Consider the following 72,089-nt stretch of genomic DNA (forward strand, 5'->3'; position numbering starts at 1 on the left):
GGTACCACAATCTGATTTACCTTTCGCAAGTCCTGCACTACCCTGTACTTTCCACTAGGCTTTTTAATTCCAATTATGGGGGAGTTACAGGGACTGCTCAACACCTCTTGAATTATGTCTGCCTCCAATAATCTGTTTATTTCAAGTGCGACTCCAGTTTTCACTTCTACACTCATTTTGTACTGTTTTGTTTTTGGGTAGGTAGCATTAGGTTTGATGGCTATTCTGACTGGGTCCACATTTGCCATTAAACCTACATCTTTCCCGGTAAAAACCCATACTTCTGGTGTCACCCTTTGCTGGAGTTCTTCAGGCAAATCAAGAATTGTTATGGGCTTGGCTTCGGTATCAGGCCTTAACAGCATTAGCTTGTACAGGCCATCTTCATCTGGGGTCTGTATCTCAACACCTCTTGGCGTGCAAAAGATGGTACAGTTCATTTTGCACAACAAATCACGTCCCAGCAAATTTACAGGACTGGAATCGCAAACCACAAATCTGTGCATTTCTTTGAAATTCCCTATAGAAATCTCCATGGGTTCAGTTACAGGAGTGCTAATGATCTGGTTTGATACGCCCACTACTTGGATTGCTTCTCCCGAGAGGGGTAGGTTAGGAACGTCCGCTGTTCTCACAGTTGAACGGGTAGCACCAGTGTCCAACAGAAAGGTGACATCATTTCCTTCAACCTTTCCTTCAATGTATGGCCCTGACTGGTCTACCGGTAGGGATGCGCCAAGCACGCACTCCCCTTCCTCCCCCCTCAGGCCCCGTCAGTATGGTTCATCACAGAGGAATGTATCATTTAATAGGAACTGTGAGGTTGCCTGATTTCTTTCATTCTGTCCTTCCCACACTTCAACCCTCTCATTCTGTGGGGCCTGATTCTTATAATTAGGTCTAGGAGCTCTAGGTAATGGAGGTAGATTTACCTATCGCTGATTCTTTCGTGGCCCCTCTTTCTGAACCTGTGGATTTAAACCATTTATGGGGGCATTACCAGCTTGTAAATGAGGACACTCGTCTCTCCAATGCCCTATCTGCCCACACCCGTGACAGGGGAACTTCTTCTTAGCCTCTTCTTTGCTCATCTTAACTCGAGGCTTCCCTCCCCCTCCCGGGTTATTGTTCAAAGCATTGTTATTCATTTTACTCAACTGTTTTTCTTCTTGCTCGGCCAGTTTAACCTGTGCCCACATCACCTTTTCCTTCAGGGCCTTTTTCTTGTTCTCCATTTCATCCTCACAGTACTTAGCGTACTTGAGAACATCATCTATAGGCTTTCCCTGCCAACAGATTTTGTTATCTCTAATCCACTGGGATATTTCTGGTTTTAGCCCTAGCACGAATCGATAAATAAAATGAGTCATGTCTTTCATTTCAATATTATCGATGCCACTGTAGGTCTTGAATACCTGCAATAGCCTCTCATAATATGAATGGACTGTTTCGTTGTGATCCTGGGTAGTTCTATCGATTCGGGTCCAATCAGTTTCCTTTGCAGGCACCTTTTTCTTTAGAAATTGTATGACTTGGTCATACTTTCTCATCACTTCTGAAGAAGGGGCTCCAGTTTGTGGGTCCCTTTGATATTCTTCACTGGGCCAATCAATCTCTATTTTGCAATCGGTCCATAAATCTACCGGAACTACAATGTCAAAGAACCCATCCAGGTCTTTTAAGAGGCATTTCTGGACCTTCACAAATCGCTCTACCTGCCTGTACCACTCCACGGGCTTCTCCCTTAATTTTGGGAAATCATTGGTAAATGACACAATGTCATGCCGGGACCACGGGACATGTACATATTTCCCACCTGGCACTTCCCTCATGGGACACAGTTTTTCTGCTTGGCCTACTTCTTTTAACACGAACTCAGAAGCTTTTGGTTTTCCTCTACTCTCTTCCTTTTTCTTTGCCCACCGGGTTTTCCACTTGTCCAGATCTCCCCATTTCTGCAGTACGTTCAACAATTCCTTTATCTGGGTTCTTTTTCCTGACACACTCATATTTTCTAAATCTTTGTCTGAAAATGCTGCCCTATACGGTTTCTGTAGGACTTTGGATCGACTCACATCAATTCCCATGTCAGCCGCCGTATCCATTAGTTTTTCATGGAGTACTCTCGTATTTCGGGTAAGGCTTTTACTGATAAACAGCAACTCTTCTTCGCTAAGGGTGTTTAGCCTGTCTAATCCCACATTCCCTGCCATTAATTCCTCTATCTCTATCCTTAGTCTGTAAATGTCCAAAGGTTTGGGCAAGGAAGGTTCTCGATCCATTTCCTTAGTCCACCTATCCAGTTCCTCGGGAGTCACCACCGTTGCACTCCGGATTCCTGACGTAGTTTCTATGAGGACTTCCTTGGCCTTGGTCTGATTCCCTGACCTAGACCCACTGGTACTGGGCTCTCTTATGGGCAGATCCATTAGAGAGACTACAGACTCACACTCACTTGCCTGGTCATCAATAACAAGTGGTTCTTTCCGAGAGGGAACTGACATTGGAGTAAGGATTGGAGCTTTAGGACTAGTCTGCCTATCCCCATAAATGGGTATAGCGGGACCAATAGTTACAGGTATCGTCAGAGCATCCGGGCTGGGAGGTATCTGAGCTATGGTTTGAATCAGTTCATTCCTTTGTTTAATCAGGGCATCTCTCTCCCTTTCTTGCAAGACTCTTTCTGTGGAGTTACCATGCAATATCTGAGGTACCAAAGGAGGGTAAATACTCGGAGCAGTGGGAATGGCTGACCCTGGTCTATCCTCACCAAAACGTCGGTAGGTTGGGACTGCAGTACTAGGTCTACAAAATTCATCACTATTGCTAGATTTACTGCTGATACCAGCCAGGTCTGTTTCGCTTGCCCTCCTACTCCTAGCATGGTGGAGAAAAGGATTTTTCGAACTTAACCCCTTCGGGGCTGATGACGAGCTGGGCTCGTCATGGAGTAGGGCGCTCGCACGCTGATGACGAGCCCAGCTCGTCATGAGCCCCACCCTCGGGGGAAGCGCCAGTGCTCTCCCCGAGTCTGCCCGATTTTGTTCGTTTCTGCGGGGATGGCAGGGGAAGACCTTCTCCTGCCTCCCCCCGCCCTCCCCGCCCGCGTCATCAATGACGTCAGCGCGCGAGGCGCGCTGACGTCACCGGAGGTTGCCTTTTGTTTACCGACGCGCAGGGAAGCCATTAGCTTCCTGCGCGTCGTTTGTAAAACAGGTTCGTTTTGCGGCTGGGGCGGGGGGATTCTGCTGAAACTTGCATCGAGGGAAAGGAAAGGCTTTTCCTTTCCCTCGATGCCACTTTAGAGCATTCCTGCTGCACGATCGTGCGATCGTGCAGCTGGAATGCTAGGTATTTTGTTTTTTCTTTTTTGTTCAATTTCGTTGTTCGGGGAGCGGCCCCTTGGGGAAGGGTCGCTCCCCTTTTTGGGGGAACATTAAGTTTGAACTGTTTTCGAGCATCTGATGTTTGTAGATGGCTGTTTTTTGGTAAAAAAATTCTGTTGGGGGTCATTTAAAAATTACAAGTACAGTGCTAATTTTAAAGGTGAGCAGAGGAGTGAGGCATGGTTGCATCCTGGCCACTTTCTTGTTTTTTTTACAATTACTCCCTTGGTAAAGCTTTGAGGGCATATAGTAAAGATATCCCTAGAATTCTCTCCCAGACTGCGCCATTTTTTTATACGCAGATGATGCTGCGCTTTTGAGGCTAACAGCATTTGGCCTCCAAAGCATGGTGATCTAAGTCTAAAGGGGAACCATTCAAAATCATATATAATGACATGGGGCCCTAAATGCCAATATCACCCAAAAATGGTTTAGCTTTACCCAAACCCATTTTTAGTTTAATGAAGGATGCAAGTGCCTCTGTGCTTCATTAGTTATACTTATGTGTTTATCAGAAGTGGCTAAATAACACACCTGTCCTGCCTAGGCAAAGCTCACTAGTGTTTTTGGGCTGATGAATGTTTATTTGTATTTGTGCTGCAATTTTAGCACATGCTTTGTCTCCAGTGACCATGTGTGTGCTACTATGCCATCGCTGCGATGTGCGAAGGGGTCCCTTGAGTGAGCTGTCCATCATAGTGATGAATGTGTTTCTGAATTTATGCTGCAACTTGAGCGCCATCTTTGTCTCCAGTGTCAATGTGTGCGTTACTATGCAATCACACAGATGTGCGCAGGGGTCCCTTGAGTGAGCTGTCCATCATAGTGGGAAGCTCACAAATGTTTTTGGGCTGATGATTGTTTTCCTGAATTTGTGCTGCAACTCGAGCGCCATCTTTGTCTGCAGTGTACAAGTGTGCTTTACTATGCAATCGCACAGATGTGCGCAGGGGTCCCTTGTGTGAGCTGTCCATCATAGTGAGAAGGTCACAAATGTTTTTGGGCTGATGAATGTTTTCCTGAATTAGTGCTGCAACTCGAGCGCTTGCTTTGTCTCCAGTGACCGTGTGAGTTACTATGCCATCGCACCGATGTGTGCACAGGTTCCTTGAGTGAGCTGTCCATCATAGTGGGTAAATTTAGGGAAGATGGTGCACTCCGCTAGTTGGTGGGCGGGGCCAAACGGGGGTCTTCTGTGCGTGTTCACATGCCTCTTATGTGTATGAATGGTCACAGACTGATGAGAGCAGCAGATGGGGTGAAAGGAGCTCCTGGTGATAGGAACTGTTTTTGGATTTAGCTTGTGAAAGTGAAGGATGCAAGTGCCTCTGTCCAGCATCACAGTTATCTACAGTAATTCTGTTGCCCCCCTCCCAATGAGAATCCCTGATGACGTCAGCACGCACAGCATGTGCAACATCTTCAGGGATTCCCAGGCGGTCAGGAAGCCATTTGCTTCCTGCGCCTGGAGGTGTTAATTTATTTTTGAGAGTCTTGGGGGGGGTGGGGCCGCAAAGAGGCATCAGGGGAGAGGCAAGTGATTTTCCTCTCTCCTGATGTCTCTTTCCAGCCTCACGGTTGCGCACAGCATTGCGTTTGTGCGGTGGTAATGCTCTCACTAGCACCAGGGATTTCATTTTAGATTGTAGGAAGTGACCCCTTTTGTAAGGGTCGCTTCCTGGTGGGTTGGAGTTTTAACTTAGATTTTCTGCCCCCCCCCCCGGTGGGCAAATCAACCCGTACTTTTGTTTGTTTTGCCCGTTTTGATGGCCCATCTGTGTGGATGTGATTTTGTGGGTAAATTTGTGTGTTGTTTGTTTATTTGTTATGTTGTTTGTGAAATGTAGTATTAATTTTTTTATTTCCTCTTTGTTTTTGATCCAAGCTTTTGCTGTTTCTATTGGTGTAGGTTGTGGTTCAGTTACTGCTGGTTTTGCAGCTTGTGTAGTTGCATGTGCTTGGTAAGTAAATGTTTTTGTACTACTTTCCCTAGATGAATGTGTTTTTATGAAAAGTCTAGTTATTGCTGTTTGTGTGGCTTTGTGGTTCTTGATTGTCAACTTTTTTTTGTATTGCTGCTTGATGTGTACTTTGTCTAATCTATACTTTTTTTCTTTCTAGTGGGATTTCCTTTCTTTTTTTTTTTTTTAATTTTTATTTTTATTTATTGGCAAGTTCAAAACATAAAACGTAAATATACAGGATAAGCAATATGAAATGATGTGGTATACATGGATTACGAGGTACATACACAGATATATATAAACAAAGTTCTACCTCAGGAGAAGATATAGCAATTAAGAGAAAGAATACTGAAAAGAAAGATAAAAAATGATTAAAAAAAAGAAAAAAAAAACAGAAAATGGAGTCAGAATCAATCAGAGGCCCTGTATCTGGTTTCCCCTTTCTTCATTATACCATCTGGTAATAGGTTCCCATATCTGTTTTCCTATTGCTCTCATTTTCCTACCTCTTGTGGCGTATATTGAGATTTCTTGTTTATAGATAGCTATAAAACGGCTAAGCCACATATTAAAGGTAGGAGGCTCTGTATCTTTCCACCTAGCTGCTAAAATTATCCATAACACGGCGTATCCCAGAAAAAGTACCGCCTGTTCTTCTCTATTGTGTTTCAAAGAGTCATCATGACCCAATAGGAGCAATGTTATAGAATCATGTATTCGGTGCCCAAAAATTTGGGTCCAGAATTCCAACATCATAGTTTTGATTGTAGCCAATGTAGGGCATTCAGCAAACATGTGTAGGAGATTTGCGAGTGGTTGTTTGCATCTGGGACAGTTATCATCAATCCTAAGCCCCCATGCAAACAATTTAGCTGGCGTATAATATAAATTATAAATGATTCTATAATATTGAGCCTTTAAGTTAGAGGCTATAAAGTATCTTGTTGAGAGGGCTAATGAGAGATCTAGATCTACATTTGGATTAGCTAATTTTAAGGCCCAAGATTGTTCCGTGCGCTCTAAATCATCAGGGGTGTTGGCCAAAAGTAACTGATATAGGACCCCAATTCTAGTAGATTTTTTCCCTATAATGTCTAATAATGGGATATTATCCGGTAGGATTTTTGGTTTGGTATTATAGATACTAGCTGATATTTGATAAAATTTTAAAAAATCGTTCGCGGGGACATTATATCTCGCTTGAAAGAGCTCAAAAGAAAGTGGGAGATTATTACCAAAAAAATCTCCGATTGTTTTAATACCTAGGAGCTCCCACCTCTGGGATCTACTATCATTAGGGATATTAGAAAAATTTTTACATTGCCATAAAGGTGTATATTTTGTATATGTAGGAAGCCCTAGATGTTTGCCAATAGCTTTCCAGACTGAACGAGCATCTAAAACAGTCTTTAATTTAATTTTTTTGTAATAAGATGTTTCAACCTGCCTTAGAAAAAGTCCCTTATGTTTTTTGCCTAGACTGAGCTCATATATCGATGGTATATATGGAATTATAAAGGTTGGGCCTCCTGGTTTAGCGGTCAAAAGGGGATCCATATGTTGCAATAATGATGCCCAAAAATATAATCTTAAATTTGGTAAGGCTAAGCCGCCTCTACTTTGAGGGAGTGCTAGAAGGGGGAGAGCCCGCCTTATTTTTCCGTAACTCCACATAAACTTTGCTATGAGGGAGTCTATAGTCTTTATAAAGTGTTCCCCAGGTAACAGGGGGATTGCTCTGAATAAATATAGAACACGAGGGAATACATTCATTTTAACGTAGTTGGCACTACCTATAATAGAGAGGTGTAAACTGTCTACCCTTCTTAGATCGCTTTTAATTTTATCAATAAGGGGAGAATAATTAATATCGCTAATGTTACTTATCTCTGCCGAAAGTACTACACCTAGATAAGTGGCTTGTTTAACCCTGAGGGTACTTTCGTATTGGGTGTTACTAGTGGCTAATACCATAGTCTTATCTCTGTTCAAAGAGTACCCTGAGTACTTCCCAAAAGCTTGGGTAATTGTCTCAATTTCATAGACTGCTTCAGATGGTTTAGTGGTTATTACGGCAATGTCATCCGCATATGCCATAACTTTGGTGGAAAAGGACCCTGTAAGTACTGGTTGTATGGATGTTGAAGTTAGTAATTTTTGAATAAGGGGATCTATATAGAGTGCAAATAAAACCGGAGAGCATGGGCAACCCTGCCTTGTACCTCTCTGAATCATAATGACCTCCGACTCATTTCCTGCTATACAGATTTTTGCCGTGGGGTTGGCATAAATGGCTTTAATGGCATTGATAAAAGTATTTCCAAAATTTTTGCTTTCCAGGATGTTCCAGAGAAACTGCCATGATACTCGATCAAATGCCTTTTCCGCATCGAGGAAGATCATCGACATCTCTCCCCCCGTGGCGCCCATGATGTCAAGTAGGGTTATGGCTCTACGAGTATGGTCTGTAGTGCCTTTGCCGGGTATAAAGCCGTGTTGCCACGGGGATACAAGCCGTTCGATGACCCCGCTCAGACGATTAGCAAATATTTTAGCGTATAGCTTTGAGTCGGAGTTGATCAAGGATATAGGCCTATATGAGGAAGGCAGGTGGGGTGGTTTACCCTTCTTATGGAAAATTATTATATTTGTTTGTTTCCAAGACTCAGGGGGAATTGTGTGGTATTGGACTCCAAGAAACAAATCAAACAGAAAGGGAGTTATCTGATTACCAAGGATTTTATATAAATCCAATGGAATTTTATCCGGTCCAGCCGCCTTTCCATTGGCCATCTCGGCTAATGCGATCTCCACCTCAGTGATCGTAATCTCTCTGTCCAGGTAAATCTTATTTTCTTCATCGATACTTTTATGATGAATCTGGTCTGGGAGCCAATTATTTAGAAATGTTGTGATTTCATTGTCAGGATGTGAGATATCACTACTATAGAGTTTTTGATAATACTTTTGAAATACTTTAACAATGTCTTTGGGGGTAGTATACTCATTTCCCTCAAATTCTATCTTTTTAATATTACTCAGTGATTGCTTTTGTCGAGTACGTAGTGCTAACTGCTTCCCCACATTTTCCCCGGATTCATACAGTCTATCCTTATTGGCCTGATAGGTTTCCGCGGCTTTCTGAATTAACGTACTATTAATCTCATTTTTTAAGATCATTATTTTATTTAAGATTTTCCCAGGATCTAAGGTAGGATCGACTTGCCCTCTACGAGACAGATTTAGCTGGGAGGCATGAAGGGCCTCTAGATTGGACAACTCCTGCATCATTTCCATATTGAATTGCTTTTCTAGCTTTCGCTTATTAGCAACAAATGAAATGGTCTCTCCTCTCAATGCTGCTTTAAAACAGTCCCATACTATAATACGGGGTGCACTAAACTGGTTACACTCAAAAAAGGACTGGGTCCACGATTTAATATACGCTATGTATTCCGGATTAACCAGTAACCTCCTATCAAAAGTCCACTGTGTTATTGGTTTAACTAAATTAACCGTATCGAAGGTAAAGGTCAGTGCATTGTGGTCAGATAAGGTTTTCGGGGATTTAGTTATTTCTATAATATCCTTCTGATTTATACTTGACATAATATAGTCGATTCTAACATATTTGTTGTGGGGGAAAGAGAAATATGTATAGCCATCCACATTTGGCCCCCGGAGTAGGCCCCAGACATCAACCAAGTTGTGACTTTTCATCGTCTGATCCAATGCTCTATATACCTTTGGTTTGCGCCCTTTATAATTTTGAGATAGAAAGTTCCCAGAAGACAACCCTATGTCGATGTTGAAATCTCCACAAAAGACCAGGGAACCTGACCAAGAGGCCAATTCAATTTCGAGCTCCCGAAAAACAGCAGGGTCATCTAAATTTGAACCATAGATTGCACAGATAGTGATATCCAGCCGAAGCTGAATTATGACCCATCTGCCATGTTTATCAGCAGATTTACGAATTGGGGGGCCTATTATAGGTTTGGCAAAGATGGCTACCCCTTTAGTTTTAGATGTTTGGGATGTAGCTGCCATTAGATTATAACCAGGTAGTTTAAGTAAGTTCCTGTCAGAATATGCGATATGTGTCTCTTGGAGACATAATATATCAACAGGATTTTGTTGTGTTAATTGATATAGCTGGGCCCTTTTATCTTTATGATTGATGCCTGCCACATTCCACGTACAAAGACTTATTCTCCCCATGTATTAACTTGAAAGACTAGCCCGATAAACTTAAAACACCCATTCTCTTTAATATATATAATACGGTTTTGCATTTCTTTAACTTTTCTGTAGCTTTTTCTCTTTATACAACGTAGTCTATGACCGAATTTGCCAATTTTTCTTTTTTGGTTTCCCCCCTTCCCTCCCCCCCTCCTCAGCCCCCTCCCCAAGGCCTTCCCCAAGGCCTTCACCCCCCACCTCCCCCCACACTCCACCCTATGAGGCATGTAGACTCTCACTAGAGTCTATAGTGATGGAGAGACACCCTGTGACCGTGCCTTATCATTAATTCTGTATACTTCAAATAACACATGTGTAGGCTAGTGGAAGGGTATATAAAGAAAGGAAACATGCAAAGCTATAAAAGAATAAACATCCTAGAGCCACGCAATACCCACTGAGCCAGACGAAGAAAACCATTAATACTGGAAAAGAAATTCATTATAACGATAATAGATTATACAGCATATTCTAGTCCTATTCTAAGCGATTTATCTGAAAAAATAAGAGTTGGTGTTAAACTTAGGACTTTGAGATATGCTTATTCTTTAAGATATGCTTATTCTTTCTAAATTGCAAAACAAAGCCCACCATCCGGGGGCTATACCGTAATCAAGATAACCGTTGCATTTAGAGTTCTTAAAGAAAAACCTATTAACTCAAAAAAATTAGTTCAGGCTATCTAAAAAAGCCTTCGCTTTGATCTCGGAGGAAAAGAATTTTACCTGACCGTTATACAACACTTTGAGTATGGCGGGATTATTCAAATAGACCTTAGCTTTTTTGTCCAAAAAAGGTTTGATTAGCTGACGGAGACGCCATCTCCGCTCCACAGTTGTGTGGCAGAAGTCCGGCCTGACAAAGTATGAGATATCGCCTCGGATCCGATGGGCCTCAGGTCTCGCTTTCTCTGCAATGGTTTGACGTAGCAAAAAGTTACCAAAATAGACCAGGATTGCCCTAGGATATTAACTTTGCGATTTGGTAGGCCGCAGTGTAGCAGGGGTTCTGTGGACACGTTGAACTTCCAATTCCCAGTTCCATGAAGATAGCTCAGGAAAAGTGTCTTTAAAGAGTTGGATCATAAAGACGCGTATGTCATCTCCTTCACTTTTTTCGGGTACTCCCAGTACTCGGAGATTGTTGCGACGCATACGATTTTCCATCTGCTCAAGCTTCCATCTTACATCAGTCATCTCAGCGTCGTGGGCATCGACCTGTTCTTTCACCACAGTTGCTTCAGCCTCAATAACCACAATTCGATCTTCCATGTCCGACATTCTTGCATTGGATGCTGCCACAGTTTTTGAAAGTTTACGTACCACCCCTTGTACCTTTTGTAGAGCTTGTTGAGCTTTCCGACCATCTTTAGACGTTTGCTCTCTGTGTGATGCAATTGCCTGCAACACCGTGTCCATTACTGCAGTTAAGGTAGTGTCTTGTTCCTTTGAAGAAGAAGAGGCTCCATGAGAGCTAGAAGCTGATGCGGGAATGCCTTCCCGATAAGGGCCTGCTGGGATGTGGTGGCTTCTCTTTTTTTTGATCACTGTGTGTCTTCCGGCTGTGGCTTCACCCAATAGCTCATCCGCATCGCTATCTTGAGTGCTGGTGCTGGAGCCGGTATGCAGGTCGGATAGAGAATCTAAGTCAGAGTCTAAGTCATGGTGCCACCCTGGGTCCTCACGACCTTCAGAAATAGTGTAGAATTCAAGAGGTTCTAGGTCTGTATCAGACGTGATTCCAGCTCCAGCTTCGTAGTCTGGCCCAGGCAATATTGGCTCTTCGACATTTCCTTCCCCAACTGGTGCAGAGGTGCCCTGGGATTGAGCAATTGTTTGCGTTGAAGAGGGTGATATTAATTTATCCTCCTCGCTGACAGGATTTAGCAATGACAAGTGTATTTCAGGCTGAGGAACAGTGGGTATATTTGCTGCGTCGCTTGTGCCATTTGCAGAGGCTACTGTATTAGAGGTAATTGCTGTAGGCTCAGCTGTAGCTTGTAGTTTTTCTGGTACTTGCTGTTGTGGTTACGCAATAATTATTGTGGCTTTTCCTGCTGCAGCCGCCTCTTCAATGACACTCCCTGGCGTTTCTGCTGTTACGGTTGAGCACTGCAGCGGTAATGACGGTAAAGGCGATGATAGCGGGTCAGCTGTAGCTACGACAGTAGCTAACTGTGTAGAGCTTACTGAAGGATTTGGATCTGCTGGTAATTCAGGCACTGCTACTGCTGCTGACGAATCCGAGCTGAGGAGCGCTGTCGAAGTTACTGGCGGAGCTGCAATCAGCGTCCCGCTTGTTGCGTGTTGTTTGGAAGGCAAAGGAGCAGCTCCGGCCGGCGTTTTACGAAGCAAGTCTACCACAGAGGGACCCGGCCCTGGAGTATTAGTGTTTCTCGTAGTTCTATGTTGCTTTGGGTGAAGTTGGAGCTGGGCTTGTCCCCCATCCGATCCGGCAGTTTCGTCTGTTAGTGACCCAGCGCGCCTGGCAGCAAGTTTTTGATCACGAAGCGCTTGCTTGGCTGCACGGGTTTTCGAGGCGGCTGTTACCGCCGCAACATTTTTCGGAGCCATCAGCGTCTTCGTTTGGGGATAGTCGATGCCAGAAGCACAGCAAGACTGTTGATGGAGCTGAAAAAAGAGCCTTAGCACCGTGAGGCCGAGTGCTGACGCGATGAAATGAAGTCGTGAGCGTGGCTGCTCAGGTAAGAGCGATGAGTCTCCGGGTGGTTTAAAACAGGCGCCACTCATTATGCATCTTGCAGGGGAAAAAAATTATTGCTAGCTTTGTCCTTTACTGCACCAGTTGTTTTCTCACGGTGTCCTCATGGGTATCACGGGATCCTACCCCTTCCACTAGCCCATTCAGTTGACTCAGGCACAGGAGAGTGTCTCACAGCGGACTAGTGAGCCGCCGCCATCTTGCCCGGAGAAATTTTTTTTAAGTATCAGCTTATCACCCTCAGCTCCAGTGTCGGGATTTCCTTTCTTTTTGCTGTGTTTCAGCAGAGTAGGTGCTGGTGAGTGTTCTTATATTTTGTTAGATTTGAATTGTTTTTAAAGTGTATTGTTCTTTGTGTGAAGACTCTACCTTGTTTACTTCGTACTTTGCACAGTGTAGCTTGTTGTTCACTTGTGTGTGTAGTCTTCTTGCATAGTAAGGATAATGGCTGCTCGCAGAATGACTGCTCAGCACGTTGTTAGTTTGCTTTTTGAGACTTCCTCTGAGCATGGTCCAGACACTGACTCCGATTCGGAGCATGAGGAATTTGCAGAAGATTCAGGCAGTGAGTTTTCTCTTCGCATGGTATCATCATCATCGGATGATGATTCTTCTAGTGCTGATGAAGTGCCTGTGGTAGAGAGGGACATTGATGTGCCGGTAGAGAGGCAAGAGCCATCTGAGCGGCAGCCTAGGTCCTCAAGGTTTCCCTGTTTTTCTCGTCGAGAAGAGGCAAGTGTGGTAAAGGGTGTGCCCAAAAGGCTTCACATTGCTGTGGTTCGCCAAGGGTTATCTGGTGCTGCTAGTCTTCCTGTTGTAGAGCAGCATGAGGCATCTGGTGCTGCTAGTATTTCTGTTGTTGTTGAGCAGCAAGTGGCATCTGGGGAGGCGAGTTCTTCTGTTGATGTTGAGATGCAAGAGGCAGCTGGGGATGCAAGTGTTCCCGTTGATGTAGTGCAGCAAGAGGCATCTGGGCTGCAGGCTAGGGTGGCTTCTTCTTCCGATGTTAGTGATGACGTCTGGGTTGCCCCTGGCATGGTACAGCCGGAATTGCCAGACTTCACTGGTGTTCCAGGGTGTAGAGTGAATACTGACAATTTTCTGCCAATTCAATTTTTTCAGTTGTTTTTTGACGATGAGTTTTTGCAAGAGATTGTGGAGCAAACTAATTTGTATGCAGAGCAGTATTTGAGGGACCACAGTGCCAGCCTTAAGCCCCATTCTAGAGCTACCCATTGGTCTCCCACATATGTTGAAGAGATGAAGAAGTTTTTGGGATTAATTTTTTTGACGGGCTTGCTAAGGAAGCCATCAATGTCTTCTTATTGGTCCACTAGTCCCTTGATGGCAACATCTATATTTCCAGCAGTTATGACTCGTGATCGGTATATGCTTCTTCTTCGCATGTTGCATTTTGTTGATAATGATTTAGCGTTGCCACGCGATCACCCTGATTGTGACCATCTTTTTAAGATTCGGCCTGTCCTTGATCACTTTGTTGATCGTTTTTCTGAGATCTTTGCTCCTGGAAAACAAATAGCTGTGGATGAGTCTTTGGTTTTGTTCAAGGGCCGCTTGGTTTTTAGGCAGTATATTCCTAGTAAGAGGGCACGCTATGGAATCAAACTGTATATGCTTTGTGACAGTGAGACTGGATATGTTTATAATTTCAGGGTGTACACCGGTAAGGATTCCAGCATTAACACTTCTGCTTGTCCGTCCACTTTTGGAGTGACTGAGAAAATTGTGCGGGAACTAGGTAGACGATTGTTTAACAAAGGCCACCATTTATATGTAGATAACTTCTACACTAGTGTGCGTTTGTTCAAGGAATTGGCCAAAGTGGGCACTGTTGCTTGTGGCACGATGCGCAGTAACCGGAAAGGTTTCCCAATAGAACTTGTTTGCAAAAGGCTTGTGCGGGGACAGTCTACTGCATTGCGATGTGGGAATCTTCTAGCTGTGAAGTTTTCAGACAGGAGAGATGTGTACATGCTGACTACAATCCATGATGAAAGCACTGAAGCTCTGCCTGTTCGGGGTGAGCGTGCTGAAGTGCGTAAACCTGTGTGCATTTTACAGTACAATAAGTACATGGGTGGTGTTGACAGAGTAGATCAGAGGTTGGAACCTTATGCTGCTCTTCGAAAGTCTTACATTTGGTACAAGAAGTTGGCTATTCATCTTTTCCACTTGGCATCCTTTAATGCTTTCGTTGTGTTTCAGAAATCTTGTCCTGAGGTTAAGATGCCTTTTGTTAAGTTTCAGGAGACTATAATAGGCAGCCTTGTACTAGTGGAACAGGCAAGTGTCCCAAGATTTGAAGTGGTGGAGGAAGTGGCGAGACTGAAAGATCGCCACTTTCCAGAATACATTCCTCCCACAACTGCAAAAGACAATCCCACTAAAAGATGTAGAGTCTGTTGGCGAAGAGAAGTGCGGAGGGAGTCTCGTTTGTACTGCCCTGACTGTCCTTCAAAACCTGGATTGTGTGTGCCAGCTTGTTTTAAATCGTACCACACACAAAAGAAGTTTTGGGAGTTTCATTGAGCTTGTAAGTGTACTGTCTGGTCTGTATTCTGTAATATATTTTAGTCTGCTTCAAGGTCTGCATTAGTGCACAGCATTTAGTTTTTGAATTTGTGTTAGCAGATTTGTAGGTTTCATCATTTGATTTCTGGTATATCTTAAAAAAAGTCTAAATTTCGATGGTGGTGTGTGCAGCATTGTGCTTGGATTGTCGGTGTGCGTGGACTGGCGTTTGGCTGGTGGTGTGCGTAGTCTGGTGCTTGGCTGGCATAGTGCATTGTTTGGAGTTGTGCTTGGGGGGTGAGTGGATTCTTGCTTGGCTGGTGGAGTGCATGTTTAGGTGCTTGGCTGGTGGTGTGAGTGGATGGCGCTTGGCTGGTGGTGTGCGTGTTCTGGTGCTTGGCTGGCATAGTGCATGGATTGGAGTTGTGTTGGGGGGGGTGCGTTGATTTTTGCTTGGCTGGCGAAGTGCATGGTTAGGTGCTTGGCTGGTGGTGTGAGTGGATGGTGCTTGGCTGGTGGTGTGCGTGAACTGGTGCTTGGCTGGCATAGTGCATGGATTGGAGTTGTGCTTGGGGGGTGCGTGGATTTTTGCTTGGCTGGCGGAGTGCATGGTTAGGTGCTTGTCTGGCGGTGTGAGTGGATGGTGTTTTGCTGGTTGTGTGCAAGGATTGGTGCTCAGCTGGCGGTGTGAATGGATGGTGCTTTGGTGTTTGTTTGCAAGGGTAGGTGCTTGGCTGGCAGTGTGTGTGGACAGGTGCTTGGTTGGTGGTGTTGGTGGACTTGCGCTTGGCTGGCGGTGTGTGAGTATTTACTTTCTGATGGTCACTACACACAGTGCTAGCTGAGTGCCACTCCACCCAGTCCATCAATTTGCGTATTTGCTGTGTCTGGAATGTGGGCGTGTGAATGTGATGGGCCCTTGAATGGCGCTGTCTGTTGGTGTGAGTGTTTTGATGTGAAGGGCCTGCGGCTGGCGGTGTGAATGTTTTGTTTGTGTCAGATGTATGAAAGGTGTGTGAATGGCCTGTAAAGAGGTTGGTGCCTTGTCGTGGCTTTACAGCTCACGAGCTGTGAGTCAATGGTTCAGTTTCTCGTTCTCTCAATTATTAGCAGTGCATTTCATTATTTATGAATTTGCTTGCTAATAGAATTGTATATGCTGAACCTTCACTCACCCTCGTGCTAAATCCAACCAGTGTGTGTGTTTGAGGACTTGTTTGCTGTGATTTTTTTTAAATATATTTTTCAGGTAGGGTGCTCTGTGTTTTTTTTGGGTTAATGTTGTGATGTGTTCCTTTTGTGCCTGGTGGTGTGATTGTTTTTCTTTGTTTCAGGTATGAAAGGAGTGTGAATGGCCTGTAAAGCGGTTGGTGCCTTGACGCTGACTTTACAGCTCACGAGCTGCAAGTCATTGGTTCAGTTTCTTTGTCCATGTAATTGACAGTGCATTTCATTTCTGGGAAATCTCTTGTTAATGTTCTTTTATATACTGAACCATCACTTGCCCTCGTGCCAAATCCAACCAGTATGTGTGTATGTGTCTGGAATTGATGAGCTACTAGGGAAACCTACCAAAACCATACATTTTTGAATTGTAGACACCTAGGTGCTTTCAAGGAGCGATGGCTTGTGTGGATCCTCCAACGTTCCTTTACCCAGAATCCCCTGTAAACCTCAATATTACTTAAAAATTTTCAATTTTTTCATCAATGTTTGTGTTGGAAAGCGTGGCATCACTGGGCTCACCCAAATTTCCTCCCTCCCAGCGTTCCCACATGTCTCCCGGAAAAAATGGTACCTCACTTGCGTGGGTAGGCATAGTGGCTGCAACAGGAAACGGTTCAAATCGTATGGTGGTGAATTTACAATAACCAATAGCAACATTACCTTTTTTTGGGGGGGGGGCTGAGTTTTTGGACCGTGGCTCGGCGGGCATCTTTGGAAAGTACCAAACCCAAACAGTTCTGAAAACTAGACACCCGGGGGAGTCCAGGGAGGTATGGCATGTGTGGGTCCCCCAATGTTTTCCTACCCAGAAATCCCTGCAAACCATACATTTTGGTTAAAAAAACAGGTTTCCAAACATTTTTGCGTGGGATCTCCATGTCGACACAAATGTCCAACCACCCAGCGTTCCCCTTGTTCTCCCGAGTAAAATGATACCTCACTTGTGTGGGTGGGCCCAAGGCCTGTGTCTAAGACAGTGGGGCTTAATTTGTAAAACATAAATACTACTTTTTCAAAAGTCATTTTCGGACTGTTCTGCTTTGGGGCACCCACACAAGTGAGGTATCCTTTTACTCGGGAGAACAAGGTGAACGCTGGGTGGTAGGACATTTTTGCCGACATGGAGATCCCACGCAAAAAAGTTTGGAAAAGTGATATTTTTACCTAATTTTAAGGTTTGCAAGGAGTTCTGGGTAGGAAAACATTGGGGGACCTACGCATGCCATACCTCCCTGGACTCCCCCGGGTGTCTAGTTTTCAGAACTGTTTGGGTTTGGTACTTTCCAAAGAATACCACGAGCCCCGGGCCAAAAACTCAGGTGCCCCCCCCAAAATCAAGGTTGTTTTGCAATTGGCTATTGTAAATGTACCACCGTACGATTTGAACCGTTTCCTGTTGCAGCCACTATGCCTACCCACGCAAGTGAGGTACCATTTTTATCGGGAGACCTTGGGAAACGCTGGGTGGGTGGAAATTTGTGTGAGCCCAGTGACCCAACGCTTTCCCACACAAAAAAAGTGTTAAAAAACTGATTTTTTCAACATAAATTGAGGTTTGCAAGGGATTCTGGGTAAAGGAACGTTGGAGGATCCACGCAAGCCATACCTCCTTGGAAGCCCCCGGGTGTCTATTTTTCAGAAATGTGTGGGTTTGGTAGGTTTCCCTAGATGGCCGTCTAGCACGGGGCCAAAAACCCAGGTAACCCCTCTTGCAAAAGCTGGTGGTATTGAATGTCAATACCACCAGCTTTTGCAAGAGGAGTCACCCCACCCTGAATTCCCCTGGGTGTCTACTTTTTAAAAATGTATAGGTTTGCAAGGTTTCCCTAGGTGCCGGCAGAGCTAGGGTGCCAAAACTACAGGTAGGCACTTTGCCAAAAAAGGGTCAATTTGTAACTGCAAAATTTAGGTGTGAGCACGTTGCATTTTGCGCCGTTTCCTGTCGCAGGCACAAGGCCAACCCACACAAGTGAGGTACCGTTTTTATCGGGAGAATTGGGGTAATTCAAATTTGTAAATTAACTGTTATTACCCATTGAGCTTTCATGCATTTCTCCCTTTCAATGAAACACATTGTGTTTAAAAAAAAATATTTTTGAAAAATGACCAATAATTCTCCTGCTAGTATGAGTATTCCCAATTTTGAAAATTAGCAATTATATACTGTTTCTGAACTCTATAATTTGTACCCAATTCAGAAATACATAGGTGACTTTCATACAGATTTTTCCATGTATACATTTTCCAAAACAAAGTGCTCTATACCCGGTAAATGAAAAAATACCATTGCAAGTTGCTGCTCAGTTTTTGGATCTGGGTTCGTCGGGTTCTTGGTGACACTACAAGTCCTATATATCCCCACAACCAGGAAGGTCGAGCGGACGTAACGGTATATTGCTTTCCAAGAGCTCTCAAAATTAGAAAAAGTTATAGGTGAAAACGTTGAGACAAAAGGCTGTTTTTTTAACAAATTTTCAATTTTTTCGATATTTAACTGTTAGTTTCTATAAAGAAACCTTCATGGATTTAGACAAATGACCCCTTTCAGAATTCAGAATTTTGTGTACTTTTTGAAAATGTACAGCATTCCAGGATCCATTATTGCTTTCAAACTCTTTTCTACCATTAACTGGAAGGAGGTAGAAAGCTCTAAAAATAACAAAAATAGGCTATGTCACAGAAAAATGCCAATACTGTGTGAAAAATGTCGGTTCTCTGACAAAAGACTGTTATTCCCTAAAAGCTATGAAAATGGAGATTTCAGCCCCACAAACCCTTTTTTGATAACTTTTTTAGGGAAAAACCCAGAGGCTTTCAATTGCAGCCCGTTTTTCCAATTTTTCTGAAAAAAACAAAAAAATCACTATATTTTGGTTACTTTCTGGGACCCCTCCAAGAGAATCCAGAAACCCTGGGCACCTTTGGATTCCACATGATGTTGGAAGAAAAGGACGCAAATTTGGCGTGGATACCTTATATGGTCAAAAAGTTACAGGGGCCTAAGCGCGCACTACCCCAAATTGCCAAAAAAGGGCTCAGCACAGGAGGGGAAAAGGCCTAGCAGCGAAGGGGTTAAAGATCCTGAAGCTTCGGCATAAGGTGGTGGATTTTTCATCAACAAATCCTCCAGATATTCATCCTCCGAGTCCGCCATGGCTATTAGAGGTCGACTCTTCTCTGTCTTTTTCCCACCTGCTTGCTCAGTTACCCCAAACATCGGGAACAGCCCTTCAACCATCATATTCTGTCTCCATCGTTTCATCTTTTGTTCCTTAGTCTCTTTGTGTAACTTAGGATACCATTTGCTCACTCCTTTTTCCATTCGGGGCCTATCTCGCTCTAGAGCCTCAATCTCCCATTCCTCTAACGCTTCATACTGTGTTAGTCTGGGTCGGGGGTGTAATTCATCCATTCGAGTTCTCAGATTAAACAAGGTTCTACCATTGAATGTACCATTGAGGGGAAAAGCTAGGATCCTCTTCTGTGTACTTTACCCAATTCTCTAACCACACACAGGTGTGGTATCCTTTTTCAAACATCATGAATGAAGCGGGAGTATTAGGAGGTGGAATAATTACCCCCTCCCTAGTTCGAATGGGCTTATCTTTTTTGAAATAATTCCTTATCTTTTCAGCGAAAGACATTTTTCTCTTATCTCCGTACATATTGTGAGGTCTGCCTCTTCGCATCAATTCCCTATGACACCCTAAATTTCTGGGATCAGGCAAAAATTCAGGATACCACACACACCTCTCGATACAACCCACAAGCTCGGTTCGGAAAATTTTGTTTATTTTTGTGCTTCCAATGCAAATACGTCTTTCAACTTCCAACAACCAATCAGCACTGAGATTTCAAAATCTGTTGACCAATGGATGCGCGACCCCTTCGTGAAACGTGGTCTTACTCTGCGGCGCTCACCCCTCCCTTACTACTCTATCTTCGCCTTGTATTTGCTGGCTCCTCCAATACCAGCGCGGCACGGAGTGACGTCAGCGCGGTCTTGCGACTGACTCCCTCCTTCACAAGGTAACGGAAACTGTGAATTTTTCCTAGAGTGCGAGTACAAATTTTAACTAACAAGGTAAAACGACTGCCACTATGCCAAAGGGTCTTAGAGAGGAAAAGAGTCTTTCTTTTACTGCAAGTAAACCACTTCTGTCTACTTTTCATTCACAACAGATAGATCCCTTCCGCCTATCCTTTTCACACAAGCAAATAGAGAACCTGCTACTCTTTTGACTAATCCACTTATTTCCGGGATATATACTAAGTCAAATTTTTCACCAATGCTCTCCTTTGCTGCCACTCAAGCTCCAGGAACCATTTACTCCTGCCGTCTGTGACCCTTACTAGGTGATATCACAACGGGAGTTTCACCACGGTCCTGATAGCTAACATACACACTTCAGATAATTTTGAAAACCCTGATTAGCGCACCCAGTTCTGCTTAACCATGCACTAATCTCTCCCTTTGCCAGTGACCTTACAGCCAAGTGGATTCTACTCACCACCTGCTATTTCTGTTCCCCAGGGATCCCCTCAACATAAAACATTTACTCACAATTGGTTAGTAATATATTAAAAAAAATGCATGCAATATATCAAACTTATTCTATGATATTCATATAAAACAGCAATCCTTTATAGCAGCATATAATAAAATTTTTAGCAGCACATTTTTATTTCTCACGGTTCAATAGTAACTCTCCTATCTACCTATCCTAACTAGTCCTAACCATCTTCTTGCTACCAGAAATACTGATAGAGCGCGCAGGTCACCCGGCCCTTCAGACTGCCAGATTTTCACGCGCTTGGGCCCATGTGTGCGTTTTAAAACCCCAATTTACCAGTCGGGTGATTTTACACACTACTATCAGTATTGTGTGTGTGTCTCCTGTGACACTTTCATCCAGGTACCTGACTTACCACAGGTACTTACTCCTCCTAGATGGACCAGGAGCACGAGGGTAGGTGATAATACTTCAAAATACACCACTTATTTATTCAATCAACATTTGCTGTACCTTTTATAATGACCACAGACACCTGAGGCGTTTTAAGGGTTTTTATATATCAATTTAAAGTGACAAGATTATGAGACAGATGCTGATAATAACATCCATAAGCAGAATCAAAAAGATGAAATAGCTATGCAAGAAGGCTAACACCATTTAGGGTAAACCAGAGTTTCTAAAGGGTATGGGTAACAGGGAACATGCTAATCAGTTTAGACTTAAACTAGGGACGGCAAGTTCAAAGCACATCAGTCAGTAAATTTCTATAGCCTATATGTAATTTCAGCCCTAATCCTATTCTATCTAGCTAAAATCTCATTGCAACTTCTAAAGTTCACCACACATTAATAATTCAAAAGAAGCAGTTCAAATACATCCTAAGGGAAAGGAGAAAATTGGAACATACTAATAAACAGTAGGAGAGAACAGAGCAAAAACTCATGTGCATAGAGGCTTTATTAAGAGCAGAAGGAAAGGGATAGAATGACGGGCACCCACAGGTAATTTTTACCTAGTCAAGAATGAAGACTAACCCTGGCCACGGGTCAGTTTCGGGAAGGACGAGGACAAGGACCCTCAAGGATTTGGGATACCAGTAGGTGAGCAGGTAGCAGCTCATGGAAACCAGGACAGGATACCCCTCAGGTTCTGGGTCAGGACTGGGCTCACCAAAGGGCACGACCAACCCCCACAGCTTCGGATGCAACGCCTGAGTTACTCCTTCACTGCACGGAATCCGCCAATAACCCCGATTGGGTTTTCGAATCCCCAGCCAAAGTGCTTCGCCAGCACTTAAGACTATTTCTACCCCTTGGAGTGTGTGGAAAATTCGGACAGAGTGCTCCGCAGCTCTCTGTATCAATCACCTATAGAGTCGTGGGGTCAGTGACAGGTTTGCTACTCGGACAAGTCTGACAATTTCTCCCTAACTAACTAGGCTAGTTATACTCTTCTGGGGTTCCCAGACCACCCACAAATGTTGCAAATGACGGGGTCCCAACTTCCGATTGGTCAGGAGAAATGATTAGGTCACCTTTACCTCCTAAATTCTACGTTCCCATACTTAATATTAATATTCAATATCCGCCCCCATGAGTTCATGTTCCCAGGCATAGGAATATGGAGAAACAATGGGTGTATACAACGGTTAGATACATTGTTGCACAGTTCAAGGTAAATGTCAGCATCTTTGACGAGAACCTAGGTAGGTTCTCATGCGCATCTTGCTTCAGGAGCCAGCTGGCTGGGATTTGCTTCTGCGCAGTGTGGATTTTTCCCTCCTCACGTGACAGGGTCGGAACGGGTTACAATATGGAGTCGGGCTCCCATACCCAGGCCAATGCATGCGCGGTACATGAAAAGTAAGCGAAAACAAATTAATATCAAAGCAAAACAGAACACACTGTACACCATGTTTACCTACACTTCACCCCTTACTTCATAATAACTATAGCGATTAATGATTAGTGCGAGAATAGACAGAAATGCGAAGCAGCATTTGGCAAGCGCAGAGCATGGTTAGAACAAGCGGGCAGGTCAGCTACAATGCGCATTAGCGGACTTTTCCCTCCAAATCTGCGAGTGCGTCATATCACATGGGTATGACTGACGCATGCGCAGACTGAGTTTCTGCAAAGCGGCCATTTTATAGTACGCAAGCGGTGTTACTGTTAGTAAACACATAGGCAAGCATCTCTAGGACACCCGCGTGTACTGGAAAAAAGGATTATTAATGACGAACAGGGTGGTTTAGTATCATTACAAGCTTACTCGAGGTTCATCTACAGAGCAGTCTGCATTAAGCGCAAACTTCCACTCCATCATCTATCATGGAACATGGAACCATATTGTTCAAGATCTCAGACCATCTGCACACCAATTGCCTGGTGAATCACTCTAGAACTAGACAGCTAGAAAGTCCATTGACCTGACAGTTAATAAGCGTCCAAAAAAATGTAGTTCAAAGTGCATAACAACGGACTGCAGACAGAAAGGTATACACGGTATACAGTTACAATATCGAGTTTTTAATATCGAGTTACAAAAATATCGCGTTTAAAATATAGAATGGACACAATATCGAATGGACAGAATATAGACTACAAAAATATCGAATAGAATAGCATAAATATCGAATCAAAAAATATAGAATGGACAAAATATCGAATGCCAGAATATAGACAACAAAAATATAGAATGACAAAATATAGAAAACAAAAATATAGAACTACAGAATATAGACAAAAAAAATAAAGAAATGACAGAATATAGACAACAGAAATATAGAATAACAGAATATAGACAACAAAAATATAGAATGACAGAATATAGTAAAAAAAAAATCTAATTTGAGGTAAGTAAGTTAATAATAATTTTTTAAGTATTTTTTATTTTAGTATATGTGTGGAAAGTGTATATTTGCTTTATAAATTATTTTAATTAATTTGTTTTATGGTATTTAATTTTTGCGTAATATAAATCTGTAGCGGGTTGTGGGTTTATAGGGGAATAGGGTGGGAATAATTTAATTATAATTAATTAAATATGTTAATTTATTTATTGGTATTTATTTAGAATTAATAGTTAATTGATAATTAATTGGTAATTATAAAAATATAATTGTTAATTATGTTAATTAATTGATTAATTGATAATGATGTTAATTTTATTAATGTGTTTTTTGTAGCGGGTTGTGGGTTTATAGGGGAATAGGGTGGGAAGTAATTTAATTATAATTAATTAAATATGTTAATTTGTTTATTGGTATTTATTAAGATTTAATAGTTAATTTATAATTAATTGGTGATTAATTAAAATATAATTGTTAATTATTTTAATTAATTGATTAATTGATAATTATGTTAATTTTAATAATGTATTTTCTGTAGTGGGTTGTGGGTTTTTAGGGGAATAGGGTGGGAAGTAATTTACATTTAATTATATAAATGTTTTAATGTATTTATTGATATTTATTGTGAATTAATTGATATTTAAATTTTTAATTGGTAATTAATTAAAATATAATTGGTAAATCATTTTAATTAATTGATTAATTGATAACTATGTAAATTGTATTAATGTATTTTCAGTAGTGGGTTGTGGGTTTAAAAGGGAATAGGGTGGGAGGTAAATTAATTATAATTAATTACATTTTTAAATTGAATTTTTGGTATTTATTTGGAATTAATTGATATATACATTTTTAATTGGTAATTAATTAAAATATAATTGATAATTCATTTTAATTAATAGTTTAATTGTTTATTATATTAATGTTATTAATTTATTTTCTGTAGTGGGTTGTGGGTTTATAGGGGAATAGGGTGGGAAGTAATTTAATTGTGAATAAATAAATGTTGTTATTTATTTTTTGGTTTTGTTTAGTTGTAATTATTAATACATTTTTAATTGTTAATTAATTAATTGTTAATTGGTAAATAATTTGTAATAATAGGTAATTATTTTTAATACATATTTTTTTGTTATTTTTAAATGAATAGTTTTTTATATTATATAAAATTGTTATTTATTGTTAATTAATTTGTAATTGCTATTATTATTTAATTTATTTTTATTCATATATGAAGTATTTCTCAACTGTTGCACTCTCTGGAGTGTGAATAGTAATTTCTACCCGTACGCTATCCAACGCTTTCCCTAAAGTTGCACTCACTGGAGTGGGAATAGTAATTTTTACCCCTACGCTATCCAACGCTTTCCCTAAAGTTGCATTCACTGGAGAGGGAATAGTAATTTTTACTCCTACGCTATCCAACACTTTCCCTACTGTTGCACTCTCTGGAGTGGGAATAGTAATTTTAACCCTCCCGCTATCCAACGCTTTCCCTACTGTTGCACTTTCTGGAGTTGGAATAGTACATTTTTACCTCTATGCTATCCAAAACTTTCCTTACTGTTGCACTCTTTGGAGTAGGAATAGTAATTTTAACCCCTATGCTATCCAAAATTTTCCCTACTGTTGCACTCACTGGAGTGGGAATACTAATTTTTTACCCCTACGCTATCCAACGCTTTCCCTACTGTTGCACTCTCTGGAGTGGGAATAGTAATTTTAACACTCCCGCTATCCAACGCTTTACTACTGTTGCACTCTTTGGAGTGGGAATAGTAATTTTTACCCCTACGCTATCCAACGCTTTCCCTACTGTTGCAATCTCTGTAGTGGGAATAGTAATGTTTACCCCTACGCTATCCAACGCTTTCTATACTGTTGCGCTCTCTGGAGTGGGAATAGTAATTTTTACCCCCACGCTATCCAAGGTTTTCCCTACTGTTGCACTCTCTGGAGTGGGAATACTAATTTTAACTCTCCCGCTATCCAACGCTTTCCCTACTGTTGCACTTTCTGGAGAGGAAATAGTAATTTTTACTGCTACGCTATCCAATGCTTTCCCTACTGTTGCACTCTTTGGAGTGGGAATAGTAATTTTTACCCCTACGCTATCCAACGCTTTCCCTACTGTTGCAATCTCTGTAGTGGGAATAGTAATTTTTACCCCTACGCTATCCAACGCTTTCTATACTGTTGCGCTCTCTGGAGTGGGAATAGTAATTTTTACCCCTACGCTATCCAAGGTTTTCCCTACTGTTGCACTCTCTGGAGTGGGAATACTAATTTTAACTCTCCCGCTATCCAACGCTTTCCCTACTGTTGCACTTTCTGGAGAGGAAATAGTAATTTTTACTGCTACGCTATCCAATGCTTTTCCTACTGTTGCACTCTTTGGAGTGGGAATAGTAAGTTTTACCCTACGCTATCCAACGCTTTTCCTACTGTTGCATTCTTTGGAGTGGGAATAGTAATTTTTACCTCTACGCTATCCAACACTTTCCCTACTGTTGTACTCTGTGGAGTGGGAATAGTAATTTTTACCCCTTCGCTATCCAATGCTTTCCCTACTGTTGTACTCTCTGGAGTGGGAATAGTAATTGTTACTCCTACGCTATCCAACGCTTTCCCTACTGTTGCACTCTCTGGAGTGGGAATAGTAATTTTAACCCTCCCGCTATCCAACACTTTCCCTACTTTTGCACTCTCTGGACTGGGAATAGTACATATTACCCCTACGCTATCCAACGCTTTCTATACTGTTGCACTCACTGGAGTGGGAATAGTAATTTTTACCCCTACGCTATCCAACACTTTCCCTACTTTTGCACTCTCTGGACTGGGAATAGTACATATTACCCCTACGCTATCCAACGCTTTCTATACTGTTGCACTCTCTGGAGTGGGAATAGTAATTTTTACCCCTATGCTATCCAACTTTTTCTCTACTGTTGCACTCTCTGGAGTGGCAATAGTAATTTTAACCCTCCCGCTATCCAACGCTTTCCCTACTGTTGCACTTTCTGGAGTGGGAATAGTAATTTTTACTGCTATGCTATCCAATGCTTTCCCTACTGTTGCACTCTTTGGAGTGGAAATAGTAATTTTTATCCCTACGCTATGCAACACTTTCCCTACTGTTGCACTCTGTAGAGTGGGAATAGTAATTTTTAACCCTCCGCTACCCAATGCTTTCCCTACTGTTGAACTCTCTGGAGTGGGATTAGTAATTTTAACCCCTACGCTATTCAACACTTTCTCTACTGTTGCATTTAAAGGAGTGGTTATAGTAAATTTTACACTTTCCGCAATCCTACGGTAAAAATATTGTAAATATTTTAATAATATTAGGTTTATATATATATATCTATTAACAAATTAATTTGTAAAATATTTTTTTAAATTATATTAATTAAATATTAATTTTAAGGTTATTTAAGTATTTTAAGTATGTTTAAGTTAATTATATTTATTATTTAATTCATTTTTAATTAATTTAAAGCATTTTTAAAAATTCGATATTTTGACTAACTATATTTTTTACATCGATATTTTTGATTCGATATTTTTGTACTTACCTGTTTAGAGCTAGGAGGTCGATATTTTGGTATTCTATATTTTTACCTCGATATTTTTGTAACTATATATTTTTTACATCGATATTGTTTCAGTGATCCGGTATACACATCAGTTAACAAAACATTTGATTGAGGAACGTGGAATAAGCAGAGTAGCCTCCCCCCTTCCACAAATCCTCCACTGAATATGAATTGTCTGAGAAAATGTAAGTCAATGCACTTCCACTAAATGATTTCAAACATACCACTGCAACCATTTTGACTTTTGAAGTAAATCAATGGCAAGTTTATCTCTCAATCCTAAACTTCTTTAACAATGCATTGATGCATTAACGACTCGAAGTGACAGATACCGCAAACCTGAATCTGTTTTTGATGCCATAAGAAAATCCACTGCCCAATTTACCAACTCCAAATTACAGACATGAGTCTGATCTCCACTAAATCTTGGGATAGGTGACAACTGACCTTCAAACATGTCAGTCAACCACCCAATCAGGCTTCTGTGTTTCAATGCACTTTCTTCAGATGAGACTTGTGTCTCCAACCTCTCATAATGGAGTATTTACAAGCCAGATTGACAAACTAGATATTGGTTCAGTAATGGTCTGATCAGCAGCACAAAGTCCGGAGCACCCGAGGTAGGTGAATATAAGCAAATATCCAAAGCCCATTGAAAGGGACACCATAGACAGTGGGCAACAGGCTGTATGCATCCAAACCAGGCAGGTTGAAACGTAAGGGACCAATGATGCTCCAATTCTGTCAAAACCATGATGCAGAATAGCTGCAGCATATTGTCATGACACAATTGAAGCACCTGTCCTCAAGCTGGACCATAGATAATGACACCATTGTTGTGAGGAAATATAAATGTTATGGTCAAGAAATGTTCCCTAACGTGTACCCCATCGTCTCCATGTACGAGCTTAAAGTGCATGTAACTTCCCTCCTGTGCCAGCTATGAAGACGCAAACACATTTGCGTCCAACGTTAACATGTCCTCTTTCAGATCCACCCTGAATGGGTCGGATATTCAGTTCCTAAACATGCCTTGCCACCGTCTTTGTATGGTGCATTTTCATGTATTCCTGGCTCTGTGCGAGTTAGGCCCTGTTTTCTGTCCTCAAGCCTCTTTTCAAACGCATCTCTGCCTCCTGAAACTGCAAGGTGGGATGCCCCCACCCGTGAACTCTGTCCTACTCCCTGCGAGGCGAGCGGAGCCTGGCTCGGCCTGTCTGCCTGCCAAAGACAGTATTTTACCTTCATGTTATCAGTATAGCCAAGCTTAGCTTCCCGAAAACACATTCCAGTCCAGCAGAATAGATAAACAAACCCCCGGCTGCAGAGCAAAGGGCCCGGCCTCTCTGTAAGTAATTCATAGCTCCCGTTACCATGGTAGGACCATACCCCCTCGCTTTACACACAGACACGTAGGCACATGTGCACGCACTCATAGTCAGTATAGGATAGCCTCTGCCCAAGAGACCTTTCTTTCTAGATAGTATGGTTCCCAAACATCAGATATCAGATATGATATAGGAACGAGTTGATCTGACATGCCAGACTTCTGTCTCTTTCCTCTAGTGTAAATGTCAAGTCCCCTGCACCCTCCAGTTTCACGTCAATCACACGTCATGCAGCTGCGCGCGCATCCTAGCTACCGATTCCTGCTGACTCTGCACTATTCTGTCATAGAGCCACCCACTTTTGACACTCACATGTGACGTTTCTAGAACACACACAATGTCAATAAAGTATGCTCTATCCCTTCCTGAACCCCAGTGGTGTCAGGAATCCGATATCCGGTTCTAGAACCATTCCTTTTTAAGGAATAAAACCCCTAAGAACTCTAACACCACGGACTCTGCGTCTTTCTTTCCGATTGAGTTATTTTTGTTTAAGTACTTACCTGCATAGAAATTAGGACGGTAAATCAAATATTTACCACATTAAACTGGCGCCCGAACAGGGACCCCTCCCCCACCCCACGCGCCGGTTGGTGCGTTGCAGCCTGTGCCCCCTGCCACAGTCTAGACGGACAACTACGCGTACCCGCAGGATTTCCTGTATCTCCCTCAGGCCTACGGAGGTGACGGAGACTGCGATCTGCACCCAGACGAGGCGGTGAGGAGTGCGGAGGATCCCGACCAGAGCCTAGCCGAAAGAAGCAAGGTCCGAGGTGTCAAGAGGCCCACCAGTTCCGAAGTATTCACGTATCGAGTTGAGTCGAGTCCAGTCCGGTCCAGTCCAGTCGAGTTTTCCGAGGCCTTCTGTTCCGTGCTTCCCGGTGAGTACCGTTGCTGGGGACGCATCTAGACGGGTGCATTATTATGTATCCGGTAAAGACGGGTTTGGGTACACAAACACGGTCTGCACTGTTTTAGACAGTGTATCTGTGCTGTTTAGCAGTACATAAAGTATTCAAGATTTTCAATTTTTGTTCTTGTTTTTTCTGAAACTCAAAGGTAGGCCATATGTGTTCAAAATGTTTCATGTGATAAATGTTGTGGTATGAGTGACTGTTCGACGTACATTACTGTGTTTTGTGTAACTAGCTGTGTTCGGAGTAAGTAACAAGTATCAAGTGACCAGCACTACGTAACAAAATGCTGTTTTTCAATAAATTAAGACAGATAGGAACTAGGAAAGGGATACTGGAGGAAGAAATTCCTATTCCCCCTAGGGATACTCCTGGAAATTTTATGTACCATAAGCATGGCATAGATGCCATACTGTATCTAGATTTATGGGCCGATTATACCAAGCACCTAGAAGAGAGACACAGGTGGCCTGCTACAGGAACATGGGATGCCGAGTGCATCATGAGAGTAGAGGAAGCGCTATGGAAAAAGAAAGCCAGACAATCCCAGAAAGATGCCATAGAGTTGTGGCGTAAAGAGTCACATAAACGTACAGAAAAAGCACTCCGAAAAGCTGAGAAACATAGAGAAGAGTCAGATGAAGTCCGAGAGAACGAATTAGTTATTGAAGGTATCAGAGTAAAAGCAGAACAAGTAGACCGCATGCGAAACACTCTTGCCAATGGCATGTATTTAGTGACCGAGGGTTCGCCTCAGGCCACTTCAGAAATACCGACTGATCTGCCGCCACCATTGGTTCCGACTAAAGTAAGCCACAGGACCACAAAAGACATATTCCTTGCCTCCTATCTAGACGATGTAGCTCCCGCTTACACCAATTCACGTACTAATGTACCGCCTACTGACGGTGACGGTGGTGGCAACCCACCCCGAGGCAATGCCCAGCCCGTACCGCAACAAAGTTCGCCTGCCCGAAATCCCGTTCCACCTGTTCCTCCACCACTTCCTACACCTAAGATAAATACCCTGAATCCGTTTGGGCCTGACCCTGGCAAAACACCAGTTCAGTTACTTACACAGACCCCACAGACAAGTCATGCTCAAGCCTCCGCCTCCGGAGGTGCGACAGGAGGTCACCAGACCCCGCCACAAACACATAGGTTAAACATAAGGGACCTATTAAAGAACCGTACACCCCGAACACCAAGTTTCGACATGCTTAAGGAACCCCTTCCAATTTGCAGATACGATCCAGTACCCGGTAAAGACGACAGGATGTTGTTAGCATCTCTACGCTTACGAAAAGTTACAGACTATTTAGTGTTATTCCCAGGAATGACTGAACACCTAGATAGAATATACCATTTTATCCAGACTGGGGAAGATCCTGACAGTATTAAAGAGGCCCTGGCTCACCAGAAAGTTGACACTCAAGGTTGTATATTACGCTTCTTCATAAACTGTCTAATAAGAGAACGAGACAGGCCTGGGGTAGACCAGGACGAGATGGATGCACTAAACAAATGGGGCCAGAACATAGCAGAGGGAAAACACGATAAACAGAATTGTATAGCAAGTATGTACAAAAAGATCAGGAAAGAAGTAATAGAGATACACGAAAGAAAGAAACAAGAAAGGGAAGCAGATAATAACCGGCTTGATTCCTCCGAGGAGGACGACCCAGAGGAATCCGAACAACAACCTAAAGAAATAATAGCATATGTAGGTAAGGGAAATTACCTTAAGAAAGGCATTCGTCCAGAAAGCAAGAGAGTTTTTCTCTCTGGCATCTCGAAAACGAGTTCTCCTGAATATCTGTTTCAGGCTACCGATAAAATTCTTCAAGAACGAATGGGGTACCATGTACTCAATTCTATGGATGAACAAGAACTAGCCCGGTCAGCAGTACTATGGGCTGACAATACTAGCACATATAATGATGATACAGTAGCACAAACATTTTTGAACCTTTCCCCAGACGAGCAGAAATTAGCTGGTATGTACATGATTCAGCATCTCATCACGTTATACCGGCATCAACATTCTGATCCAGGTCCTCTACCTGATACATTAGAAGCACTACTTATGAATAGATGGAGAGGCCTAAGTACCAAGTTAATTCAAATAATTCTAGAACAACGGCACAGATATAACGCTTTCTTAGGCCCACAATATGCTCCAGGTTCAGCTCCGCCCCCAGAAAGAAAAGAAATGTTTCATTTTGACAGGCAGAACCCTTTACGAGAAGTACACCCAGTTATGAATGCCGATAATACCCTACGACGTGTGTTTGTGTACACACCTTTAACAAAGTTGGAATTGTTAGAAATGAAGAAACTAGTGCCCTGTCACGATAAAGACCCTGCAGGTTTTCACCGAGAACTTAAGGACATGTTACTCATGGGAGATTATACGTACACGGATATTATGAAATTGTTAAAGGTACGGTTGCCCACGGGCATTTACGAGAAACTAAAAGAAAAAGAATGGGAGGTGGGAGATAAAAATATTATTTGGACTGAAATAGAAGACGAAGAAAAAATCCGTACTCCAGGGCTAGGCCTTGGGGAAAAAGCTAAAGCATTACCAGGATTAATAGTACAGGTTTTGCCAAGATTATTGACAACTAAAAAGGAAGACTGGGACGCGATCTCAGCCTGTAAACAGAAACACGATGAAGACACTAGTGACTTCTATTCAAGATTCGAGAAATGTTTTATTATTAATAGTGGCCTGAAACCAAGCAGCGAGTCATACCCACACCTTTTTGTAAGCAAATTAGTAGAGAATTCCCTAACACAGGTTAAGAATCGTGTATATAAAGTCGAAAGTACATGGCAGGCAAATACGCCATCTCAGATGTTGCAAATGTTACAATATCACCAGAACAGAATTAGAGAAGAGCAAGAACATGAACATAGACGTATGAAAGACACGAAAATGAAAATACTAGTTGCCCAGTCAGTCCCAGCTGACGGTCAGAAAAAGGGTGGGACGCAGACAAATAATTCAGCAGCTCCTGTTAAAGGGACATGCAACTATTGCAAGCAGCCAGGCCACTACGTAAACGAATGTCCAGTCCTGAAACACAATATAGCGACAGGTAAAACTAAAGAAAGACCACGTCAGCCTAGACAAGACCAGGTCCAGCAACAGACTACACAGAATATACAGCCTATGCATGCTTCCCCACATACAGCACAGACCGTAGCGGTATCACAGCCACAGCCCATTGCCGCGACACAGCAAGTTTCACAGCAGATGTACCAGTATGCCCAATCTGACTATCCCGATTATCAGCGATACACATGAAATAGCCTAGAGAGGGAGGTTGGCTTGCCTCTTATTGAAATTCCTGTAGATCAAGAGGGTCCTTATGTACATAGTCAAGTATTAGGAAAAGACAGAAAGTTTTTAATTGACACAGGGGCAAGTCGCACCACAATCAGTCATGACGAGGTCCCAGGGGCACCCCTCTCAGGCTCACAGAATGTTTCCCTTGGTTTTTCAGGACAGCCTATTGTAAATGAAGTATCAGAACCCGTTCCCCTAGCAGTAGGTCCATTATCACGTGTCACAGACCTATTACTGACGAAGTCATGTCCAGAAAACTTATTAGTTATCAAGACCCTGAAGGCTCTAGGAGCCGTAATATGTTGTTCTCCGGAAGGAGTTAGACTTTTCCTACGTGACTTTAAGGGTCACTATGTATTACGAGAGTTTGATGTCAGATTGAAAAATGTACCGAAATACCTGTGGGCACAAGGCCCAACCGATGTAGGTTGTATGCACATTACACCATACCGTGTCACACTCAAACCAGGGGTTGTTTTACCCCGAATCAGACAATACAAGTTACCACCTGATGCTGTAATGGCTTTACTGGAAATCATTGAAGAGCTCATTGCCCAAGGAGTGGTTGTAGAGACCGACTCCAATGTCTGTAATTCCCCTATCATTCCGATTCTTAAACGTACTGATCCCAAGGCACCGCCAGTATATCAGCTGGTGATTGATTTACGAGAACTGAACAAATGCATTGTACCACAGTATCCCGTGGTTCCCGACATCTCATCCTTATTGACTGCTATTGATTCAGAAGCGACGTTCTTTAGCGTAATTGACCTCAAGAACGCCTTCTTCAGTGTACCCATTGATCCAGAGAGCCAATATCTCTTCGGTTTCAGTTTAAATGGCCGAAGCTTCAAATTTTCACGCGCACCTCAAGGATTCACAGAAAGCCCCAGCATCTATAGCCAAGCACTGAAAAGACAACTTGACTGTATCCAAATGCCAGTTAACACTGCCTTACTCCAGTACGTCGATGATCTGCTGATCACCGCACGAAGTGAACCCGAATGTGAACAAGCATCACTGATAGTTCTACACTTTCTGGCTGACAAGGGACACAAGGTGTCTCCCTCGAAGCTACAATTCTGTGTTCAGCAAGTTGTGTACCTGGGTCACTTGCTGTCCAAAGTGGGGAGACAGCTCACTCCTGACCGCATCCAGTTAATTGTAAATATGCCACAACCCCAGACACAAAAAGAAGTGCGGGCCTTTATAGGCCTCACCTCGTACTGCAGACAATGGATTCCTCAGTATGCATTTCTAGCTAAACCACTGATACAGTTGACGACACAGGAGGCAGCGACTTCGACTGCCCTCCCTTGGACTCAGGAACACACACAGGCTTTTGAGGAATTAAAGAAAGCTTTATGTCAAGCACCAGTTCTAGCGACACCATGTTACAGCAAACCTTTTACACTTTTTGTCACAGAACGTGAAGGTACAGCGTTGTCTGTCCTCACACAAGATCAAGCAGGTTCGCATAAGCCTTGCGCTTATTTTTCAAGTACATTGGATCCAGTGGCCCAGGCCCTGCCTGCGTGCCTAAAATCAGTTGCCGCGACAGCCTTAGCAATCAGACAAAGCGATTCAATAGTATTAGGACACCAGTTGACAGTACAAGTTCCGCATTCTGTAGAAGTCCTTCTAAACCGAACACAGACTCAACACCTGACTATAGCACGACTGACAGGTTATGAACTGACACTGTTCCAGCCACACATAGAAATCAGACGCTGTAACATTCTAAATCCTGCCACATTGTTACCCTCGGTTATGACAGATTCAACACCACATGATTGTATAGAAATAATTAATGTAGTAACAAAGCCCCGACGAGACTTAACAGATGTTGCACTGACAAATCCAGACCTGACACTTTATGTGGACGGTTCATGCATGAGAACAAGCACAGGAGAATTAGTGGCCGCATATGCAGTGACCACCGAAACTGAAGTCAAAGAAACACACCGTATTGATACACTGTCCGCTCAAGCCGCAGAGCTTATCGCTCTGACCCGAGCCTGTATACTAGCCAAGAACAGAAATGTTAACATATACACGGATTCACGTTATGCTTTCGGAGTTGTACACGACTTCGGAATGTTATGGCAAGAACGAGGTTTCTTGACCTCCCACGGCGCCAAGATCCAACACGGTCCGCTCATTCAAGCACTGTTAGAAGCAATACATCTGCCTTCAGGCATATCCATCATGAAGTGTAAAGCACATACTAAAGTTACTGACTCTATTTCTCAGGGTAACGACCTGGCAGATCAAACAGCAAAACATACCGCATTGACTCACACCCAGGCAACTGATGTGACAAAGGCAATAGTACCGACACATTGTATGGCTGTTAGGGATCCCACACTAGATGTAATCGATATTCAGACACATGCTACTCCAGACGAAATCAAGAAATGGTCCGAACTAGGAGGGGTCCAGACAGATCAGGGATGGATGACGAAGGGAAAATCTACATGGTTTCTCCCCGACTCTATGGTTCAAGTCATAATAAATACAGCACACAGTCCAGCACATCTGGGAGAAAAAGCCATGTTAGACAGTTTACAGAATCTCTGGTACAACAAACATTTACGAGCAGCAGCAAAACAGAAAGTGCGTACTTGCATGATCTGTTGTCAGTTCAATCCAGGTAAAAGCGTCCCTGTAGAGCAAGGTGGATTTCATCCTCCCGATCACCCTTTTGAAGTCCTCCAGATGGATTATATCCAGATGGAACGTTGTCGAGGATTCAAGTATGTCCTCGTAGTTGTTTGTGCACTTTCCCGTTGGACAGAAGCATATCCAGTACCAGACTACACTGCCCCGACCACTGCCAAGCAGCTGGTTCGAGAATTCTTCCCACGGTACGGCTTGCCTCGTATCGTATACTCAGATAACGGACAGCCATTCTCGTCCGAGCTCATGAAGCAGGTCTCACTCCTGCTAGGATATCAGTGGAAATTCCACTGCGTCCGACATCCCGAGGCAGCTGGCCTTGTAGAGAGACACAATCAGACACTGAAAACCCGTCTTGCTAAAGTTTGTAAAGAGAAAGGGGTCGACTGGATAGTCGCCCTGCCAGTTGCATTGTTTTATATGAGGATGGTTCCTCATTCGAGATCAGGGCTATCCCCGTATGAGGTGGTCTTCGGCAGGCCACCAAATATGTGGGGGACGCCCATGCCTAAGAAAATAACCGATGTTGATTGTAATATGCTGACAGATTACCTTGCCTCCTTGATGTCTGCACTCCAATCATGTCGTTCACAGGTTGCCGCAGCCTTTCCCGACAACACTGATGTAAAGCCACACGATGTCCGCCCCGGTGATACTGTGCTGATACGAAATTTCGACAGGAGGAGTCCGCTGGAGCCCCGTTGGCAGGAGCCGAAGCTCGTCCTTCTAACCACAAGGACCGGGATCAAGGTGGAGGGCAGAAAAGGGTGGATACATACAAGCCACGTAAAAAAATGTAATGAACTGCTGCTGCCAGAAACTGACTCTTCCACCCCCTCAAAGGACTGCCCAGATTCTAGTGACTTTAAACCTCCCATGGTAGAGAAAACTCCGCAAGAAGAGTACAAGTTGAAATTGCGGTCTAGCAAGTCAGACAGTTTAATTGTTTAAGTCCTCCCCTAGGTGAATCGGTTAAATAGTCTCTGACATGTATCCCCTAGACCCCAATAGAGAGAGAGATAGAGAGAAACAGATCAAGAAGCAACGCTACTGTAAATCTCTCAAAAGTTACTGTATTGTCACCTTATGGATTATGTTTTCTTTAAGTCTTACGATTATTGTCACCAGTATAATTCTACATATATACTTTCCTATTACTACACGTGCACATTCTTCTTCTAATGACACTGCCGAGCATTCTTTTAGCGAGTTACCTCTTCATGAATTGTCCTACCGACTTGCGCTGCGCAACAATACATTCATTAGTATGTTACACCACTCGCATCAGACCAGCAATGCTACAAATTGTTGGATATGTGGCCGACTCCCTCCCTACCAGAAATACAAAGGAGTCCTGCCCCTCTTCCCGTACCCGTTCACACACAATGGTTCATGTGGAGCCTGGTTTAGTTTGATTAATGCCTTAGATTCAAATTCCGTAGTTTATCAGGGTAACTGGGTATGGGGAAACCTGAACACAGTTCTGCATAGAGTATGTTATCCTGACAAAGAGGGAGTCCCCAAAAGAACAGGAACTGATCTAGAAAATGAAGTATATGGATTAGGAAATTTTACACTCAACCTCATGATTCTGAATGTTGAATCCGAAACCGAACCAGACTTGCCCACTATGTCAGTACTACCAGTCAAAGGTGAATTATGTATTAGAAAGAAGGGTTCAATACACCTGGGTCATAGTAAATGTACTACCGTGATCGAATTTAGTGATAAGGGCAAGTCCACATTCAAAGCTACACGTCATTCCTATTTTATTTGTGGTCAGACAGCATACATACGTTTGCCTCTAGATTGGGATGGGACCTGTTACATTGGATTCTTACTGCCACCTGTTTTCCTAGCTCCACCGGATTATCATAGAAATTCCCGTCTAGTTCACAGACCCAAAAGAGATCTCCCAATTGTCGACTATACGGAAACGGCATGGGAAAAATTCACAGATTTCAACAAAGGTTTCTTTCCCTACTTAGGGGCTATCTTTAATAGTAAGTCTATACGTCACTTGACCAGAACTCTCGAAGCAGTAGTGAAAGAGACCACTTCCGCCCTAGGTAACTTGACTGAGGAACAGTCTGCTATGAGACTTGTCGTTCTTCAAAATCGTCTTGTTATTGACGTCATACTAGCCGATCGCGGAGGAGCCTGTAAGGTCCTCGGGTCAGCTTGTTGCGTTTTCATCCCAGATAATGCTCCGTCCGTATATAAGGCTATTACCCGTCTCCATAAGATAGCTAGTCAGATACATCAGAATCCAGGCACTTGGACTTGGTCCAGTTGGCTCTGGACTACCATATCAGCTTGGGGTTGGAAAATACTGTCACTTCTTGGAACCATTCTACTTATAGTATTCAGTTGCTGTCTATGTTTACAATGTGGGCCAGCGATTTGCGGCTTGTGCGCCACATCCTGCACTCCCCATTCAAGTCAACGTTCTAAATCCCATGTGAAAAAGGATGAGCAGATGATGCTAACTACTCAAATAAATAGATTAATGACGATTGATATATCATGAAGGGTCCGTAGGGAACAAGGAGGGAATGAGGAAATATAAATTTTATGGTCAAGAAATGTTCCCTAACGTGTACCCCACCGTCTCCATGTACGAGCTTAAAGTGCATGTAACTTCCCTCCTGTGCCAGCTATGAAGACGCAAACACATTTGCGTCCAACATTAACATGTCCTCTTTCAGATCCACCCTGAATGGGTCGGATATTCAGTTCCTAAACATGCCTTGCCACCGTCTTTGTATGGTGCATTTTCATGTATTCCTGGCTCTGTGCGAGTTAGGCCCTGTTTTCTGTCCTCAAGCCTCTTTTCAAACGCATCTCTGCCTCCTGAAACTGCAAGGTGGGATGCCCCCACCCGTGAACTCTGTCCTACTCCCTGCGAGGCGAGCGGAGCCTGGCTCGGCCTGTCTGCCTGCCAAAGACAGTATTTTACCTTCATGTTATCAGTATAGCCAAGCTTAGCTTCCCGAAAACACATTCCAGTCCAGCAGAATAGATAAACAAACCCCCGGCTGCAGAGCAAAGGGCCCGGCCTCTCTGTAAGTAATTCATAGCTCCCGTTACCATGGTAGGACCATACCCCCTCGCTTTACACACAGACACGTAGGCACATGTGCACGCACTCATAGTCAGTATAGGATAGCCTCTGCCCAAGAGACCTTTCTTTCTAGATAGTATGGTTCCCAAACATCAGATATCAGATATGATATAGGAACGAGTTGATCTGACATGCCAGACTTCTGTCTCTTTCCTCTAGTGTAAATGTCAAGTCCCCTGCACCCTCCAGTTTCACGTCAATCACACGTCATGCAGCTGCGCGCGCATCCTAGCTACCGATTCCTGCTGACTCTGCACTATTCTGTCATAGAGCCACCCACTTCTGACACTCACATGTGACGTTTCTAGAACACACCTCTGTGCACGCCTTAGTTCTCGCCTTCTGATTACGTATTGCTAACACGTGTGTGTTCTTATCTTGTTTCTCTCAGCTGTTACGCCTTCTGCATTGACTTCTATTGTGTATATTAAGTATAAAAGTAATGTAATGTCAATAAAGTATGCTCTATCCCTTCCTGAACCCCAGTGGTGTCAGGAATCCGATATCCGGTTCTAGAACCAATCCTTTTTAAGGAATAAAACCCCTAAGAACTCTAACACCACGGACTCTGCGTCTTTCTTTCCGATTGAGTTATTTTTGTTTAAGTACTTACCTGCATAGAAATTAGGACGGTAAATCAAATATTTACCACAGTTGAACAGTAGAAATATGAATAGATCTCCCTTATTTAGGAACAGCCACAACGTGGAGAGACCAACACACAGTCAACTCTTGAATTATTGAAACTCTGAACCAACACAAACATGGTACATAAGTATCAGTCATAGTCCAAACTGATAACATATGTCTAATAAGCAGATTCCTTAAGTCTATGAAGTATGACCACGGATGTTACATATCTACAGACTGCACAAAGGAAGAATGTGTGCAACAATGACTGTGTATCACTGCACATTCACAACACCTGCCTCATGAAGGTCAAGCAACCAGATCTGAGAGCTGCATCTTGTTTATGTAATCAGACACTCAGACCTCTTAGCTGAACAGAAATATCCTTTCAAGGTAGGCATGGAAGGTCATGACAAATTTACTCTCCCCCCATGTGGAGGAGGCAGTGAGACCCTGTTTGAATATCATACAAGCCGGGTCGGCATCCAGACCAAGGCCTTTCCCAATCGTATACCAAACATATTCATGGAATACAAAGCAGTCCGACCTCAGTCATTGGAAGAGCATGAAACAGATGTTAAAGGAGCATGGTGCTGCAACTTTTGATCATTAAATGCAAAACAAGGTCATCAACAATTGCTAGCCTGTGAACTCCGGACATATCAACAAACAGATGACAGTTGCATAATCAATATACAAATACAACAGTGTTAAAAAAATGCATTACTTCATTTCTTACGTTACAGGTAGGGCGAAGGTGGAAATACTGTGTTAAACAATCTAGGATCATCACAATGATACAGAGACACCGGTCCATGTGTCATGCATAATAGAAAAATAAACAATCGGATCGTGTCTTACAAAAGACACTGTGTGGCAACTACACAGCAAACTAATTGTCTGCTAGATGCATTTCAAGTGCCCAACCTGTCACATTGTGGAGCATGTGAAATGTATATGTTGCATGCCAATAAAGGGGATGATGTATGTCATTACGAACAACATGACTGCAGATATCAGTCTGTGTCAGTAAACTCTTCTGACTTCACACATCAAAGTTGTAAGTTAGAATACGTCCATCCTTAAATAACAATTCCATTTTAAAATAAAAGTTGTGTTTTCTTTCACAGATGAGCCTACTCATGATGCACGTCAGAGTCAGGCCAGGGAGAGGGGGAGCAAAGCATGTCACAAGTACCTACTCTGATCATTTCCCGGTGTTACTGTGGCTACGCCCACCAGGCAACATCTCTCCATATCGATTGTGGCAGCTCCAAACCACGCAAACAGAAGGAGATAATGGACAGAGGCGATCGGATTGTGGAGACCCTCTGACATGAGACGGGAGGCTTTGGGACTACCTCCTCTACTATATTGATGAACCCTCCCCAACCCAATTCACAAAACTTTGTTGGAGAGGTCAAACTGCATTGTGCAATGTTGACGGAAGACTGGTTTCGATTGCATTAAGGAGTGCCGAAGTTAATGTCCTATCTGGGATTTCTTTGTGCTGAGCTGGTTCCCGCTCGTGGGACGCGCGTGGGCGTAGCCGGGCTCAGCCCGGGCAAAGGGCGGGCCGTCTGTGGCCGTCCGGGGCCAGAGGTGGCCAGGCTGGGCCATCCTATTGATATTTACATTTTTCGGACAGTAAGCACTAGATAATTGAGGGCTGCAGCACTTGGTTGCAGGGGACTGACTGTGTGTTATTATTATTTGGTTGTATTTATTCTTGCCATGAGTAAAAGGAAGGTGGGGGATAGGGTGGTGGGTACTCTGGATGCATTCCTACTAAGAGCTGAATCGGTTCTAATTCACGAGATCGAGGCTACTGAGAGTAGACTCTCGCTCGAACCGATCCTATCAAGAGGGGGATCATTGCCTAGGGTCCAGATACAGCCTACCCCTGAAGCTGTTTCTACAAATGACCCTTCCTCTCCAAGGCTATTTAGCATGCTGCCAATTAGTCCCGATCTGGCCTCTCCACAGCCCCAGAGTAGTGCAGGGAGCCCAGTTATGGTAATGACAAGAGGGAAGAAGGTCTTAGGTAGCACAAACATAGAACCTCCAAATAAAAAAAGGAAGCGGCGTGGAGCTAAAAAAACGCCAGGTACTTGTGAACCAAGTGGGGCTTTTGTCTTTGGTAACCCATGCTCCAATACCCCTGACACCGCCCCATGGTCTGCTCTAATCGGCTATTGAATCAAAATGATCTTCGTACCCTATTAATAGAACAGTTAGCCGTTTTTATTGACCCACTATTGAAAAGGTTAGATTCTGTCGATGTCAGACTTACGAAGATTGAAGAAGCTCTGTCATGCCCGCCCCCAGTTATCCCTGTACAGCTTATTTCTCAGGCATCAGGAGGAGTTATCCCTGTAAGAGTGGGGGAAATATACAGGGATCAGGGTGGTACGATGGCGAAAGCACAGATAATAGTGGATGGGGTACAACCAGCAGGGAGGGCTATCAATGGGGCTAGTAACAACAAGCCTATGCCCCAGCGGCAGCCTGCTGGGGCCGAGGGGAATTGGAGGCAGGTGGAACACAGTAGTGATGGGGGGCCAGATAAGCTCCCCTATCTCCACCTCCCACCAGAAGCAACCCCTTACTCGGTTATTCTAGCAAATGTCCCCCCTCTCACCCCGGGGTCACACGAGCATTGGTCGTCACTTAAAAACAAGGCCCTTCATTTCTTGAGTAAGAAGACAGGCATCGGGGAGGATTTATTCCATGAGTTCAAAATGGTCAGACGTATAAAATGCTTTGGTCACTCTGTTAAATCTATGCCAGGGGACTGTGTGGTCTTGAGCTTCAGGTCACCTGCTTTGGTCCGTTATATTTTCGAGATGTTTGGCCATACCCAATTTACTACTGATGCTGTTAGACTCCTCCCCCTTGGCTTCTTTTACAAACAGCATATGCCGTCTAGACCCAGGGGCTTTCAAGCATCACAGGATGTCCACTCCTGGTTTGACCCTTCCTTTCAGTGCAATAATCGCTATGAGGTTTTATCCTCACTCGAAGAAATCGACTGACTGGGAATGGATGTTCAATTGGGTCTTGATAGTGGAGTTAAGAAGGGGAGGGATCTGGACCTCATGGGGGCAGGTCACTCAACCCATGATTTTATGGAGACACACACTCCCACTGCTACTCCCGCAACATCAGACCCCACAGTACTCAAAGCTAGTTTAATTGTGGCAGGTACAGCTACCGGGTGTGGTGCCCCTGCAACACTGGGGGCATCAATGATTATCTCCTCATGGAATATAGCGGGTTTAGACTCGAAAGTAGCATCTGCTGATTGGATATCTTACATAGAAGGCTCAGATATCTGGGCTTTCCAAGAAACGTGGTCCACTGCGGATGTTTTCCAAAACTGTTATTAACATTTTTCTAAACCAGCTATAAGGGGTCTTAGAAGAAGACCAGCGGGTGGGTTGATTTGTTGAGTAAGGCAAACTGAGGGGATAAGTGTTGAGGAGTTATATATCGACAGTTATATATCGACAGTCCAGACATCTTGGCTATAAGGGTTAGATCAGTGAGTAGCCTTGATCTAACTGTGTATAATATCCTCTCTAGGGGACAACCGGGTGGGAGGAGTTCACAGGTTATTATGGCTTTAGCGAGTCATTTGTCTCAAGGAGCACCTAATGCTGATTTAATCATTGCAGGAGATTTTAATACCTGCTTTGAACCATTAGACTGGCTCAGTGATGAGATCAATGCACTTTGGGGGGTGCCGCAATTGGATCTCCAGCCTATTAAAAAATGGACAGAGGCTGCACTTCAAGTAAAAGGGCTGTGCTTGGAACGGGGCCTAAGGGTAGCTAATGGTAGGACAAAGTCCGATGTTTTGGGTGCGGTGACCTTTGATAATGGTCGATCTAAAAGCTGCATTGATTACATTCTTGTGAATGTGGAGTTATGGTTCCTAGTTCAAGATATGGAAGTTCAATGCCGCCCTGAAAATAATCACAATCCCTTGGTTCTCAAATTGAATGATAGGAGCTTCCGTGGCCTAGTGCCAATGGAGGATGACTTCCGCTCCAATTTAATAACCAATTTAATAACCATCGCAAATGATCTGAGAAGGGTTCAAGGGCCAAGGTAGCATTAGATGAAAGTAATGTGGCAGAAATTAGGACGCTAGTATCAGGGTATTTAACGAAACTCTCTGAATGTGGCTCCCAAATGGTCCTAAATGCTAAATTAGCGGCAATCCACAGTGAGCTATTTAATGAGCTATTTAATGGGCTGAAAAGGTTTTTCATAAACACTAAAGCAGCTAGGAAGATTAGAAAGTATTAGCCTAACTCGTGGTACAATGACTCGTGCAGGCTAGCCCACAAAGCTCTTGCAGTAGCTATTAAATCTAGGAGCCACGCCAACATCAAACAGTGTAGAGTATCCTATAAATCAATTTTAAGAAATGCTAAGAGAGATTGGGACGAGGAGCGATGGCGATGTTTAATATTAGCATGTAAAGGCAGGAATATGACCCAATTCTGGGACCTTATCAAATGGGGGAACGGGCAAAGGTCGATAACCCCGAATAACAACTTTGAACCACAGCAATGGGTTGCCTTCTTTGAAGCCCAATTTCAACTGCCTGAGCAAAGAATAGAAGTTGTCCCACATATTCAAATAGATGCCCCCCTGCTATTTAATACTAAAGAGGTAGAGGCAGTCTTGAAGATCATCCCAAGTGGTAAGGCACCAGGGCCTGATGTATTCCGGCTGATTTATTTAAGCAGGACCTCAACTTATGGATCCCTTATATCACAAATTCAATTAATTTGTTGGCTGGGGGAGCACCAATTCCTGTATCTTGGTTTGGAGAGGAAATCATCCCGATCTATGAAAGGGGTGATCGCTCCGCTCCGGCCAACTACAGACCCATCAGCTTAATTGATGCAATCCAAAAGATTGTAGCATATCTGATACTGGGTAGGATACAGGGTTGGATGTCTGAAGTCGATATTTTATCTCCCTTACAGGCAGGGTTCTGGTCTCATATGGGGACCCTGGATCAAGCTTTCAGATTTGTCTTGCTTTATTGGAAGGAGGTCCTCTTGGTTAGGGGAATGCTTTTCGCTGCCTTCGTGGATTTAAAATCCGATTTCGATCTTGTCCCAAGAGTCAAACTGTGGGAAGTTTTACTAGGACTGGGGATGCCCAAAGAGTTAGTTTCCCTTGTGGTAAGACTCCATGAATCTACTTATGCCCAGGTTCGGTGGAGGAAACCAGGTGAGGTTACTGAGAAATTTGAGGTAGGGAAGGGCATTCGCCAGGGGTGTGTGCTGGCACCTACCCTGTTTTCCCTATTTATTAACAGGGTGGTGCAGAATTTTGCAATTACCCCACGGATGCCCATGTTAGCTGGCCAAAAGGTGCCCCTGCTCATGTTCACGGATGACACCCTTATACTTTCCAAGACGAGACAGGGGTTGCAGCTGGCACTGTCTCGTTTTGAGGAGTTTTGCCGTGAACATAACCTTGAGGTTAATGTAGGGGAGACTACGTTTATGGTACTCCATGGGTCTAAGCCCGTTAAAGCACGAGTTTTTGTGAGCAGAAAACTCTTGGAGCAGACTGGTGTTGTCATCTTCTTGGGTGTCACTTTTGGTGATAAGCTGAGCTGTAAACCTCAAGTTAATATCCTTGCGTTGAAACACACCCAACTAGCGGGAGCTTTGATTAAGGAACATAGGTTATCACTAACCAAGCCTATAGCTCGAGTTGTTGAAATCTATACAACCAAAATCGTCCCTGCTATTTTATATGGTGCGGAAATGTGGGGTTTTCATAATCTATCCCAACTGTCAGTAGCCCAGAATAAATTTATGAGAACGGTTGTGGGTTTGCCCCAATCCTCCCCTCGTATTCCACTTCTTTTTGACCTAGGTTGTCACCTAATTGAGGACATTGCCCGGTATAGGCCGTTGGCTTTCTGGAGGTGGCTCTTGATCATTCCAGAGCTACACCTATTTGCTAGGGCCATGTCCGAAGTAAGGGGATTGGATCGCTCACACAAGATCCCATGAATGATTGGCATTAAATCCCTCCTTATAGATATGGGGATGAGGGATCTCTGGGATAGCCCAGAGACGGTGGACTTTCCTTCAAAAGAAATATATAGAGCAGCATATTGGGACCTAATTAAAACCAGGAGGTTCTCTGCTTTGATTAGCTCCTCTCTGTCTAGAAATTTGTTTGAGTTAAAAGATGAACCCTGCATGGAAAGCTATTGGGATCTTATAACGAAGCCCCGAGATCGCAAGCTCTATCACCAGTTCAGAGTTGAGACACTCCCGCTCAGAAAGCTTACATGTAAATGGCAACCAGGTTCTAGTGACAAGTGCCCATTTTGCCCGGATCATATAGAAGATATTGAACACTTTCTATATGTATGTCCCGTCTACCAACAACCAAGAAGCATGTGGCTTAAACCAGTATGCTGGTCCTTGGGAACATGCTCTGCGATGGTTGCTAAAAGGCTACTGAAAACTGGTTATAATGACATCGCAGTAATAGGTGTAGCTAAGTTCCCGAGTTGGGCATGGGTACTACGGGAGAAAAACGGGGGGTCCTAACAGCTTTGTATTTTTTTTATTGGATCCCGCTGTATCCTTGAGGAATTGGAAATGTTATGGCTTTTTTTATGATGTGTCTTAAGTCTTGTGCGTGAGATATATTTAATCATGTCTTAAAAATGTGTATTTTAAATTATAGATATAGGTATTTATCTTTTTAATTTTCTGTAAGACATGTTTTATGGAGTATTTAAGATTGCACCCACTTGCAATTTGTTATTTGTAATTAAATGACTGTCCTGTCTTTTAAGATGAACAATCGCAATAAAGACTTTTTTAATTGAATTGAATTGAAATGTATATGTTGCATGTCAATAAAGGGGATGATGTATGTCATTACGAACAACATGACTGCCGATATCAGTCTGTGTCAGTAAGCTCTTGTGACTTCACACATCAAAGTTGTAAGTTAGAATATGTCCATCCTCAGATAACAATTCCATTTTAAAATAACAGTTGTGTTTTCTTTCACAGATGAGCCTACTCATGATGCACGTCAGAGTCAGGCCAGGGAGAGGGGCAGCAAAGTGTGTCACACGTACCTACTCTGATCATTCCCCGGTGTTACTGTGACGTGAAAATATTAGCAAAATTACTGGCAGGACATCGACACTGACCTGGCGGTGGTTGCAGTTATTTTGGATGCCACTAAAGCCTTTGGCTCACTATAGTGGGAGTACATGCGTGCAGTATTGCAAAGAATGGGACTACCTGCCCTTTTCTATCCTGGGTTGCTCTGCTTTACAGCCAGTCACGACCCAGGGCAATCGTGAATACTCCAAATCATTTCCCATTTCATGTGGCCCCACGCAGGGATGCCCTCTGTCACACCTTCTAATTGCCCTTGCTTTTGAATGGCTGCAGCTAAGCTTCAACAGCATCATGGAGAGTACACGAAACGCTAACCTTCCAGACATATACTAGTGTCGCTTTACGCCAACGATATTACTCTCTACACTCACGACCAACAAACCATCCTGTACCCCATTCTCAGGAAGTTCATCAAATTTGGAGATGAATCTGGAGTAAACATCGATTGGGGCAAATACCAGATGTTTCCCCTCAGCCCCAACACCCCAAATCTTTTGATTGACTACCCACTGAATTGGTGCGAATCGGAGATAAAATACTTAGGAGTGGTTATTTCAAAGGACAAGGAGGAGACGCTGCGGAGTGTTGATGCTTAACAAGGGTTTGTCTGCTTGTGTAATGAGACAACTAAACATATGTCTGTCAGCATGGCTGCAAGTGTCTCTGAGCATTTTTATGTTTGTATCTTCAGCTCATTTTACAGTTTAGATTAATTGAACTGGAGGGTAGTGCGTAAAGCACAAATGTGTATAATGTTGAGTAGGCTACATCCAAAGTCAGGGTTTACTCAACAATAGAGTCTTACAAATAATATTAATAATACCAACATTTATAAAGTGCAAACAGCTACCTCAACCAGAGGTGTCCCAACGCTATAGCAGTAGGCGGCATGCGAGGAGGCACAAGAAAAAAAAACAATCCCAAGAATACTAAAAACGACTGAAAAGCCAGGTTTTAGAGATTTCCTGAAACATGGCTCTGATTAAATTTGGCAGGTATTGTTAGGCAGTGAGTTCCAGAGCTTAGCATCTCCCACTGTGAAGGATCTACCTCCTAATCGAGCTTTGACATATCGAGGAGTACATAGCAGACTTAAAGCATTGGACCTCAATGAACGTTTCTGTTTATGTCGGCATAGCAGTGACTTAAGGTAACTAGGACACTTATCATGAATTGTCCAAAAAGCCAAAGTTAATCCCTTAAACTTGATCCTTCTAGCTACCGGGTGTCAAAAGCCAAACTACGTCGTCCCTTACCTTGAGCTGAGCCAAAGTTCCTGGACGACGTAGCAGTTTTCGCAGAGACGCAAGGGACCAACTTCCCAGAAATCTAACTAATAAACTTGCTGATTCTAAATTAACAGCTAAGAATAAAACTAGACTTTTGGGAGGAGGGCCGGTACTGGACGTGACGAGGTGAAGGAGGAATCTTGCTGTCGACCTGCAGAACAACAAGCAATTGGAATTTACTATTGACTCTTAGCGAACTCCCTGGGACCCCAGTTACCTCCCTTTACCCTGAACTACTCAGTCCCCTTGAACCTTCACAGTTTAGACTCCTACCTGCGATCAGATTATTCTGTCCTTCGTCCAGTATTTCTTTGTCTTGGATGAGATGGGAAGTCGTGAAGGAGAGATGTGAAGTAGTGAAGAAGTCCATTGAAGAATCGTTATGGTGTCACGCTTCAAGATACTAAAGAAAAAAGAGTGTCTTACAAATGTTCCACTAAATAGTTCTTCTAAATTCCCCTTTTACCTTTTGACTTACTTGAAAATAGGATGACTCTAGTTGAAAAAATTGGATTCCTTACTCTCTTGTGCTCAAACCTGTTGTAACACAATAAAGAAGATACACCTGCACACTTTCAACTCCCCAAGAAGGACTAGTGATTACAAAAATATCATCTTATATTACAATATTCTCCTTGCAATGCTTCCAAACCTTGGTCCTAGATTGTATTTACAAAATCAAGTCTCTTGCATAAGAACACACTTTTAAAATGCCACGAATATTTCCAAAATCAAGTCTCTTGCATAATAACACACTTTTAAAATGCCACAAATATTTCCAGAATATAAGTCTTCAAAGTTCCGAAGAAATCAGGTGAGTTTTGAACTAAGTTCTGTCTTTCTTGCGAAGGGCGCCTTTAATTTAAAATATCTGATTGTACTAAGCTTGTGTCTTTCCTTTTGCAGGTCTTGCCTTCAAATTCTAAAGCTGAAATCCGGTCGAAGGGAGTGGCAAGCGTTGAATTCTTCTTCTGTGCTGAGAGCCTCCAAGCGCGATCCTTCCTGCTCCCGAGGCAGAAGGCAAAGCGCTTTCCAGAAACTTGGGTGCGGTTTAAGTAGCAAACCGCACCCAGAATTACGTGCGCACGCACACGTCTGAACAGCTGAGAGCCGAACGCGCTCAAAGGAAACAAGGCTTCTTTCGTCCCTGACATTGCGTGTTCATTCTATTTTGTGCTCATGAATTTGCTTTAAACACAGGCGCAATTACAACAATAAATCTGGCCAATTAACAAGAAACACCAAGCGGGCAAATCTTTCGTGTTTAATCCAAATTCTATCAGACAAAGTACATACTCACAATACAGTAATTCACAACAATCACTAAAACACTACTAATGAGGTGCTGGTGCACGGGAAAGGGGTGGGTTTTTTGTAAACAGTTACTCTCTGGCTTTCCTTAGTCTGGGGGTCGAGGAGACTCATGACAGTACTCCCTCCTCAAGACCCCCCCTAAAACAGGTAAGATAGGTTTTGGTTTGTCGGGATGATGAGCATGGAAGGATTTCACTAATTTAGGTGCATTTTTTAGGTTTTCCAAAGGTTCCCATGATCTTTCTTCTGGACCGTATCCCCTCCAATCCACAAGATAAAACAACTTCCCTCGAACCCTTTTGGAATCTAAAATTGATTTTACCTCAAATTCGGAGTCTCCATCTACTATTATAGAAGACGGGGGTTGAATGAATCGAGTTTTTGGATGAAAGGGTTTGACCAAGGACACATGAAACACAGGATGGTATCTTTTTTAAGAAGGAAGACTTAGTTTGACACATACTGGATTTATAACCTTTTCTATCGCAAAAGGGCCAATAAATTTAGGGTTAAATTTGCGATTTCCCTTAATTCTCAAATTTTTGGTACTTAACCAGACTTTATCTCCAGAAGAGTAAATTGGTTGCATGGTCCTGTGCTTGTCTGCAAATCTTTTCTGAGTTTCTTTTGCTTGTGCCAATTTGAAAGCAGCTTGTTCCTGGATAGATGATAATTTGGAAACATAGTCTGAAATAGCTGGTACTGAATTTACCTTCTTAATTTCCTCAGGGAAATTTTTGGGATGGTAACCGAAATTACAAAGGAATGGGGACATTCCTAAAGATGTATGATCTACATTGTTATAGGCAAACTCCAACTGACTTAAAAGATCTGACCATTCTTCTTCTGCACTAGTTAACATACAACAAATGAATTGTTCTATGGTCTTATTGGTGCGTTCAGTTAAACCATCAGTTTGAGGATGGTAGCTTGAGGATAATCGGACTTCCATGTTTAAGAGAGAACTCAAATTTTGCCAAACTCGAGAAATAAATTGAGACCACCTATCAGAAATAACTACTGATGGAATACCATGCAATCGTATTACGTGTGTCATAACCAGATGAGCCAATTCCATAGCAGTTGGTAATCTTTTTAGAGGAATAAAATGAGCCATACGTGAAAATTGGTCAACTATAGTCAGAATGGTAGAAAAGCCTTTTTTGGTAACCGGAAGTTCTACAATAAAATCTAAAGAAATTGTGTGCCATGGTTGAGGTGGTATAGGGAGTGGTGTTAACAAACCACTTGGAGCTTGATGCAAAGGTTTGTTTTGAATACATACACTACAAGTTTCAACAAAATCTTGTACATCCTTAAACATGGAAGGCCACCAGAACGTTCTTTTGATTAATTCATATGTCTTTACCACACTTGGATGAGCAGTTAAAGAAGTGTCGTGGTGGAAATTAAGTATCTTTTTCCTAATCGTTTCAGTGGGTACAAAAATGAGATCTTGCATAAAGATCAAATCACCTCTCTCTTGAAGAAGAGGATACTCTTTTCTCCACTCGTCTAGTCCCTTAGATGTTAGCTCTTTTTTAATATCAGTAATTACTGGGCAACAGGATAAACTTGCTTGAAAGCAAGATGTTGGTATGACAGGTTGAATCTCTTGAGATGGTTCTGTTAGATTGTAACCTATTCTCGATAAGGCATCAGCTTTTAAATGTTCTTTTCCAGGACGATACGTGATCACGAAATCATAATCATTAAAAAACATTGACCACCTCAACTGTCTGGCAGATAAGGCCTTTACGGATCTTAAAACTTGAAGATTTCTATGATCAGTGTAAATAGTGACAGGGTGTCGAGCTCCGAGAAAGTAATGACGCCATTCTTCAAAAACTGCTTTTATAGCTAAAAGTTCTTTATCAGCAATGGCATAGTTCAATTCCGTTTCAGATAATTTCCTGGAGTAAAAGGCTATTGGATGCATGTGGCCTGTGTCTGTATTTCTTTGAGATAGGACTCCCCCAAGTGCTAACTGCGAAGCATCTGCTTCCACAATAAAGGGTTGACTGGGGTCTGGATGACTTAAGATTGGAGCTGTTGTAAATCTCTTTTTTAGTTCTTGGAAGGCTAATTCAGCCTGGTCTGTCCAGACGAATTTTACTCCTTTTCGCAACAATTTGGTAATGGGTGTAATAATCTGAGAGAAATTTTGAATAAAACGGCTGTAAAAATTTGCAAAGCCTAAAAAGCTTTTAACCTGTTTTACAGTAGAGGGGCTAGGCCAAGAATTTACAGCTTCCACCTTTTTTGGATCCATTTCTATTCCACTAGGGCTGATGATATATCCTAAAAAGTCAACTTTTGAAATATGAAATAGACTCTTTTCCAATTTTACGAATAGGGAATTGGAAAGCAATTTTTGAAGAATAGCACGAACTTGCTGTACATGTTCTTTTTCTGAGTTGGAAAAAATCAAAATGTCATCTATGTAGACAACACAACATACATCTATGAATTCATATAAAACTTCATTTATAAAAAATTGGAAAGCAGCAGGAGCATTGCAGAGTCCGAAAGGCATAACTTGGTACTCAAAAAGGCCAAACTTGGTTCGGAATGCTGTTTTCCATTCATCACCCTTTCTGACTCTCACAAGATGATAAGCCCCGCGTAAATCCAATTTAGTATAAATAGTTGCCTTTTTAACTTGATCCAGCAAAGTTGGAATCAGAGGCAAAGGATGCCTGTTTTTAATAGTCACGTTGTTCAAAGCTCTATAATCAATACACATACGCAATTCGCCCCCTTTTTTTGGAATGAAAAAAAGAGCTGATGACACAGGTGATTTAGAATGTCGGATGAACCCATTAGCTAGGTATTCGTCTAGGTACTCCCTGAGGTGTAGATTTTCTTTCTCAGTTAGGGCGTAAATTCTGCTACAGGGCAAGGTTGCTCCGGGAACTAGGTCAATTCTGCAATCAAAATCCCTGTGAGGTGGAAGTGTGTTAGCTTTTTTCTTATCAAAGACGTCAGAGAGGTCGGAGTAAACAGAAGGAACCCCTTCTAATGTCAAAACACTAGTAGATTCGGTACAAAAATCAAAACCCTGAATCATATCCTCAGGTTTCTCAAGAAGAAAGCATTGATCTATGCAATGAGAGGACTTGAAAGTCAAAGTCTTGGATATCCAATCTATATGTGGGTTGTGTGAAACTAACCAAGGAATTCCCAAAATAAGTCTGAACTGAGGTGCATCGATTATGTCAAAAGTTATCCTTTCCCTATGAATAGATGAACTGTCCATTTCTAAAACTTCGGATTGTCTATTGATTGGCCCGGAAGTTAACTCTTTACCATCTACTGCTCTTACTATTTCCGGATGATCTTTTAGGATGGATTTAAATCCTAATTGAGAGAAAAAATGAGAGTCAATAAAATTTCCAGTTGCTCCTGAATCTATGACTGCTTCTACTCTTTTTCTTGGTGAGGTGGAAAGCATACTCTTTAATTCTACTATGATGCAAAACGGTTTACAACCAGTAGGTGGAGCAGTAGAGGCCAAATTAGAAATAGCACTCGACAAACTGACCTCATCTTTAGCCGAGTATTCTAGTTTTCCGATTGTTCTTGAACTACTGCTATATCAGAAGTCTTAGTCTTGGTTTTAACAGGACGAGTAGGGCAATCCTTTACAAAATGACCTGTCTTTCCACAGTACAGGCATTGATTCATCTTTCGCCTTTTGTCTTTTTCCTCTTTTGATAAAGGACCCCGAACTGTACCTATTTGCATTGGTTCTACCGATTCTACTTTAGAAGAGACCTCACGAGGCGTAGAACCTCTTTCTTTTACAAACAACAGTTTGTGATCGCTCCTTCCTTTTTCTCCCTTTCTTTCACTTAAGCGGTTATTTAGTTTCACCACTAAATCAATGAAGTCATTAATATCTTCGGGGGGTTCCAGAATTTGTGTCACCATATCTTTTAAATCATCTCTCAAACCTCTATAAAAAATAGAGACTCTCTTATCATAAGGCCATCTGGCTTCTAGAACTAAACGATTAAACTGTGAAATATAATGAAGTAAATCTGAAGATCCTTGTTTTAGACCTAGCAGCTCATTATCAGCAGATTGTACAAAAACATGCTTAGCAAATATCTTTTTTAATGCACGTTCAAAATTAGTCAAATTATAAAGAATCGGGTCATCACTCTCCACTAAAGGAATTGACCAAAGAGCTGCATCTCCTCCAAAATACAATAACATGAAAGCTATCTTGGAAGAGTCATCAGGAAAAGCCGTCTTTTTTGCTAAAAAATATAAATGACACTGTTGCAAAAATATAGAAAACTTATTACAATCACCAGAAAACCTTTCTGGTGGAGCTAAAGGAGTAGGAACAGGCGTAACTACCTGAATTTGAGTAGGAATTCCTGACTCAGAAGATGAACCCTGAAAAGTTGCAGGAGTCAAAACAGGCTTACGCTGTATTGATTCTTGCAAAGCTGACATATCCCTACGTAAAGATGTGTTTTCATCTTTAAGATCCTTTAAAATTGCTGGATTGTCCTGTAAAGTTATTTGGTCCATTGCGTCTGGGCGAAAATATATCCGTGGGCTTTGCCTTCTGTCAAAAGCCAAACTACGTCGTCCCTTACCTTGAGCTGAGCCGAAGTTCCAAGACGACGTAGCAGTTTTCGCAGAGACGCAAGGGACCAACTTCCCAGAAATCTAACTAATAAACTTGCTGATTCTAAATTAACAGCTAAGAATAAAACTAGACTTTTGGGAGGAGGGCCGGTACTGGACGTGATGAGGTGAAGGAGGAATCTTGCTGTCGACCTGCAGAACAACAAGCAATTGGAATTTACTATTGACTCTTAGCGAACTCCCTGGGACCCCAGTTACCTCCCTTTACCCTGAACTACTCAGTCCCTTTGAACCTTCACAGTTTAGACTCCTACCTGCGATCAGATGATTCTGTCCTTCGTCCAGTATTTCTTTTTTTTCTTGGATGAGATGGCAAGTCGTGAAGGAGAGATGTGAAGTAGTGAAGAAGTCCCTTAAAGAATCGTTATGGTGTCACGCTTCAAGATACTAAAGAAAACAAAAGAGTGTCTTACAAATGTTCCACTAACTAGTTCTTCTAAATTCCCCTTTTACCTTTTGACTTACTTGAAAATAGGATGACTCTAGTTGAAAAAATTGGATTCCTTACTCTCTTGTGCTCAAACCTGTTGTAACACAATAAAGAAGATACACCTGCACACTTTCAACTAACTCCCCAAGAAGGACTAGTGATTACAAAAATATCATCTTACATTACAATATTCTCCTTGCAATGCTTCCAAACCTTGGTCCTAGATTGTATTTACAAAATCAAGTCTCTTGCATAAGAACACAATTTTAAAATGCCACGAATATTTCCAAAATCAAGTCTCTTGCATAATAACACACTTTAAAAATGCCACAAATATTTCCAGAATATAAGTCTTCAAAGTTCCGAAGAAATCAGGTGAGTTTTGAACTAAGTTCTGTCTTTCTTGCGAAGGGCGCCTTTAATTTAAAATATCTGATTGTACTTAGCTTGTGTCTTTCCTTTTGCAGGTCTTGCCTTCAAATTCTAAAGCTGAAATCCGGTCGAAGGGAGTGGCAAGTGTTGAATTCTTCTTCTGTGCTGAGAGCCTCCAAGCGCGATCCTTCCTGCTCCCGAGGCAGAAGGCAAAGCGCTTTCCAGAAACTTGGGTGCGGTTTAAGTAGCAAACCGCACCCAGAATTACGTGCGCACGCACGCGTCTGAACAGCTGAGAGCCGAACGCGGCTCAAAGGAAACAAGGCTTCTTTCGTCCCTGACATTGTGTGTTCATTCTATTTTGTGCTCATGAATTTGCTTTAAACACAGGCACAATTACAACAATAAAGCTGGCTAGTTAACAAGAAACACCAAGAGGGCAAATCTTTCGTGTTTAAACCAAATGCTATCAGACAAAGTACATAATCACAATACAGTAATTCACAACAATCACTAAAACACTACTAATGAGGTGCTGGTGCACGGGAAAGGGGTGGGTTTTTTGTAAACAGTTACTCTCTGGCTTTCCTTAGTCTGGGGGTCGAGGAGACTCATGACACTGGGAGCCAATGTAGCTGTTTAATATGGGGAGAGATATGAGATGAAATTGTACACGTCTAATCAATTTTGCAGCCACATTCTGTACCATCTGCAGTCTTCCGACTAGGTACGCAGGCAGGCAGAGGCAGAGGGCATTAGCATAGTCAAGCCTGGATGTCACTGTGGCATGGACTATGGTTCTACGACACTCCTCCGGTAGCAGGAGTAAGAATGTTCTCAGATGTCTCAACTTGCTAAGACAAGAGGCTGTAACCTGCCGAACTTGGGCCGAGAACGAGAGATCTCCACCCCACTGCACTCCCAAATTATTTACCATGGTTGCTGGGGTGGGCTGTTAGCCTATTTCAGCCATCAACCAAATGTCACTACCCCAATCATGGCGGCCTGGAGTCTCTTTACCAGAATTTGATGGGTGTGGTAAATTCTAATTACCGGTGCTTAATTTCTATGCGATAAAATCAATAAGAATAACTCATAATAAATAAGAGGCAAAATCCGTGGTATTTGGGGTTTCTCAAAAGGGTTTTATTCCTATAAAAGGAATTGGGTGATTAGCATATTGGCTCGAGCCAAGGTGGCATACCATTCCGTCACCACATAGGTTCGGGAAGGGACAGACTGACAGAGTCAATGGTAATATGCGAATATGCAAGTATGCGACAATACATTATTGACAGGCATTCATATATATAGTCAATGCATTACAGTAAAGGCATATGCAGGAGGCGTAACAGCTGAGAAGAGAGATAAGAATGCATGTACGTAATACAAAAGGCGTTACAATAGGCGTGCATGAAGGCGTGAACAAGAACGTCATTTAACATGATGTCACAGATAGGCGGATCCATGAGTGAATCCGGCAGTGTCAGCAGAAATACCTGGCAGAGATGCGCGCGCAGCAGAATGACGTGTAATGTACGTGTAACTTGAGGGGTGAAGGGGAACTTGACATTTAGCCCTACAAGTGTAGACGGATGTCTGGATGTCAGATCAACCTAATCCCAAATCGTATCTAATATCTCATGTTTAAGGAACTGTATTATCTGGAGGGAAAAGGTCTCTCGGACAAGAGGCTATTCTATACTGGCTGTGAGTGCGTGTATGAGCGTCTACATGTCTGCATGAGACGCGAGGGGTGCGAGGGAGGGCATGGGCCTACCATGGAAACAGAGTCATGAATTACTTGCATAGAGACAGTGAGGCCAGGCCCTTTGCTCTGCAGCTGGAAGGATGTTGACATGAATCTACCAGACAGGAATGTATTTTCGAGGAGTGGAGCAGATAATTCGAAGGTTGAATACAGTCTTGGCAGGCAACGGTATGAGCCGAGCACCGTTAGCCGCGCAAGGAGTAAGGCAGGGGTCTCTGGCACAGAGGTAGCCTGGGCTGAGGTTTTCAGAGTCAGAAGGCAGGAAAAAGAGGCTCGATGGCAGAATTCAGGCCTACTTTGCCAGAGCTGAAAAACGTGTAAGGTATACCACAAAAAGACGTTGGCATAGCATATTTAGAAACTGAATATTCAATCCGTTCATGGCGGATCTGAAAGAGAACATGTTGACGTTGGACGCAAATGTATTTGCGTCTTCATAGCTAGCACAGGAGGGAAGTTACATGCACTTCAAGCTAGTACATGGAGTCGGTGGGGTCTAAGATAGGGGACACAATCGATCATAAAATTTATATTACCTCATTCCCTCCTTGTCCCCTACGGACCCTTCATGATATATCGATCTGCATGAATCGATCAATCTGTTCATGTAACATCATTTGCTCTTCTTTCTTCTTTTGACGTTTTGAATGGGAATTTGAATGCGTAATACATGATGTGGCGCACAAGCCGCAAATCGCCGGCCCACATTGTAGACACAGGCAGCAACTGAACACTATGAGAAGGCCAATGCCTAGGAAGGATAGGATCTTCCATCCCCAAGCGGTTAACATTGTCCAGAACCAACCGGACCAAGTCCAGGTGCCTGGATTCTGATGTATCAGACTTGCAATTTTATGGAGACGTGTTATAGCTTTATATACCGTTGGCGCGTTTTCTGGAATGAAAACACAGCAACTTGACCCGATGACCTTACAGGCTCCACCCCTATCAGCTAGGATGACGTCAATAACGAGACGATTTTGAAGAACAACAACCCGCATGGCGGACTGCTCCTCTGTTAAGTTACCTAAAGCGGAGGTAGTTTCGTTCACTACTGCTTCAAGGGTTCTAGTTAATTTGCGTATCAGTTTACTATTAAAAACAGCACCTAAGTAGGGGAAGAAATCTTTATTGAAGTCTGTGTATTGCTCCCATGCCGTTTCGGTGTAATCGACAATCGGGAGGTCTCTTCGGAGTCTATTGTTTACTAGATTGGTATTTCTGTGATAATCAGGAGGAGCTAGGAAAACAGGTGGCAGAAGGAATGCAATGTAACAGGTACCATCCCAATCTGGAGGCAAACGTATGTATGCGATATGTCCACAAACAAAGTAGGAATGACGTGTAGCTCTAAACGTGGATTTGCCTTGATCACTGAATTCGATCACAGTAGTACATTTACTATGACCTAAGTGTATGGAACCATTCTTTCGGATACATAATTCACCTTTGACTGGTAACACTGACATGGCAGGCAATACTGGTGCAGTTTCGGATTCAACGGTAAGAATCATGAGGTTAATTGTGTAATTACCCAATCCATATACTTCATTTTCTAGATCACTTCCTGTTCTAGCGGGGAGTCCCTTCTTGTCAGGGTAACAGACTTTAAGTAGAACTGAGTTCAGGTTTCCCCAAACCCAATTCCCATCGTAAACAGCAATGTCGGAATCTAAGGAATTAATCAATCTAAACCATGCCCCACAGGAGCCATTGTGAGTGAACGGGTACGGAAAAAGGGGCAGAACTCCCTTGTATTTCTGGTAGGGAGGGAGTCGGCCACATATCCAACAGTTTGTAGCATTGTTAGTCTGATGGGAGTGATGTAACATACTAATGAATGTGTTGTTGCGCAGCGCAAGTCTGTAAGAAAGTTCGTGTGGAGGTAACTCGCTAAAGGAATGTTCGGCAGTGACGTTATAAGCAGATTGTACATGCTTGAAAATAGGGTAGTAGTGGTGCAGCAAGATACTAGCAGCAATAATCAGAAGACTTAGAAAAAACATGATTAATAATGTCACTATACAGTGACTACGGAGTGATTTACAATATGCACGTTTCTTGAGTATTCTCTGTCTATCTCTCTCTCTATCTCGATCTAGGGGATACATGTCAGAAACTAATTTAACCGATTCACCTAGGGGAGGACTTAAACAATTAAACTGTCTGACTTGCTAGATCGTAATTTCAGTCTATATTCTTCAGGGGCTGTTTTCTCAACCAAAGGGAGTTTCGAGTCAGTTTGTGTAGGAGGACAGGGCTTAGAGTCCAAGTCCGAAGGGAGTCCGTGGAACTTTTTTACGTGGCTGGAATGCAGCCACCCCTTCCTGCCCTCTACTTTGACGGCTGTCCTCGTTGTTGGAAGAACCAATTTCGGGGTTTGCCAGCGGGGCTCCAACGGGCTTCTCCGATCAAAGTTGCGCACGAAGACATAATCCCCCGGGACCACCTCGTGGGGCTTCACATCGGTGTTGTCGGGAAAGGCCGCAGCTACCTGTGAACGACAAGATTGTAGTGCAGACATCAAGGAGGCAAGGTAATCGGTCAGCATAATACAGTCAACATCTGTAATTTTTCGCGGAATAGGCGTCCCCCACATATTCGGAGGCCTGCCAAAGACCACCTCATACGGGGATAGCCCGGTTCGAGAATGTGCAACCATCCTCATATAGAAGAGGGCTACCGGTAAAGCGACTATCCAATCAACGCCCTTCTCTCTACAGATCTTGGAAAGTCGGATTTTCAGGGTCTGGTTATGGCGCTCCACGAGACCTGCTGCCTCGGGATGCCGGACACAGTGGAACTTCCACTGATAGCCTAGCAGAAGTGTAATGTGTTTCACAAGCTCGGATGAGAATGGCTGACCATTATCTGAGTACACGATACGGGGCAAACCGTACCGCGGGAAGAACTCGCGAACCAGTTGCTTGGCTGTGGTCGGAGCAGTATAATCTGGAACTGGGTATGCTTCTGTCCATCGGGAAAGTGCACATACGACTACGAGGACATACTTGAATCCTCGGCAGCGGTCCATCTGGATATAATCCATCTGGAGAACTTCAAAAGGGTGATCGGGAGGCTGAAATCCACCTTGCTCTACAGGGATGCTTTTACCTGGATTAAACTGACAACAAATCATGCAAGTACGCACTTTTTGTTTGGCTGCTGCTCGTAAGTTTTTATTGTACCATATGTGTTGAATGCTATCTAGCATTGCCTTTTCTCCTAGGTGTGCTGGACTATGTACTGTGTTAATGATGACCTGAACCATAGAGTCGGGGAGAAACCATGTAGATTTTCCCTTCGTCATCCATCCCTGATCTGTTTGGATCCCTCCTAGTTCAGTCCACTTCTTGATTTCGTCTGGTGTGGCATGCGTCTGTATGTCAATTACATCATGGGCGGGATCCCTGACTGTCATGCAGTGTGATGATGTCGGAACTATTGTCTTTGTCAAGTCGGTTGCATGCATTCGATTCTGAGCGGTTTGCTTAGCTGTTCGGTCTGCCAGGTCGTTACCCTGGGAGATCGTGTCGGTAACCTTTGTATGTGCTTTACATTTCATGATAGAGATTGCAGTGGGTAGATGTATTGCATCTAACAACGCTTGAATAAGGGGACCGTGTTGTATGTTGGCACCGTGAGAAGTTAAGTAACCTCTCTCTCGCCAGAGGACTCCAAAGTCGTGAACGACTCCGAATGCATAACGTGAATCAGTGTATATGTTAACTCTCTTATTTTTGGCTTGAATACAGGCTTGTGTCAGAGCGATGAGCTCTGCTGCTTGAGCTGACAGGGTGTTGATGCAATTTGTTTCTATGATTTCGGTGTCTGTAGTGACTGCGTAGGCTGCCACTAATTCTCCTGTACCTGTTCTCATACATGAACCATCCACATAAAGTGTCAGGTCTGGATCTGATAATGGAACATCTGTCAAGTCTTGTCTGGGTTTTGTTGTAATCGTAATGACTTCAATACAATCATGTGCCAATGGATCTACTCCATTTAATGGCAACAGTGTGGCGGGATTTAATGTGCTGCAGCGTCTGATTTCTATGTGTGGTTGAAACAATGTCAATTCATAACCTGTCAGTCTTGCTATGGTCAGATGTTGGGTCTGTGTACGATTTAAAAGGACTTCCACGGAATGTGGAACTTGTACTGTCAATTGATGCCCTAATACTATGGCATCGCTCTGTCTAATTGCTAAAGCTGTCGCTGCAACTGATTTCAAACACGCAGGTAAAGCCTGGGCTACTGGATCTAATGTGCTAGAAAAGTAAGCACACGGTTTGTGTGAACCTGCTTGTTCCTGAGTGAGGACTGACAAGGCAGTACCCTCACGTTCTGTGACAAAAAGTGTAAAAGGTTTACTGTAACATGGTGTTGCTAAAACTGGTGCTTGGCATAAGGCTTTCTTTAAGTTTTCAAAAGCTTGTGTATGTTCCTGAGTCCATGGGAGGACAGTCGATGTCGCTGCCTCCTGAGTTGTCCACTGGATGAGTGGCTTTGCTAGAAATGCATATTGGGGAATCCATTGTCTGCAGTACGAGGTGAGGCCTATGAAAGCCCGCACCTCCTTTTGTGTTTTTGGTGGTGACATGTTTACAATTAACTGGATGCGATCTGGAGTGAGCTGTCTCCCCACTTTGGACAGCAAGTGACCCAGGTACACAACTTGCTGAACACAGAATTGGAGCTTTGAAGGGGACACCTTGTGCCCCTTGTCGGCCAGGAAATTCAGAACTGTCAGTGATGCATTTTCACATTCGGGTTCACTTCGTGCGGTGATCAGCAGATCATCGACATACTGGAGTAGGGCAGTGTTAACTGGCATGTGAATACTGTCGAGTTGTCTTTTCAGTGCTTGACTATAGATGCTGGGGCTTTCTGTGAATCCTTGAGGTGCGCGTGCAAATTTGAAAGATCGTCCATTTAAACTGAATCCGAACAAGTATTGGCTTTCTGGATCAATTGGGACACTGAAGAAGGCGTTCTTGAGGTCAATTACAGTAAAGAACGTCGCTTCTGAATCAATAGCTGTCAGTAATGAAGAGATATCTGGGACCACAGGATACTGTGGTACAATGCATTTATTCAATTCGCGCAGATCAATAACTAATCGATAAACAGGTGGTGCATTTGGGTCAGTACGTTTAAGAACTGGGATGATAGGAGAATTACATACATTGGAGTCGGTTTCAACAACCACTCCTTGTGCAATGAGCTCGTCAATAATTCTCAGTAAAGCCACTACAGCATCTGGAGGTAACTTGTATTGTCGAATTCGTGGTAGTACCACTCCTGCTTTGAGTGTGACTCGATATGGTGTAAGATGCATACAACCTACATCAGTGGGGCCTTGTGCCCACAAGTGTGCAGGTACATTCTGTAACCGGGGATCCATGTCTCTTAATACATAATGGCCTTTAAAATCTCGCAAAAATAAGCGTACCCCTTCCGGAGAACAGCATATAATAGCTCCTAGAGCTTTCAGTGTCTTTATTCCTAATAAGTTTTCTGGGCACGATTTTGTGAGCAATAAATCTGTAGTCCGTGTCAGAGGACCGACTGCAAGGGGAAGTGGCTGTGATACTTCATTAATAATAGGCTTTCCTGAAAATCCAAGGGAAACATTCTGTGAGCCTGAGAGGGGTGCCCCTGGAACCTCATTGTGACTGATTGTGGTCCTGCTTGCCCCCGTGTCAATCAAAAACTTTCTGTCTTTTCCTAACACTTGACTGTGTACATAAGGACCCTCTTGATCTACAGGAACTTCAATAAGGGGCAAGCCAAATTCCCTCTCTAGGCTGTTTCATGTGTATCGTTGATAATCGGGGTAATCATTTTGTGCATACTGGTACATCTGTTGTGTTGTGTTCTGTGTTGCAGTAATAGGCTGTTGCTGTGGCACTGCTACAGTTTGTGATGAAGCTGGCATAGGCGGAATATGTTGTATATTCTGTGGTACTTGTTGCTGCGCCTGATCCTGTCTAGGTACGCGCGGTCTCTCCTTGGTCTTACCCGTGGAGATATTGTGTTTCAGAACGGCACAATCGTTTACATAATGACCTGGCTGTTTACAATAATTACATGTCCCTTTAACAGGAACTGTCGTATTACTAGGCTGGGTCCCACCCTTTTTGTGACCATCGGCGGGAACTGACTGGGCAACTAACATTTTCATTTTCGTGTCTTTCATACGTCTTTGTTCGTGTTCTTGTTCTTCTCTAATTCTATTCTGGTGGTACTGTAACATTTGTAACATTTGTGAAGGGGTGTTAGCTTGCCAAGTGCTTTCGACTTTCAGTACCCTGTTCTTAACCTGGGGCAGTGAATTCTCAACTAATTTTGTTACAAAAAGATGTGGATATGAGTCGCTACTTGCTTTCAGACCACTATTAATACCAAAACATTTTTCAAATCGAGTATAGAAATCACTAGTGTCTTCATCGGGTTTCTGTTTACAAGCTGAAATTGCACCCCAATCTTCCTTTTTAGTACTTAATAAACGTGGCAACACTTGTACTAACAATCCTGGTAATGCTTTAACTTTATCCCGAGCCCTTGGCCCGGAATTCTAGTACTTTCTTCGTTTTCTAATGCAGCCCAATCTATCTTCGTGTCTCCCACCTCCCACTCTTTTTCTTTGAGTTTCTCGTATATACCGGGAGGCAGTAATACTTTCAATATTTTCATAATATCGGGATAAGTATAGTCACCCATGAGTATCATGTCTTTTATTTCACGGTGAAAACCTGCGGGATCTTTGTCATGACTAGGTACTAATTTTTTCATCTCTAATAATTCTATTTTAGTTATGGGGGTGTACACAAACACGCGTCTAAATGTATTGTCTGCGTTCTGTACTGGGTGCACTTCTCGCAACGGATTCTGTCCATCCATGTAATACATCTTTCTTTCCATGACATGTGCTGTATCGGTCTGTGGACATAGGAAGGCGCTATATCTGTGTCGGTGTTCTAGAATTACTTTAATCAGATCGGTACCTAGACCTCTCCATTTGTTCATGAGCAGTTCTATTAATATATCAGGCAAGGGACCTGGATCAGAATGTTGGCTTCTATACAATAAGAGCAGGTGTTGTATCATGTATGTACCAGCTAAACGTTGTTCACTCGGTGTCAGGTTCAAAAACGTATGCGCTAACGCATCATCACCATATTTCTCAGAATTTTCAGCCCATTGCACGGCTGACCTGGCTAATTCTTGTTCGTCCATAGAATCGAGTACATGGTACCCCATTCGTTCTCGAAGTCTGTTATCAGTAGCTTGGAATAAGTGTTCAGGAGTTCTTGGATTACACATGGCTTCTTGGAATATTCTTTTACTTTCTGGACGCACTGGGCGCATTGAATTATTGAAGGGTCTTCCCCTACCTACATATGCTATCGTTTCTCTAACTGGTAATTGTGTCTGCTCTGGGGTCTGTTCTGGCTCGTCCTCCTCCTCTGAGGATTCAACTTTATCTGAATCTATTTCCGGTGGTGGCTGTCTTTTCTCATGCATCTTCTTTATTGCATTTCTGATTCTTCGGTACATATTTTCTACACAGGCCTCTTTATCGTGATTCCCAGCTGCTATATTCTGGCCCCACCGGTGGAGTGCTTTTACGTCTTCCGGGTTCATACCCGGCCTATCCACTTCCCTTATAAAACAGTTTATAAGAAACCGTAATATCTTGGCTTTCGTGTCCACTTTCTGATAGGCCATGGCCTCCTTAATACTTTCAGGCCCTACTCCTGTCTGTACAAACTGATATATTCGATCTAGATGATCTACCATTCCAGGTAGTGTTAATAAGAAGTTTGTGACTCGTCGCAAGCGTATTGATGCGAGCAACATTCTTTCGTCATTCTTTTTACCAGGTACTGGATCATATCTACAGTCTCCAAGATTATCTCCATATAGTGTAATATCGCCTGTTCTAGGTGTACGTTGCTGTGCTAGGTCTCTATAGGTCAGCCGATGGGCGGATGGCGGAGTCTGGTAACCTGTCGCTCCTCCGGACGCGCCTCCCGAGGCGCCAGCTCCGAAGGGGTTCGTTGAGTGAAAAGCGGAGGGAGCAGGCCCCGGAATGGGTGGAAGGACAGCTGGAAGACCAGGAGGAACAGGAGGAGGAGTAGCTTGTCCGGGAGGAAGGGGCTGACCATCTTGGCCGGCAGGAGGAGGTGTGCGTGGCGGTGCGGTATTTACATATGCGGGGGCCACATCATCTAGATAGGAAGAAAGGAAAATGTCCTTTGCTGTTCTCTGGTGCATTTTAGTCGGGAGCATGGGAGGTGGTAGATCTTTCAGTACTTCTGGGGTGGCTTTAGGCAAACCCTCAGTCAAGAGGGGATACATGCCGTTCATGAGTGTGTTTCGCTGTCTGTCTACCTGTTCTAATTTTACTTGGGTACCTTCTTCAACTAATACGTTTTCCTGGGCTTTCTCTGGATCCTCCCTCCTTTTCTCTTCTTTTCTGAGTGCTTTTTCTGTACGCCTATGTGATTCTTTACGCCATAACTCAATGGCATCTTTCTGTGACTGTCTGGCTTTCTTTTTCCACAATGCCTCTTCTACTCTCATGATGCAATCTGCATCCCATGTCCCAGCAACGGGCCATCTCTGGTTCTCGGATAATTCTTTAGTGTAGTCCACCCATAAGTCGAGGAATAAAACGGCATCTAGGCCATGTTTGTGGTACATAAAGTACCCTGGAGTGTCCCTAGGTGGAATGGGAACAGCTTCTTCTAGTACCCCTTTTCTAGTTTTTATTTGTCTTAATTTGGAGAACAACGGCATCCTGAAATCTGGCTACTTGGTTCTTACTCAGATATGAACACAATGAACACAATAATCACAATAATGACGATCGAACAATCACTCATACCACGACATTTTGAGACACTTTAAAACATTTTGACATGAATAATAACAATTAGAAGGTAACTTGCTAACTGCATAATACTAGATACACTGCTCAACAGTGCAGACTGGATATACTGCTAAACAGTACAGATACACTGTCTAAAACAGTGCAGACCAGGTCTGTGTACCCACACCTGTCTTGACCGGCACAAACTAATGCGCACGTCTAGATGCGTCCCCAGCAACGGTACTCACCGGGAAGCACGGAAACGGAAGGCCTCGGAAACTCTGGACTGGATTCGGACTGGATTCGGACTCGACTTGTGACGCAGATACTTCGGAACTTCGGAACCTGGTGGGCCTCCGTATACCTCGGATCTTGCTCTCTCAGCTAGAGCTAGGCTCTGGTCGGGATCCTCCGCACGTCTCACCGCCTCGTCTGGGTGTCGATCGCAGCCTCAGTCACCTCCGTTGGCCTGAGGGAGATACAGGAAATCCTGCGGGTACGCGTAGTTGTCCGTCCGGCTGTGGCAGGGGGCCAGGCCTGCAACGCACCACCGGCGCGTGAGATGGGGGAGGGGTCCCTATTCGGGTGCCAAAATGTGGTAAATTCTAATTACCGGTGCTTAATTTCTATGCGATAAAATCAATAAGAATAACTCATAATAAATAAGAGGCAAAATCTGTGGTATTTGGGGTTTCTCAAAAACAGTTACTCTCTGGCTTTCCTTAGTCTGGGGGTCGAGGAGACTCATGACACTGGGAGCCAATGTAGCTGTTTAATATGGGGAGAGATATGAGATGAAATTGTACACGTCTAATCAATTTTGCAGCCACATTCTGTACCATCTGCAGTCTTCCGACTAGGTACGCAGGCAGGCAGAGGCAGAGGGCATTAGCATAGTCAAGCCTGGATGTCACTGTGGCATGGACTATGGTTCTACGACACTCCTCCGGTAGCAGGAGTAAGAATGTTCTCAGATGTCTCAACTTGCTAAGACAAGAGGCTGTAACCTGCCGAACTTGGGCCGAGAACGAGAGATCTCCACCCCACTGCACTCCCAAATTATTTACCATGGTTGCTGGGGTGGGCTGTTAGCCTATTTCAGCCATCAACCAAATGTCACTACCCCAATCATGGCGGCCTGGAGTCTCTTTACCAGAATTTGATGGGTTTCCTAGGTTTTGATGGGTTTCCTGGGTTTTGATGGGTTTCCTGGGTTTATTCGCAGCGCCGAAAGCTGCGGATAAACCCAGGAGCCCCAGCATAGCTGATGCCCCTGTATCCACCGCCATTCTTACTGATTCTGCTACCTCCAATAGTGCCGTCTCAGTACTGAAACCAGACCCAAAGCCGGATTGAGTATCGTGCATAATCTCATGGCTCTCAATATAATTAGCCAATTGTCGCTGGACCATTTTTTCCAGCATTTTTGCCGGTGCTGGTAGTAGTGAAATAGGCCTATAATTATTTATACAAATACAAAGGAAGACACTGTATCGAATGAAATTCAATTTATGATGATGTTGAGCAGGATGTACACATTGTCAGAGGTATGACAGTACATTCTCAAATGTAATGTACCCTGCTGGTCATATGCCATGACCCATGTATGAGACATGAGAAAGACATTAAATGTGAACAGTGTAGACACAACACCTGAAATCCTCTAATGAACCTTGGGTCCATATTGCATCAATTATGTGTACACATGTCAAGGAGTACACAAGCATTGTACTGGGGTGTCAGTTTATCCATGTCATGAGGTATCCATTAGCACAATATTGTGTATTACTACACGTCTCAACCTTTCCCAAAAATCCAGGTTACAAATAACCTACAACATTACACATGATGTACTAGATACATGTACCTCGTGTGTGGCATCATTTGTAGGTCGTGTGGCTTAAAGAATTGCTATTGTAAGTATATGATTAGGTGAATATTGTAGTTGACATTTAGAACATAGTAAACAGGTATGCGAGAAAAGTGACTGAAATTACATGATACATGTAATTTTACGTTGGAATGATGGAGCTCAGCTTAAAAACATTAAGTATGACAAATGACTCAAAAACACATTATGGCATTACTAGATGTTGCTGACTTAGACATTTAACATTGAATAACAAATGATGTCATCAAGTCTGATCGTAAAAAAAAACCAAAGGATGCAAATCTAAGTCTGTTATGTTGGCATGTAATGCTGCATATCTTCAACATACGGTGAACTCATAGTCTTGGACTGTGGAAATACCATGTACATGTAAGGCTTCATGACTTTTTGGCATGCTTGCAGTCTCATGCAGTGTCTAGAATTTAGGAACACATGGTTGTCATAATGTCTTCCTAATGTCTAGTTAACCTGTTATTTCAGCAACCACCCAGTCAAGCAAAGAAGACAGGGCCCATGATCCTGGTGATGCAGCTGCCACAAGTTTTTCTAATGTGAATTCAGACACAGATGGACCCAGTGGCCAGGAGGGCGAGGTGACTGCCATGGAGGACATAGACAGAACTACATCTGGAGAGTTGGCCTCCAGTGGCCAATCCCTTGTGGTGGTGGCTACTACGCACACTAATGCCGATACACCTTTGTCCGCCACTCCATCCCTGCTTTCCCTGCTGCTCCACAACCAGTTTCCCTGGGCCACACCCTTAAAGAGGGAAGCCGTCTCCACAACTCCAGTCACCTCTGCCCCTGTGCCCCCAGCTGCCCTTGGTGAGGAGGCCAGAGGCAGACCGCAATTATGAATACCATCAAGGGTCTGGGTAGCCAATGTGCTCAGATGGCTGCCTAACTGGGTGGCATTCATAATGGTATATGTGCCCTACAGGAATCTTTTCAGGCTATGGCTTCCTCAATAACAGCAGCATTGGCCCCATTCCAGCCTTCACACCTACATCATTCATCTTCCACATCCACAGTCCACAGCCCCCTTTCTGTACCTGTCCATACTCACATTATACACATCCATGCATGCACCCAGACAGATAGATGTAGCACACAACAGCCCCCCACCCACAGTCGTCAGCCAACCCACCACACCTACAAACAGCCAGCCATCCCACCACCAGTCACTCAACCCACCACAGCTATACACAGCCAGCTATCCACAGTCACCCAACCCACCACACCTACGCACACACACAACAAATTACAACACTACAATTCAGTCCACTACCTCTACCTCCCACACTGATCCAAAATTTGTTTAATCTGGACCATCTGCCCAAGCCCTGTTAATCAAGTTTTTTGGACATTGACCTGTACTAAACCTCACATCCATTCTGCAACCGAAGTCCGCTTCGACCATCCCCATTCCGCATGCCACCATGGCCAGACCCAGTGGTAGCAAAGCTGTCCCCAAAAAAATGAGGAAGAGGAGGAGGAAGGCTAGGGCTCGAAAAAGGAAACAACCTTAAAGGGCTAAGTCCAACCTCTTGCTCCAACACCTCAGCTCCTCTTTTCTGCAAAGTAGTATGTCCCTTCCATGTATGATCCCTGAGTTTTCTGGCTTGATCGTATGTTTCCCCTCCCGAGGTGGAGTAGTATGTCGCATTAAACTGTAGGCAACGGTGTAGTCACAGATGCCAAACATACGTGTGTTAATCCAAATTGAGATGACCTCATGTATTGTTCATTGTACATAGTTGTTTACTCCTATTATGAAAGCCACCTTTGTATATGTAAGCTTGATCCTTCCACCTCTTCATATCTAATTACTTTCTTGGATGACATTTTTAGCTATTCATCTGTGCAAGTGATGACATCACATCAAGAGAAGGCTCCTGACTGGACCACCTCATTCCTCTTCGGCAGAACCCAGAGCATCCGCCTCCCACCCTTCCAATCCGAAGCCACCGACATCATCTGCGGCGTCCCCCAGGGCTCATCCCTCAGCCCAATGCTGTTCAACGTCTACATCGCCTCCCTCGCACAAGTGGCCCGCCATCACGACCTCAACATCATATCCTATGCTGAATACACCCAGCTCATCCTCTCCCTCACCAAGGACCCACACACCACCAAAACCAACCTCCACAAGGGTATGAAGGCCATTGCCGATTGGATGAGGAGCAGCCGTCTGAAGCTGAACTCGGACAAAACGGAGGTCCTCATCCTCGGACCCACCCCTTCAGCCTGCAACGACTTCTGGTAGCCAAACACACTGGGAACAGCACCAACACCCACCGACCATGCACGCAATCTAGGATTCATCCTCAACTCCTCCCTCTCCATGTCTAAGCAGGTCAACGCTGTCTTCTCCTCCTGCTACAACACCCTCTGCATGCTTCCCCGGAACTACAAGTGGATCCTGACCGAAACAAGAAGAACGGTGACACAGGCCCTCGTCAGCAGCAGACTGGACAACGCATCCAAAATGCCTCCGCCCGACTGATTGTCAACATCCCCCGCCACAGCCACATCACCCCCTACCTGAGAGAGCTACACTGGCTCCCCGTTGACAAGAGGATCACCTTCAAGCTCCTCACCCACGCACACAAAGCACTCCACAACGCCGGACCAGCCTACCTGAACAGCAGACTCAGCTTCCACACCCCCACCCGCCAGCTCCGCTCTGCCAGCCTCGTCCTTGCTGCTGTACCCCGCATCCAACGAACGACCTCCGGCGGCAGATCCTTCTCCTACCTCGCCGCCAAGACCTGGAACACCCTCCCTACCCACATACGACAGACCCAAGACCTACTCGCCTTCAGAAGACTCCTCAAGACCTGGCTCTTCGAGCCGTAGCAACACCCCCCATCCCCTCAGCGTCTTGGGACACTCACGGGTTAGTAGCGCGCTTTACAAGTACTCTGATTGATTGATTGATTGATTGATGCTTCGGGACTAATCCGAAAAAAAAAATGATTGGTTTATTTCTCATAAATTGCCTGTGAGAGAGTTCATTTCTTTTAACTTAGATAATCAATATTTTCAACACTTCATTAATTGTTCTGGCAGTATCATTTATTACTAAATATATATGCACTTAGTGGCACAAGTTCTGGAGTGGTGTTTTTCTGCGACCAATTTTTACTTAGTTTGTGCACAATGTTGTAATTAGACATACAATTGACAAGTACCTTGAACACGCAGGTTTATTTCTTACATCCTGGAGATACCAGACCCTTTCCAGCCAACCGCGAACTAACTGACAGAAATAGAATCCTGGCCCCTGAGTGACGTTACATGGCAGTAAAGTTACACATTCCACAAACCGCATTACAACATCATTACAACAATATGCTCATTGTTGGGAATTGGGAAGAGGAAGACTAACAAGTTTGGTAATGTTCTTACTACTTACCCATAATGTTCATTACTCTAAGTCATATTCTTCCTCATCACAGTCGTAGAAAAAAAAGTGACATTTGTTTAAATATCAACATAAAAATTGCTTCTTTTTAGATTCTTAGGTATAAACAGGATGTGGTCATCGAAGGATCCTCCCTTATAGGTCACAGGGCAGGAAGTACTGTGGCAGCCCTATTAGGAGGGGTAGTTAGCTACTTTTTTAGTATAGGTAAAATTAGTATCACGGAAGTCAGAAGCTGAGGTAGCAAAGACCTCACTCCAGCAGCTTAAGTGGGGGATGTCACTAGGCCCGATGGTCTGGTGAACTAAGTCTCATCAAAAGATGGATTAGTTGTTTATGGGCCTCCTCTGTTTTCAGGTCTGATTACTTTAATTGTCATAAATAAGCCTGTTATATAATATCAAGACAGGGGGTAGACATAACCACTAAAGGAAAGAGAGAAAGAGAGTTGATGAAAATAGGAAAAAGAAAACAGACGCATGGTCAAAAGGAAATGTGAGTATGAGAGAGAACATTAAGAAAGTAAAATAATTAGTGTTATAAGATGGGTAAATTAGTAAGGTATAGAAATAAGGAGAGGGAGATGGGAGGAAATGTGGAAAGAAAGGAGGAAGAAAAGGTGAAAGGTAGGAGGAAAGAGTAAAAAGATGGAAAGGTTAAGGAATGAATGAACGGAAAGGTGAAAGGTTGGATAGATGGAAGTGTGAAAAGATGAATAGAGGAAGGGGTTAAATGATGTGAGAACACTTTAGGCAGGGCACGAGTAAGGGGGCACAAGTGGGTGGACGCCAACCACCCACTTTTTCACAGGGTGAATGCCATCCAGCCTGCCAAGAATTTTGGCCCCTCTGAATAATGTGCTGAACTCGTCCCGGTGTAATTTCCAAACACCGGGACACTTTCAGCAGCCTATGCACGTTGTCTGGTTTCCATCTGCAACAAGCAACAAAGTGCAGGCGTGGACGGGATGGGGCTTTCTAATTTAAGTCTACTGCTGGGTCCATAACAAAGGCCAAATTTGCAGTGCCATCAGGCCTCCTTTTGTTTGAGTATCTTGGCTGGGAGCAGTCAGGAACCTCACACCTGATGCAAATGAAGCAGAGGGGAAACAAAGGCTCACACCTTGTTAGCACTTCACACATACTTAAGAGAGGCAGCTTTTCATTTTGTTCATTACCTGTTTGGGAGATATGCATGCACTGTAAGAATATCAGATGTGTTGATCTTTCCCAGTATTTAAGCAAAGCAATTTGCATTTAATTAGAGCTTACTTCCCCTGAGGAGGTGTTGAAATAATTTAAGTACCACTATTTTTTCTTGAATAGCCCTACTCATTCCAATGCAGGGTGCCAGAGTGCTTTATATCAACACATGCATATTCCATGAACAATACATTATATAAGTATGTAAATTAATGTACAGGATGTGTTACATAAAACTGGGGGTTTGCAAGGTGTAGACTTCACATATCATCTTCCATAGCTCACTGTTCTATTATCCTCGCAATGCTCTCAAACGTACACATGATAGACCTGCTAAATGTATATGTGAGGGATTTAGAGCTGATGTCACTTCTTGTGATGCCACTTCCTCTAAAATTGTGGCTGTGATACCACTTTCTATGATATCAATTCCTGTGATGTAAATGTAAATTGATACTTGTATAGTGCACTACCCACCCGCAAGGGTCTCAAGGCGCTTGTACAAATACCGCTGTGGAACCCATCCTG

At 43.3% G+C, this 72,089-nt stretch overlaps 1 protein-coding gene across 1 annotated transcript; it reads left to right on the top strand.

The window, feature by feature from the left end:
* Window positions 1-5,222: 5,222 nt before the first annotated feature.
* LOC147712594 (uncharacterized) lies at window positions 5,223-54,637 on the top strand. Its single transcript, XM_086919668.1, has 5 exons — window positions 5,223-5,506; window positions 12,564-14,072; window positions 48,391-48,422; window positions 48,515-48,652; window positions 54,485-54,637. Exons 2-5 carry the CDS (start codon window positions 12,758-12,760, stop codon window positions 54,635-54,637), a joined length of 1,638 nt encoding a protein of 545 aa, XP_086775794.1. The 5' UTR covers window positions 5,223-5,506; window positions 12,564-12,757.
* Window positions 54,638-72,089: the final 17,452 nt, after the last annotated feature.

Source organism: Lissotriton vulgaris, chromosome 5 (genome assembly GCF_964263255.1).
Source record: "Lissotriton vulgaris chromosome 5, aLisVul1.2, whole genome shotgun sequence".
NCBI classification, from domain to species: domain Eukaryota; kingdom Metazoa; phylum Chordata; class Amphibia; order Caudata; family Salamandridae; genus Lissotriton; species Lissotriton vulgaris.

What these genes read in the sequence shown, in the direction of transcription:
- LOC147712594 (XM_086919668.1), top strand. Translation starts at nt 12,758, where the DNA reads ATGGCTGCTCGCAGAATGACTGCTCAGCACGTTGTTAGTTTGCTTTTT. An exon ending in GAAAATTGTGCGGGAACTAG is followed by an intron (nt 14,073 to 48,390) that starts GTAGACGATTGT and finishes AAATATTTCCAG; the next exon opens with AATATAAGTCTTCAAAGTTC. An exon ending in AGCGCTTTCCAGAAACTTGG is followed by an intron (nt 48,653 to 54,484) that starts GTGCGGTTTAAG and finishes TTCCTTTTGCAG; the next exon opens with GTCTTGCCTTCAAATTCTAA.